The sequence below is a fragment of the Pezoporus wallicus genome, unplaced genomic scaffold (genome assembly GCF_028554395.1).
Source record: "Pezoporus wallicus isolate ANWC-B61680 ecotype Strahan unplaced genomic scaffold, APGP_CSIRO_Pwel_v1 contig_2871, whole genome shotgun sequence".
NCBI lineage: Eukaryota > Metazoa > Chordata > Aves > Psittaciformes > Psittacidae > Pezoporus > Pezoporus wallicus.
Window position 1 is genome coordinate 3,508,222 of NW_026640775.1, and position 71,542 is coordinate 3,579,763.

Genomic DNA, 71,542 nt, shown 5'->3' on the forward strand with positions numbered 1-71,542 from the left:
CTTCAGTTTAAAGAAAAAAAAAGAGTAGTTGCCAAGAGCAAGGTTTTTTTTCTTCCTAGGGCAAGAAGATTTTCATGGGTCTATCTGTTCCTGCTCTCACGGAAGTCACAAATAAAATTCCATTATTGGGCCAAAGCAAACATGGAATGAGACAAAATCAATGACACTCATGAAAGTGTAGAGTCTCCTAAAACACCTAGATAGAAATGAACAAGGAATCCACTGGTCAGCCAGGGAGAAACACAAGCAAGGTAGATCGCTAAGTAGAGGGCCAATAAGTACCAAAGAAAGGTGAATAATCTGTTAGTGGATATGTCAGCTTTACAAAAAATCCCCCCAATATCTGTCAGGATAAAAAGTAATTAATTTTGTAATAATTATTTCTGAGCATGTTTATTGAGCATAGTTGTGAAATCCGCTTTGTTTTTAAAAGTTAACAGTCCAGGGCATATGATTCTTAGCTGATTCAAAGGCAGAAACAGAGCTCAGGAGTAAAACTTTTAAAGGCAATTTCATGGGGAAGAACTAGGTGATAATTCAACACTAGTATGTTCACATCAGTGTCATGTCTGTTCCTAAAAAGCCTAGATTTTAGCACACAGATCTGCACAGAGCTTTTGAAGAATCTGATCCTGAGCTCAGCTACTGCCCACTGCCTACCAGATTTTTCTTGCAGAGCCATAAGGATGATTCAGTTTTGGATCATTTAACCAAGCATTCTCTGAGCTCAGGGATCCCTCTCTGAGTGAGGATCACTGTATCAACCTCAAGCTTCCTCAATTCAGAAGGAATATTTTATAAGTCTCCTTGAACAGCTGCATTCAGTGGCAGTAAAATACAGTTCAAACATCTGCAGCATGTTCAGGCCTGGGAATGCAAATGATCAGCTTTCCAGAAATTGTTACATTTGACACATCAGAATCCTCCCCATGAAAGGCAGAGGGAAACAAGGAAAACCCGGAAATCTCTATCTGTATGCAAATTATGACCTTCCATGTCTTATTTCTGCAGAATCAGTTAGGTGACTACCCTGTCTTTTCCCTTTCCACATACAAATAGAGGATCTCAGTGGCTTTTAATTAATAACATTGCAAACTCATGGGCACATTTTCCTTAATTCTCCTCCCTTCATTTGAAAAAGGTGTTTATCTCAGTGTTGGTGCATTTGCTGCTATAATCCAAGGCAGGTGCCCTTGAAAATAACAAATGGGCAAATGCTTACACTGTATATTCAGAAACAGTTTGCAATCCTTTCTGTGCCTGAAATGTTGCCTGTATATATGCTGCATTAGAGCCTTCTATTAGAGGCCTTATAAAAATACAGGAGAGATGCAACAGCTCTTCCTACCTCTAAGGTCACTCAAACTTCATTTTACTATTGCTGATAACAGTCTCTGGAGGAGAAAAGCATCTTACTCTCTTCTTTTAATATGCTATGCAGACAGAGTAATCTCTTTCCCTTGTTTCTCACTACATAAATTAATTTGCAAGATGCTGCTAAAACAGCTTGCACAAACAAAGGAGGGCTCACAAAAATGAAAAGATAAAATAAATGGCAAAATGCTGGAGAAAAGGTCTTTATACTGAGATGTCATTGAGATGCCAGTGCAGCAGTGCATCCCCTTGGAAAAAAAAAAACAAAACATGTGCTTCACTTCAGGCATATGCTTAATCCTATTGATATGTACTTAACACACACTCACAGCATCTGATAAACCTAAACTAGTACTCAAGTAGTAAGCAAACAAGTACTCAGTGTAAGACAACCTGATCTAGATCCCTGAAAGAGAATTCTCTTTGCCTCAAAACTGTATATGAGAAAAGGCAAAAGTCTCAGGAGATGCTTCTTTACATATTATATTGGTCTGTTATAAGAAGTCCCACACTTCTATTCCAAGAGAGGCCCTTCTGCATACAAAGCTCTTATTTGCTCAGTACCATGGGAAGATGGTATCCCTGCTTTATTCTTTTCGTTTTCATGCACTTTTTAAAAATGTAAATTCATCCTCTGCTGTTGACATAGATTTCCGTTACAGTTTTCCACACAAAGTAATTGCTTTTGCCTTACATTGGTAATGAAGCCAAATAGCACAGTCACTGCCTCATCTTTGTATGCAGTGTGCCTGCAGATGTAGAAACAGAACATCATGATGAAAAATGTCTTTATCAAATCCACATATTTATACACATCTACTTAATTAACACCTTCCTTTTGAAAACTTAGGGTAAAATTTGCCAGTATTTAGAGAGGATATATATAATTCACACTGGGTAGGACCTTCATAACTTGTATATGCCATTTTATGGAAAATATGAAATTCTGCTTCAGCAAACACCAGCCAGGTTAAAAAAAGAGAAAAACTCTATGTCCATCAAAACAGCAGCTCTTTGTCTAAATCTGCATTTAATACCAGAGGATACTAATAATTTTGATTAACTGAAACTTCTGTCACATTAGGCATACAGTAAACAGAAGTGGTTCATACAGTTAGCAAAATGGAAGTAGTGTGTGTTAGCTTATTCAAAAAGGACACCCACATGTGACAGTTATATTATTTTGCATTGACTGACAAAGAGCAAAAGTATGTTTTTAACACTGAATTTTAATCAGAATGTTATTTTTGACAAATATCAGTAATTTTTAAGCCCTTGGGGAAGGCTTTTGTATACATAATTTGAAATATTTGTAAGAGCAGAGCATCTGTACACATCAAATAAACTAAATTAAGCAATCAGCAGGTGTAGTTACATGATGTTCTTATAGGGGGCATCCTTTTAGCACCTAAATAAAGATGACAATCTCATCTCACTTATATGAATAACAATTAAGCAATTCATAGAATCATAGAATAGTTAGGGTTGGAAAGGACCTTAAGATCATCTAGTTCCAACCCCCCTGCCATGGGGAGGGACACCTCGCACTAAACCATGCCACCCAAGGCTTTGTCCAACCTGGTCTTGAACACCATCAGGGATGGAGCATTCACAACCTCGCTGGGCAACCCATTCCAGTGCCTCACCACCCTAACAGGGAAGAGTTTCCTCCTTATATCCAATCTAAACTTCCCCTGTTTAAGTTTTAACCCGTTACCCCTTGTCCTGTCACTACAGTCCCTAATGAAGAGTCCCTCCCCAGCATCCCTATAGGCCCCCTTCAGATACTGGAAGGCTGCTATGAGGTCTCCACGCAGCCTTCTCTTCTCCAGGCTGAACAGCCCCAACTTTCTCAGCCTGTCTTCATACGGGAGGTGCTCCAGTCCCCTGATCATCCTCGTGGCCCTCCTCTGGACTTGTTCCAACAGTTCCATGTCCTTTTTATGTTGAGGACACCAGAACTGCACACAATACAAAAGTGAGGTCTCACGAGAGCAGAGTAGAGGGGCAGGATCACACTCCTTTTGATGCAGCCCAGGATACGGCTGGTTTTCTGGGCTGCGAGCGCACACTGAAGCCGGCTCATGTTCATTTGCTCTAACATGGAGCCAGCTTCTGGATCCACAAATAAAGGCAAAGAGGGAAGAGAGACACAGAAATGGGCAGAGTTTGGGAACGGCTGCATTAAACACTTTATCTAGTTTCATTCATTCCAGGTTTAACAACGTAATGCAGGCAACACACCAAAACTCAAGACCAGCTGTCCCTCAATATAGCCCTGGAGCCACTCCCAAAACACTACTATTTTGTTTACTAGTATTTGCACCTATAAATGTGTCCAAAAATCATGACTTGGGCCTCTCAAAATGCATGGGATTGTGTAAAAATTATGAATTTAATTTAAAATAAGTGTTGTGGAGATTTACTGCTTTGATTTCTGATAAGTGAGCATTTACATTTTGGCTTTTAAGATTCGCATTTGCTCTTTCCTTCACAATGAGAAGGACAAGTCCTTTTCCGCTAAACCAAAATCTCTCTCATCACGTAACAAGAAGCACATGTCACTCAGGGAAGTGCTAATGGGAAGCTGAGAGCCCTGGTAGCCCCTGACAGCAAACCTGCCCTAGAAGGTAGCAACAAAGTGAAACAACACATGCTGGGAGCACCAATACAAATGTAAACCAGTGTAAAGGAGAAGAGATTTGGACTCAAATCTAACAATAACCAAAGCGCTTATTTGAAACCAAGCCACTCTTGATTCAGTTTTCAAAGGGCTGATCATTGCTCCATTTGGCAATGCTACACTACAATGCAGTGTAAATCAATGTAACAAAACCTCCAAAGTACTGTATGCACAAACAATTCTGTTCAGGGAAGGGCTGAAAACTGGAGACTTTTTTTTTGTCATAGATTTCTTTCAAAGCAATTAAGTTGAAATGCTGACGAGAACATTTTCTGTTGCATTATTATTCATGTTCTCTCAGTCACGGAAATGCATTGCTCTTTGCTTGGGGCTTTTTTCTTATTGCTATTTCATGCAGGTTTGATTTGAGAAGGTGAAAAACGAATTAGGAACCACTGATTCCCCCTAAGAAAAACTCACGTCTGCTATTAGGTCCTATTGACTCTGCTGCACATGTTGTCTGCATGCTCCATGGTTTTCACAAAGAGAGATGCTTGCTGACCTAGGATCTTGTCAGCATTTACGTGTAGAGAGTATTTAAAGATAATGACTGTATGTGACCCTGGAACTAAATGTTCTGTTTTTAAAAAGTGAAAGAAAAACAACGAAAAGCAATGTGTTACCATAAATGAATTTGAAAGAACTGGAAAACTATTTTCTGATCCAGCCAACTTTTATATGCCTGATTAATACTCCAGGAATTTGACAGACTAAATGCAAGTTTCTATGTTTGAATGACTGGAGTCAGCCAGTCAAATGCACAGGTAACATACGGCATCATAACAGAGGTTACAAAACATCTATCTCTATCACAAATCACACAGTGGAAAGCAAAAGGGCAGGGCAGCTTCTCTGCTGCATGGCAAATTCTGCAGGAGTTGATGTGAGGTGTTAGAACAGTCACATATGGTGGGCAGTTCAGAGCCAGCAAGCTGCCCACAGCTTGGTGAGATAATTCGTCCTGCTTGTACCTTGCTCACAGTGGCCTTTACCCTGGGAAAATACTGAGAGAGCTTTGCCAGCTGGAAGAATTATTTTGCTAACAGCAGCAGCCTGGCCCTGCTGCCAGCCTTCCTGGGGGCAGTGCTCGTTCCCATGTTCCAAGACCAGCACATCTCTGAAAAGACACTCAAAGAGCTACAACACTATGAAAGGTGACAACAAAACATGGCTTGCAACCTCTACTATAATCATTTAACTCTCCTTCCCTTGTAGTCCTCACTGGCTCCCATGAAAGCAAGCTACCAGGGTGATGATCCTGCCACCAGCAACAACGCTGGATGTAGCGTCTCATTGCACACACTGCACAAATCTGGACTTCTGGCAAGCCCTGCATTTTCAACGGTAGGTCCAGTCATATGATAGGAAAGGTTTTCCAGTATTTGGCTTTCTCTAGACAGCAGAACTTTAAAGTGGACATTACAGAAAGAAAAATTGGAAATGTCTGATCTTGTAAAGCTGGAAGTGTCCCAGCACTGTGGAGGAACACAGAGCTTGGTAAGATGTTTCTCGCTGAACTTGACTGGGGGTGTCCAAACCTTCTGCCCAGACAGCAATGCAGCAGAGTATTTTCTTGGTACATCAGCACTTGCTTGTGTCCGTGTGTTCATGACACTGCCTTGGCAGCCAGCCCGGAGGAGTCACTCCCCTCCAGGAAACAGACTGCAGTATCACTGTCCATTTGGGTGCTGCCTAGAGTTTCCTTATTACTTTCTGTAACATCTTCTGTTTTTTCTGCTGTTTCTCTAAAAAATACAAAAACACACCCTGTTGCACCACAACATCCTGCTCTGCCTTTGCCTTTGGCAGTACAGGCAGGCTCCGCTCAATGGGGAAGCAACCAGGAGAGATGTTTGGGGCCTCTGTAGTCTACAGAGCCTCCATTATGGACAACGAACCCCTTGTGCTACACCATGGACACAGAACAAAAAGACCCCAAACAGCAAGTAGGAAGGCAAAAAGGGATATTAATAGCGCTAGCAGACTTTTGTGGACTTCTAACAGGTCTTAGGATACGTTCTGCTATACATAAATGCTATAAATTTATCATTCAGCTTTTTTTGGCCTAAGCAGGCACAGAAAGATGCCAATATAAGGTGAATCAAAGGCAGTGATCAGAGTTAAGACAACATGAACTTTTCAATTCTGTTGTTCAGAAGGAAACAAAAGAGTGCAGGTTGGTTCAGGTGATCTCATGATATAAAAATTATGCCGAAAGCTGGCTTTAGACAAAGTGACACTAAGTGCATTTGCTTCTGATATTTGTACTAATGTTGTATTTTAAAGACTATGAAAGAAGGGCTCTGAGTCAGTGTTCCCTCTGACACTAAAATGAGAGTCCTACCTGCAGATCCAACCTGCACTTGCAACATGTTATTCTGACCTTTGGTAACCTTTGTACAGAACAGATTACTTATCAGCATTTCATAAAACAATTATATGCCAGGCATTAGATGTCTCGTTTCAATCTACAGAATCATACCACGTATGCATTTCTTTGACAAACCACTTGTTTCTGTCACTTGTTGAATTTCACAGTACGATTTTTCACTATACTTCAGATATCCCTGAACTCCACTGGACCATCACCTGAACAGAAGTGTCTGCTAGGTTAGAGAGCAACATACATTACAAGAAGCACAGCTAAAAGGAGAAAGGAGCCTGTATGTTCGTATTTGCACAAGCACTGCAAAAACTGTGGACAAAAGGTAATACTACTAGCTCCTGTTCTTTGAAAAGCAAATACAAACTGTTAAATCAGATGCCCTTCACCAGGCAGGCTCCCAAACAGTCATGCCAACACCACCGAAGGCCACACGCAGGGCAGAGGTAGGCTTGGAGGAAGTGCTCGCAGTATCTCCAGTAGTACTGTCAACAGAAACTCTGGCTTTTGAAACCAGATTCTTATTCTGGATTTGGATGGAAGCTGCTGCTCTACTTGGTTACATGCGGGAACTTAATTGTCCTTAAATTACTTGAAATTAAAGACAGCAGTTGCACTCTTCACCTTCAAAGAGGTTTTAATTCAATCCATCCCACTAGACAATACATCTGTGCATATCCATTTTGGCATATTACTAATGTGTTTAATGGAAATAAACAAAGCCATGTGTTTTACGTTAAAACAAAGAGCATGATATCTTGGTTACAGGGCAATTAATAATTTCAGTGGAATTTTATTTCAGCCTAGTTATTAGCTTGTGGGTTATACACAAAATCACAAGATATTCCTTTTGTGTCCAAGATTTCTCCTGTATATTAGACGCACTGTTATTAATTTAGTCGGTAAGTTATTCAGATCCTATTAAGAAACTGTTTTGGGATGCTTCTGGTACTGAGAGTAGTGAGAGCCTTTTCAAACCTTTCACTTGTAAATAATTAATTTGACGCAATTTATTGCTACTATCATTTAATATACCCTCTTATATTTATGCAGGATGGCCACATAACTTAGGGTAGGTTATTATACCTCTAAAAGTCATCTGTAGTTCAAGGGTTTCTTTGTTACTGGGCACAAAGAAGAATATTAGACACTGTGTTAAATGCATAAATAGACTCAGCTGACTTAGCAAACATGTGACTAGCACACCACTGCTCAGAAATTTCTTGTAAAGTATAAGGTATGAAGCCAAAAAGGAAGTATAACGCAATATGTTCTTTAAAGTTAGAATGGAACATATGAGAAAGCAAACACAATGCAACATGACTTACTCTGTAACTAGTCTAACCAGAAAAAAATAATTATAGTCAGCTCCCCATTAATACTGGGTGGATTATCAAATTTGGAAATGAATTATGCTAAGGATGCACAACAGCTGCCTTGTTTTCAAACAGGCCAATTAAAGCTGGCAGGGCTTATTCACTCACACCCAGCAGCATCCAGGTTCAGCAGTGCTGCTTCCAGCCCCAAGCTAGTGCGGGGGAGTTGGGTGAAAAAGCACTTGGGCAAACCTGGAAGAATGGCATTGAGTACCTCCCATCCTGCAGCAAGCACAGTCCCCAGCTGCCATTTCATGCTGTGGTCCCTTCTGTCACATAAGCAAAGGCAGTCTGGGGAGAACCATACTCGACCAGCTGGTCACCAACAGATACTCCTGACCAGCCTTGAACAGGAACAAGACTCTCGCACGTAAAACCCCAAATTCAAGTTTGAAGATGCACCAATTTCTACGAAACTGCAGTTCTACTGGAAGATTTTACATCATTTTGCCAAGATATTCAGGCAACAGACAAATCTTGAGCTTACAGATCAATCCAAACTTTCTTCTTCTTTCCTTTAAAATTGTTCACTCTCTCTGAGATTTTTGGGCTACCTTCAGGCTTTTGCTGGAAGGAAGCACCATATTTTCTTAGAAACAGCACAATTAGTTCACATAATTGATTACCTCATACTCAACACTCAACTATGTATTAATTTCATTTGACACTGTTAATTCTAATTAATTTTATAAGCAGCATGTATCAATTTCATTTTGGCCATTCCAGGGGTTTTACCTTACATTTTCACATTCTAAGTGGCATTTATGTTAACATAATCATCTGTAGGTTACAGAACACACAAAAAAATTAATTGGCCTGCTTACTGGAAGTATTCTTCAGCTCAGTTCATACTGCTATGACAAGGTTTTTGAACATTCAGGTGATTGATTCTAGAAACTGTGCCTGCTGCTTCCTCATTCTCTTTCCATATATATAATGTTGCCATTAGATTTGACTTTGAAGAACAGCTATGAGAATGTTTTTCACTAGCAAGGCTTTTTGTAGCAACAGAGTACTGCATTCAGCACCTGGATTTAGAAGACAGGAGCTGAAGACACTAGCACAGGTTGCCCAGAGAAGCTGTGGCTGCCCCGTATCTGTCAGTGCTCAAAGTCAGGTTGGACGGTGCTTGGAGCAACCTGCTCTAATGGAAGGTGTCCCTGTCCATGGCAGGGGGTTGGAACTGGATCAGCTTTAAGATCCCTTCCAACCCAAACCATTCTGTGATTCTGTGATTTTAATTATTTTAGAAATATTGTTTGGAGTTACCAAGACAGAATAATTCTTGAGACCTGACAGAACCAGGTGACTGGAAAATTAATTGCAATTATCAATAATCCAAGGAAAAGGTAATTTCAAATATTAAAAGGCAAGATTTTTATTTTTATTTTTTAAATTAAAACCCACTTGGGTTGTATGGGGAAAGTTCAATAAAAATGCTTGATCACTGTAAATAAACAATCCACCAAGTTTATAGCTCTGTAACAAATGATACATAAAAGAATGACAGTGTCACCTTTCAGTAGTTACTGAAGTGCTTTTTGTTTTATTTAAATAGAACTAGTAGAACCTGTTCTGGAAATAGCCATCCTCAAGTTTGGAATGACAACAGGCTTCCACAGTTGAACCTTAGACTAAACAAAGTCATCAAAAGTCAGCAAGATAAGACCTTAAATGTTGTAGCCCTTGGGAAGGATGACAATGCAAAATAAAAACACAAACTGCCAATGTTTTCTTGGTGAAGGAAATACTTCAACCCAATGGGGAAGAGCTTTTGCTGAACTATTTCAGAACTAGAGGGGGAAAGACAAGGGCAGACTTGGAACAGAAGTATTTGGGAAGTATTCAAAAATGCCCTGAAGCTACTTTAACAGATAGCAGAAATCTGGCAAAGCATGGTCTTCTCTTCCACAGTGAATTTCAAATAATGTTTTCAAAATCTCTGAAGAAAGAAAAACAAGACTTTTACACAGATTGACAAAACTGGCTCAGAAACAGTCATGGATTCTGGAGTCTAATGGCCAACTAGTGCCTTATTTCATATTTTGTAGGAAAAAAAGTCCTTGATCTCTTTCCCATTCCAAAATTCTTTGAAAAAAAACATTATTATGAAAAAGCCATATTTATTTTTGTTTTCTTATTACATAAATATATACTGTCATACTTGGCATTTTCGGTATTAGCTGGTGATTTTTATTATGGTTCAGTGTCTTTATTCAGGCAGGAAAAGTGGACTGAACGTGAGAACTCTGTTCGGACTCAAGGGAATGGAACAGGGAGTCCAGCTTTGGGACCAGTGGAGCAGAATCATACCAAGGCAGGCTTGGCACATTGGGTTAAAGGTCCTCTCACGAGCTTCAGAAGCAATACCAATCAATGTCAGACACACAGAAATATCTTAGCCCAAATTACAGGGTTCAGCGGTCATTTCTTACACATAATTAAAGCAAATAATCATCCAGCTGATCTGAAAAACTTTCCTAAGGCCTCCCAAAGAGAAAAAAGTAAAAGCTGTATTAGCAAATCACCTTTCTTGCCATACAGAATGTTCACTAATGCTGACGAATATCAGAAGTGGAAATATCCACCGGAATTTAGATGCACAAAGCAGGCACCGACCATAATGGCAAAGCAGACCCATGTTAATGTTTGGGGTTCTTTTACAACCCAAGCTGTAAACTCTTTTTCTTCTTTTAAAAGAGGGCAGCAACTTGAGGTATCTGAAGACTGAAATCGCTTTGAAGGCAGGAACACCTTACCATTTTATACCTCGTATTTTTCTCTGCCTATTCTGTTATCAGGATTCTTCCTAAACTTTCCAGAAATGTTGTTTTTCTTTCTTAAATGGGATTCTAGTTTTGAGTATCTCCATTTTAGTCTCAAGCCATACTGGAACAACAAAAGCTACAGCCAACAAGCACAGAGCGACTGATCTGAAGATCAGTAAATCTGGACTTTTACAGAAACAGGCATCCAAAAGCAGCAGCCACCCTTCAAAGAGGTGAACATAATGAAGTACTCCTGCCTCAAGCAAGACTCTACTTACTTTGAAAACATTACCCTTCTTCAACTAAGCCTCTGAATTAATGTCCAAATGCTGAACTTATCTGACACAATTAAGACACCAGCGAGACGGTAATAAAAACATGGCTTTGTACATGAAGCACCAGTAACCCAAAATGCGTCCCTCCTAGCCCCCCAAGCGTAGGGATATGGCTGAGTGGGGATTGACCTGCCTGGGGCATTCTACGGCCCCGCAGTTCCCATTGTGGAACTGTCAGTAAAGAACGAATGCAGATGCCACAAATGAGGACTGCTCACAAGCCTAGGCTGAAAGCTGTGATCTTCCCCTCGTTTCCACCACATCCCACACCCAGGGAGGTCTCCCTCAGCTGAGGGGGGATCCCACAGCTCCAGCTGCACCCCGCTTCCCATCAGTCTACTGTCCCGTGGACGGAGGCAAGCGCACGGCTGCTGCAGGTCATTCCAGTCCTTGAGAAAGAGGGGCTGGTGCAGCCTCCACAAGGGACCTCCGTCCCCACGGTGAGGCCGCCGCGACACCGGCCAGGCCCGAGGCGCTAATGGCGGCAGGAAGCCTCCCCCCGCCCGCCACGCTCCCTCCCGCTGCCGGCCTTCCCCGTGACTCGCTTCCTCCGGCCGACGGGAACTGGGAGGAGTGAGCTGCCCCCACCCCGCCAGCGGAGCCACCCTGCCGCCGTGCCCCGTTGCCCGTGGAGGAGGGACGCCGCCGAGCCCCGCCGCCGGGGCGTGCCAGAGGGCGTCCGCCGCGCACCCAGCTCCCAGCGCCGGCTGCGCCGTCAGCGACAACATGCCCGCCGTCGACAAACTCCTCCTGGAGGAGGCTTTGCAGGACAGCCCGCAGGTAGCGGCCCGCTGCCAGGGGCGAGGCCGGGCGGGGGGCACAGCCCGCTGGGTCCGGCCGGGGCATCGGAGGGGTGACACCCCGGGAGGGTCGGGGAGCGGGGTGTCGACAGGCGGTGCAGGAGGGCGGGCTCCGGGCCGGCGGCGAAGTGGGTCAGGGTGATTTCGCCTGTCGGGATGCTGTGGAGCAGGTAAGCAGCACCCGTGTGGCGTCGGGGGAGGGCTTTTCTCTCCTACTGAGCATCTCCAAGGGAAATACAAGCTGTGTCTGCTGCTGGGGGCCTCCGGGGAGGACAGCTGTACCCCAGCGCAGGGGCATGGTGTGAGGAGGTCGGGGCACAGCACCCTTTGTCCTCGCCTCTCTTAGAGAAACTCCTCCTTTGGCTTTTTCCTCATGTGCCAGTGTCTTGGGTAGCTGTAAGAGTTGCCTTGAAGAGGTGAGGTGTGCTGCGGAAAGATAGGTGGGCATGGCTCGCAGCCCTGGCTTCCTCCGAAGTCCCCGAGGGAAAGGGTGGCTTCTGTTCTGTGAGTCACCTGGCCTTGATGACAGACGTGGGCTGAAGGAATGTCACCACCAGTGTGTGTACTCCTCCTCGCTCCCAAAGGAGGTAGTTCAGATACAGGGGCTTCCCATGAGGATAGATGAGGTGGATCCCATTAAAGATGACCTCCTGAAGGAGTCTGAGAAACGAGGAGAGGCGGTTGCCAGCCTTTCCTTCCTCACTGCAGGCAGGGAGGACCTTTCTCACCTGCACCTAGCCCCGTGTAGCGTCCCATGCCCCATCGCTTGGAATCATGATCTGACACAGCTGCAGAACAGACCCCTGACACAGCTGCAGAGACCCCAGAAGAGGACAGTGGATGCCCCGTAGCTGCAGTGAAGAACACGCCGTGTCAGGATGTATTGAGGGGGCAGAGAGGTATGAGGCCTCAAGAGCTGGGAAAGGAGTGTGGAAGGAGGGAAGTCGGGGTGGAATAGAGAAGGAAGGGGAAAAGGCAAGAGTGGAAATTGCACAGAAAGATGGGAGAGGCGCGCTTGAAGACATAGTGCAGACAGAAATACAAAATTGGCGATGCAGGGAAGGAAGAAGGGAGGACAGGGTAGTAGCTCCCAAGTAGCCCTGTGTTGTAATCCTAACTCATCTGATGATGGATGAGGAGGAGGAATGAATAGGTAAGATGCACAGCAGATTGCTGAAAGGTCCATCATGAGTCATTTTGAAGGAAACATTGGACATGGACCTGTCAGGACTTAATGAGTGTTCGGGCTCATCTTGATCACCTCTTCTTATCCTGATTTTCTACGGTTCTGTGAAGTCCCATCGTTGTAAGAACAGTTTTCATCCTCTGTTTGATATTGTGTATGTGGAATCATCCTTGGAGATTTTCAAAAAGAAAAAGTGTGAGTAACCTGATGTAATGTCAGACAGCCCTGCTTTGAGCAGGGGTTTGGACAAGGTGACCTGCAGAGTTCCCTGCCAGCCTGAATTGCTCTGTGTTCCAGCTTACCAAAATGTGCTAGATAACATTATTAAGAGAGGTTATTAACTTTTTTAGTTAATAACCTCTCCACTGCATTCTGGAGCTGAAGAACTTGACACACAGGATAAGTGAACTCCTGCACCTCTTCAGTCAACACTTCCTTCAATGATTAAAAATGTAACACTGGCTGACAGCAGCTGAACAATGCACTGAATTGAACCTGGAGGTCTTCATCTTTCTTCTGACCTGAAATTAGGATTGTTAACATCTCCTTTGTAATTACTAGAAATATCAGGCTCTGTATAAACCTGAATATTTGAAGGATGTTTTGATTTGATTTGTTCATTACTTTTTGTTAAAGTCCTGCAACTTTGGAAGGGAGGGGTGTTGTTTAATTTTTATACTGGCCCAGTGTTGCTAAAATCTATTTCTTTATTTATGGGGTAGTATTTTCCTCGGTCTTTTATATTTGTATTACTTTTTTATTGGGGAGAGCTTTACATATACAATGCAAAGGGTCTCTCTGTGGCCTGGGTGCTACGAAATGAAAGCAGAAAGGAAGTCTCTGTCCCACAGAAATTACAGCATAGCAGCTTGTGGGATTACTTCTATGTGAAGTGACCTGATTCTCCTCTGCTCTGTACAGTCACAGGATTGCAAACGGATGGTAAAACAAGGATATAACCTCACTTTGTGTAAACAATGTGAAGTATGTGAATTACATGCAAGTCAGAAGAGAATTAGGCCAAAGTTATTTCTTCATCAGCTTTCTGAAATTTGATTTCTCTCTCCCTAACAACATAGTACTTTTGCCTTGATTTATCTCCAAACACTGTTTGAAAAAGGCCATAAGAAGCACCTTTATTTTGAAGTGTTTGGCCACAAAATAGAAGAGAAATTTATGTAAGCAGTCATGCTAAAACCAAGAGAAGTACTTCCATGACAGCAGAAACTTTTTCCTGTGCTGCAAGAAGCTGAGAATAATGATGCTATTAATGAGGCCTCCTAAATGTTAGCTTAATATTTTGGCTACTGGTTTATTTCAGCAGCATTAGCTGCTATTCCAGAATTTCTCAAAACAGCAACAACTGAAATATACATGTGCTGGTATTTTCTTGCAGTAATTTGAAATGGTGTTCTTAAATGGAAAAATTTCCAAGAATAACTTCCAAACTACTTGAATCATTAATTGTTTTTATTATTTTTGAGCAATGTACTAATAACTGAGGCCAAGACTTTCAGAAATTATTTCCCAGAGTTCTTCTACCTTAATCCATATTTAGACATCTGAAGAACTGAATGTGCAAAAAGTGAGATTTAAGAATTTAGTTGTCATTCCTGTGTTTGGAAACCAGCATGCAGAAATATGTGATTTGTACCCTACTTTGGACAATTCCTTTATAACTTTTTAGCTTTGACTTGAGGTTTATGTTGGTAAACAGTGTGTTGAGTTTTATCGGTTTTGCCTTGCCTAAATTTATTTTTTTAACCATCTTCATACCCAATGCATTTTATGTACTGTTGTAACGCAAAACAAGGCAGATGAGCACTGTCAAGATGGAAGATAATTTGTTGACATTAGTTTTCCTTGTTTTAATTCATCATTGAAGGTAAAATATTTAAACCCAGGTATTTTTTAAAAGCAATATGTTTTTAATTACTGAAATAATGGCTTAGTGTGGAAAACTCTCAAAATCATGCCACTGTCCATGTGTTCTGCACAAAGGTCCCTTGTAAGTGGGTTCTTAGTATCCATTTCATTGACTTGGCCTTCTGTCCATTCTTCATTCTTTACATTCTCTTTATTTGAAAACAGTACTTCATATTACATATCTCTTTGCATGCTAAGATCTCAGACTAGTCTCCCAAATGCACTGACTGCCAGTGTTTCTAAGGTAGGAAGTATTGTAGCAGCATAACATGTTAGCAGACTGAAATGTTGAGAGCTTTAGAGTTACTCAAAAGTATGGAAGTACTCACGTGCAGTGTCTAGAACAGAACCCAATGGCTGACTCCCAAGTCATGACTTTTAACTGCTGAGCAACACTCATCTCTTAGCTTAGATCCTTCTTGGCAGAGACAAAATGATAGTTAATCATAGGCCAGGATTTTTTGAAGGATGCTTTGAGTTTTTCAGGACAAATATATAGTCTGGGCAGAGTTTTGCAGGAAGAATAAATGGCTTGGGGAAGTACATATGCCTTCTGTTAAAGTTCCCCTGCTATTTTAAGCTGTCTTAAATCTTGGAAATAAATTTCCCAGATTTGAACTTGGATGCTGCAGGTACATTAGAGATTCCTGTAATAGTAGGATAGATAAAGCACTTGCTCTGTGACAGGACTAATGTGATTATGAAAGTACTGGATTTTGTGTGCCCCTCACATAAGCAGATGAAACTGATTAATGTCATACAAGTTAGCTGTACAGCTGGAAAGACATCACTAGTTAGCATCAAATAGATCGGATTAACTAAAGTTAAGACTAAGGATGGATCATGACCTTGTTAAAGAGACAGCCTTCCCTCTTTCATTATTGTAATGATCTAGCAAGTTCTGGCACTCGTCATTATCCTGATTTGTTTCCCATCTCAAGAGCCGTGTCACTAACATAATTCTTTGTTCCTGATGATTCCACCAAAAAAAAAAAAATGAAGGGAATTCATGTCTTGAAGATACACAAGTCATTATGCTCTTTTTCCCTGCTGTTTGCTGACAAGGATGAGCTAGCAGAATGGAGAAAGTGCGGGGTATCCCTGAACGGGTGTATGCTTCTGCACCTGTTGTTCAGAGAAACATGCAGTTGTTTGGGCCAATTACATCAGCTAGGTTTGGCAGTGTCCCTTTAAGAGTTGCTCAAGACAGTTGAGAGTGAATAATACTGTGTAAATTATCTCATGGAAAGGGGTGCTTTTAATGCACTCTGACATTAGAGAAGTAAAGTGAGCAAGCAGTGGTGTTTGACCCAGAGTCCTTAACGTGGTTTGTATTTCTATAGTCAGCAGGTAGATATTCAGGATTTTTTTACACTCCTAATTTTGTTGGAAGGAATGGCTATTAACTGGAGAAACAAACTGGGAGTCAGGATTTGGCTGGAGCGTTTTATCACTTTGCTTCCTTATGCTTCAGTTTATCCATAATAGAAGGAATAATTTCTACATATTTTGAGATTCTGAATGAACAGAATTATGCAAAGTTTTAAAGACTTACTATTTCTGTTTGATTTGTATTTTTTTTGCTACCATCTATGTACAATTGTTTATGATTCTTTTTAATATTTTCACTCAGGACTAAAATCATTTGCTTTCTTTGTTTTGTTGAAGACTCGGTCTTTGCTCAGTGTATTTGAAGAAGATGCAGGAACCCTTACTGAATATACAAACCAGTTGCTTCAGGCAATGCAACGAGTCTATGGTGCTCAGGTAATTTGTCATTTGTATTTCTTTTGTTCGATGTGGAGAAGATAAATTGCTAGTATGATACTCTTATTTACATGGAGGTTGCCAAGTACCTGTACCTCTTGCGGTTAAGATGAGTTGCACAGGTGTTTTTGGTCTGATATCTCAGCCCTTTCTGCCTTGACATTCAGAAGAGTCATGCATGGAAAAAATCTTATTTTTTTGTCTGTCTCCAAACAATTAATGAAAGAAAAATTGTGATATGTCCTTACCTTCCCATACACTGGAAGGCCAGCCTTGACAAAATTGCTTGTCTGAATGTAGACACAATACACAGATAAGTATTAGTACTGACTTCAGGCATTTAACTTAGATGCTATGACTCACCATTTGGAAGGAACTGTCTATGTCTGTTGGTTACCAAGAATGTGTACACTCTAAGTCGTACTGAAGCCGAGTACCTGAAGTAGTCAGTGTGAAAAATACAGGAGCAGGAGCAGAGGGGAAAAAAAAACCCAAACCACTTTCTGAAGTATTTACATGACCTAGAGGACTAAATCCCTTTGAAAGTAAAACTTGTAAGGTAAATTATATCTAATGCTCTGAAAAATATTATTGTAAACCTGAGTGATTTTTCAGTGAAGCTAAGAACTAGGTATTTCAAAATACCCTGTCTAGGTCTTTAGAGATGTATACTATCTCATAGACTATTTTTTGCAGGTATTTATGTAAGTTAAATACCTGGGTTCCTTAGAAACAACAGCATTTTTATTCTTATACAAGTAAATCCAAGGACAAGGAGAGGTGAGAAGAAGAAGAATTTACTGGAAGACTTCAGTGCCCAATTCTTAGGTTATCAAGAATTAGTTGAGCTATAAAACTGTTGCAAGTGTATGTCCATTGGTGGGATTGTGCTTTTGGGTATTGGTAACATGACTTGGAAGAGACGTCTGTCCAGGATATCGCTACCCACACCCGAAAGATTTGGAGTGCTTCAGAGTTTTCATGTCCTGTGTTGTGTGCAAATGCAGAGCAATCAGAGCCTTACAACACATACTCAGAAGACAATACAGTGCGCATCCAGGGTCTGGAGAGGTGACATGGAATCAGCACTGAAAATCAGTGATGCGCATTTTGGTAGAGTCGCTGAGCTTTAAGAGTGGCAAGAGTGTGGGCGTGTTGGATTGCAGGAATCCGAGACCAAAGAACGGGTAGGATTGAAATGCATGAAAGAAGGAAATCAGAGGATAAATATGGTTTGATTACGAAGTGTCCAGTTTGTGGACTGCGTGCCCCTTTCCTCTGTTGATGCCTTTTTAGGATGGCATTTTAGGAAGTGGTTACTCTGGCCTGTAATTTGTGAAAAAATGCTTTGTTTGCTTCTGTTTGCCTCTTCCTTTTCATCTTGGTGTTTAGCCTTCTCCGCTTCTGTTGCCCTGCAGTTACTACATGTCCTCTTTTTTTCTCAGTGTCTCAGCGCATTTATCCATCTGTACTTTGCAGTCCTACTGAGTTTACTTCTTATTCCCAGCACTTCTTGGCCACTTTCTTCCTGCACATTTCCTCCTTTAGTCTGATCCAAATATTCGGTCACTTGTGAATATTGGATGTGTTCCTTGAAATACATCATCACAGTTTGATGCCATTTTGAGATGGGAGGTGCATAGTAGTTATTTAAAGTCAAGCTTTGTAAGGATGTGGAAGAGGGCACCCTGCACTACCACTGATCTACTGGTCAGTGTTGGGGACTTTACCAATGACACTCAACATTTAGTGTTCTTCATGGTGCTGCTTCTGCTATTTAAGTCTTTGGGAATCACTGTGTCTTGTGACTTCAGTTTGGCTTTATGTTCTCAGAATCCTGTAGTGGCACAAAAATGTCATTGCAGTAAGAAGAAAGCATTAAGTGTATCATATTAATTGTGTAAGCAGAAAAAAAAAAAACAGAAACTTTTTGTAATGCTTTAAAAAGTCTTTATTTTTGTATAGACCTAAAAGAATACACTGAAATTGGGACAAAATTCTGACTTTTTCTGAAATAAAAATGAAGGTAAATATTTAATTCAGCCATATACAGTGGTTAATTCCCAAGAGAATGTTAGCCAACAGGCTAACATTGATTTCTGACTAATTTTACAGAGCTTTGCAAATATCAGTTTATGGTTTCCAGGAGCCATTTATGAATATTTCAAAGGAAGACACACTTTCCAACTGAATTAACAATTAATTTTTGAGAGGCACATGCTATATGATTGCACTTGCTGTAGAAAGAGAAGTGTAATGGTGAATTGCAGACTGAACATCAATGGAGAGTTAAGAGAAATCTATATCTAATATTTCTTTGCTGTCTAATCACAACCTGAAAGAACAACTTTTGCCGATGATTGTTTGTGTTCGTAGGAGATACGTTGTCTGGCCTCAACAGCAGTATGTTAGGAAGTACTTGCTACCAACTTTTTTCATTTTGAGACAGGGCAAGACTTAATAGTGTAAAAGTTGAGAGTATTGAGAAGGCAGGTTCTGAATATTTTTAATTTCCTGACTTAAAATTTGTCTTTGCAAAGTCATTGTCATCCCCTGCTCTAATTTCCTTACCCATAAAATAGGAAATACAGTTACTGACCTACTTTGAGGCAATGACTGTAAAAATTACTGGAATCACAGTTGTGGCAGTCAGACAAAACACCAGTGGGTTATACCAGTCCACAGTAATGAAAAAAAGATTTTCTGGGGTAGCTTACTAGAAGTTTAGTGTTCCTTGTGATGAAAACTCAGATTTTCCTGTAATTCAAGCCACTGTAGCTCATGATGAGATAACAATAGTTGATGATTCTGAATAGATGCAATGCAAAGTCTCAGGGGAATAGCAATTAGTACCAACTGCATGCTGTTAATTATCCATGTGGATACATGCATATATTTGTCCCAAAACACTGCTTTCTGTGCAGAGCAGCAGTAAGCTTGCAAGTTGACAGCTTAAGCTGCTCTAAACACTTGGATCAGTGCCTTTGAAAGCAATGTGAGAAAGAGAAATTTCCACAGAGCTTTTTAAAACACTTGGAAAAGTAGGAACATTTTTGAACATTCCTCCCTCCCCCCCTTCAGTTTTTAAGCTATAGGTTTCTGCTAGGTGCTGGGAACCTGACTTTTCACACTTGCATGTATTTAAGCAGAGCTTCATTTTGCATGCCTCTAACTTTTTTTTATAAGAGTAGGGCAGTTGTTGGAATGGGTGTTCATTGGGATGGGCTTTAGTAAAAGGAAGTAGATGGAGTGACTTTGGAATGACTTGAAACTGCTTTTGTTCCAGGAGTGGAAGGTGGGATCTTGAGCATGGTATCACAGTGTGTAGCAGTGGATATGCTGCCTAGGCACCTGGAGCCAGTTCATGTGGAAGAGCTGGTAACACTGGGCTGCAGCTGTGTGATATACTGCTAGCAGATTGCCTTTGGGTGCAAAGCCCTTAATGTGTGACAAGCCCCTAGTTGCTGTGCAGGACCAGGACAGTGCTCTCGCCTCTTTGGGGGCCCACACCAGATGTACTGGGGTGGTGACTATTTTGCACATGGAGTTCTGTAGTGAAAAAGAGACTGCAGTGCTACAAGGCAGATGCAGTGTATGATGCTGCAATTAAGGAGAAGTCACAGGGACCAAATGTATGAGCTGTGCTCGAGGTGTAAGGTTTGATTGATCTGGCAAGCCTATGTGTGTAATTACAGTGAAGCATTTTTATATGTCTTCATCAAATAAACCACATCCGTGTGAGTACATATTGTACTTCCTGCTGTAGTTCTCTCATCTGTGCTATGGTTCCCTGAGGTAGTTACCACTTTAGTGGTCTTACAGAGGAAATCCGCCTTACAGAATTTATTCCCGTAGTCCTTCCTCGCAAGCAAGCCCTGATAATGCATCTGGCATTACTGCTGTCTGAGTTCTGTGAATGATGAATTCATTGTTCTGGACATCTTATTACCTGAGAATAGGCAATGCAGCAAGCAGAAGCTGATAGAAAACTTCATTTACTTCAATTGCATGCTGAGGCTTTTGCAGTGATGTATGAGCAAAGTGTGCCCAGTTCACATTTCTGATTTCCCACTGCCATAGCGAACTATTTTCAGAGCTTTGCCATCATCTCCAGTTCTCCATCACACTATAGAACTGGCTCAGCTGGGATCTCCACTTGAAATAAAATGCCATTTGGAAACTCAAGAGACTGTTGTGTCTCTACTGACTATTACAAGGGATAAACAGTTAAGTAGGTTAGAGGAAAATAAGATGCAGTATTTTGTCATTGGAAAGAGGTTTCATCTCATGATTCCTGACAAACCTGTCTAGGTACTAGAGCAGTGATGGCGAAAGAGGAATAAAAAGAAATTATGTTGCCTTTACCAGTATATCCAGAGAGAGAACAGCATGGGAATTGTGAAGTGTAGTTCTGTTCAGCATATTTATCCCTATGAACAGTTGTCTTGTGATTCCAGCGTCACAGGGGGGCAAAGCTGCAACAGCCTCTGGGGCTCACTGCCTCTTTATGTCCAGGCTTCCAAGGAAACACTTTACAATTATGGAATAGTCTTGGGTAATCTGCACCATATTACATGGATATCAGGACAGCTTGAATCTGTCCAGGACTATTTTAGGTGGTGATTAACACCAGTGTTACTTCTCTTCCCATATTCATGAAATCTCATGACTTTATTTTTTCTGCAGTACTGCTTGTTTCATCTTCCTGTGTATTGACTACCCTAGGCTGTAGCTAGGTGTCAAGGTCTCTAGGGCACACATGGATTTTATTATTATGTTGCATAGCTAACCCCAAGTGTTCAGACTTCTTCAATTAGTTCTTGCTAAACTAACAAGTAAACACTGATAGTTTTTCTTTTAATTGCTTTCTTTTCACATCTGAGGGAACAATTGTGTTATCTTTTCAAATTATAAAATATTTTTCCCAAAACCTCATGAAACAATACATTTTAAGTTAGCATTTTTGTAAACTTTCAGTTCCACTGTATAGGAAAAAACGCAGTAAGTTACAGTTGTCAGCACTGGCTTCTCTGAAATACTGTATATATTACTGTTCAATGTTCATTGTAATTTTTTACCCTATACCTTTGCACTTCCCGAGGCATATTCACCATATGCTGCTAACAGAGGTAAGCAGAGCATTATCACATGAGAACTAATGTATTTACAAAGCCATGGGAGTTGTTTTTAATACTGGTGATGAAGTTGTCACCACGCCTGGAAGCGAGTTTATGTTGCACTAAGCAGGATCTGGAGATTTGAGTACTACAAGGGGGCATAAATGTTTGGATGCTCTGCTGTTAGTAATTGTTTTCCAGGAAACTGAAGAGATTCTTTCCCTACTGAAACAACCATCCTACTATAGCTGCTTTTGCTGTTTTACAGCAGAGTTTTGACTAGTATCTTCTATTTCTTGAAGCTCGTAGCTGATCCTTGCTGAACTGTTCACATTTGTGAGGACTGAATGCCATGCTGTGAATCAGCAGCAGAGCAAGCCATATGTTAGCTTCATCTTATAAAGTGCTAGGCAGCCTGAGCACCCTGGTGAGACTTAGCTTCTCTCAACCTTGAGTTCATGTTTCCAAGCCATTTAATATGCAAACCTAAGCCTGTAGGACTGTAATATTTACTAGGTTGCTGAAGAATTCTATGACACGCATGTGTAGACAAGCTTCATAAAAGTAGATAAGCTTCATAAAACTGTTGTATCAAGACCCAGTTCTTTCTGTGCTGTGTCTGGTTTTGGAGGTAAATGTGTTTCCTAGTTCTGAAATGATGAGAAGGCTGCAACTACCTCTTTCAGCCACATGCAGTTTTCTCATTTATGGGGCATTTAGCTTTCCCAGATGCAAGCCCAATTTTACTACATACCATTCTGCATGTACAGTGCATGAATAAATACCTTTGCCAGTATCTTGCTTATTTATGTGAAGACAACTTTGTCAGTTCTGTGCCCTGGTTACTAGCAGAGTTTTTAAAATGCCAACTTTAGCCAGAGTGGGAAAGTAGCTTTGCAGGAAGCTTCATTATATTGGGATTGGAAATGGACATGTTGGAATAGTTGTCTGTCTTTAGATGTTAATTTATAGGCTCAACTTAATCCTTTACATGCCCTCAAATCTGGAGTCTGTTAGGTGACTGTCTACAGAAATCTCTTTGGACTTAAGTGTACTAGCCCTCAGTTTATTTTGGAAAAATACAAAGAAAGACCCTAAAAAGGGATGGACTGCCTCACACATAAATGATTAATAGCATGGAAATTTTATTAGGAACAAGTTATAGAAAAATTATACTCTCTTCTGATGATATGAACAGCTTGTTGAATAAAGGTCATAATGAAAAAGGTGAAATTGGCCCAGAAAAATCACATGCCTTTGTTCTGGCACTAGATCAGAAAATAACAGTTGGACATTTTCTTGCCGACTTATGTGGAGGCAGGGTAAGGTACTGAACTTAAGAATTAAGCAATGTGTTTTAATATGCTGGTTTTTAATTTCTGGTAGATTAATGCTATATTCCAGACATCACTTCCATTACCTTATCTATATGAACTGGTATTAGTGAACTTTATAAAAATTTATTCTTAGGGCTAGGTTAAAAAAGAAAAGCCGGCACATCTGTAATCATAACTGATTGCTTGATACTTGTTTGCATACAATCCTTCCTTCCTTCCTTCCTTCTGGTACACTTTTTTACAGTAATGCTGCAACAGTGTTTTCCCGGTTAGGTAAAATCATCTAATGAAAATTAATGTATTTGTGAGGCCTGGTACTAGTTAATTTTGCCTTCATATAGACTACTTGGATTTCTGTTCAGGATTTTACCGAGTTTCTGCCTGATATATCATCGCCTCAGAAGCTCTTCTGCTGCATAAATGCTTGATGAATTCTGAAGTGTTAAGGTAATGTGGAAGAGATGTGGAGCAGACAGTCAGGATTGCACTGTATTTTTTCTTTTGTTGTGGTATACTGAATTTCAGTCTCTTTAGGACAAGAGAATTGAATGTTGCCATATTCCATGGGAAAATGGCTTGTAAGTAGATTAAAACCTGTTAAAATAATTTGCCTAGGTTAAATGGATCTGTCTGAACCAATGCAAATAACTTTTTTAAGTCTTGGGACTGATTAGTAGCGGGAGGGAGGGGAGAAAGCTGATTAGGAAGAAATGAGAGGAGGATTAAGCCAAACTTTCCCAGATTTCCCAGTGTGCTTAGCAATGCAATATTACTACTAGGTCAGCAGAGCACTTTGCCTGCTTCCTGTTCCTTATGCAATGTGGCTGTTTCAGTTTGCTAGCTTAATCTGATTTGTTTACAGCTGTTGGTATGTGTGCTTGGTTTTTGTTTTGTTTTGTGTGTTTTCCTAGTGATACAATGAATGATTTTGTACTTCTAATGGGAGCAAAGGCTGGCAGAGGTTGGGAGGGAAGATGAAGGACTCAGATTAACTCTTCCGTATTGGCAGGGACTGAGTAACAAGTTTGTTTGTGGTGTTCTGTCAAAAAGAACCAAGCCTTTAAATGAAAAATGTGACCTGTTGGCATCAATGGGATATCAGTGAAGTGTGGAGCTGTTGTCCCAAAATCCCTAAGTAAATTTTGTGTCAGGCCCTTCCCTTACTTTGTTCCGTACCCAGAGTAGCATGCTTTGAATGTCTGCTTGGGGTCTATGTGTGATTCTTGTCACCTAATCATACACTTGATATAATGTTGTTAACTTAACACCTCTTTGCACTGCCCATCTTTGAACTGTCCCACACAGATGAATAATGATACTCTTTATTACTCCTTGGATATCGGGTGAGGAAATTGAGGATCTGATAGTCTTTAAAAACAAATTGGTATGAGCTTTGAGAATGGCTAATACAAAGGAATAGGATGCCTTTGGTGTCAGCCCATTATTCTAACTCTTCTTTTACTGTTAGCAAGCTTAAAGCAGAAGCATTTTTTTTCGGATTCAGAACAGACCACACAGTTGCAGACTTTACAGGAATAAGTCAACTGAAAAAAAAAAAGAAAAAAAGAGGCGTGTTTCTAATACTCACTTTATTTCAAAAGATTTATCTTGCCGTGACCCAGCTGTACAACTGACAGGTGTCTTCACAATTGTTGTATGAAGACTTGGTCTTCTTTCAGGCCTTGCTCAGCTCTGTCTTTGAGATTGTGTTTGTGAAAGAGATCCCGGGTCTGAGAACCCCTGCTTATTTTTGTGATCTTAAATTCATCTTCAGACCACCTACAGGCATTCAAAGAAACAAGCCCTACAGATGTCATCTGTCTGCATGCAAGGAGTCTCATCCTTCCCATCATCAGGTCATTGCTTGCTACCTCCCACTTTGAAGGTGCAAAGTCTCTCAGGTGTTCTTACAGCCTCGAAGCGTATAGGTCAGGCACATTCCTATCCTTGCCTGAGCCATTAACAAGGTTTGTTACCTTATTATAAGGCACAGCATCCTTTTCCATTCATGGGCTTGGAAATACTTAAATGCCAAGTGTTTGCATACAGCCTTTTTCACAAGAAAAACTACACAATCTGCACAACAAACTTGCAACTCTTACATGAGACCTTGGCATTATTATTTTATGTAAGTGCTCATTAGTAATTGGTCTGAGACAAGAAACAAGACTAATCCATCACTGTGAGGTGGGAACAGTCATGGGGTGCACATGATCTGAGTTTGGACCCAGATTAACTCGGTTCTGAGCCCTTGTTTGTACCTTGGAAGGCCTCTGCTCTCCCATCTCCCATAGTGTTTTAAGATGGTCAGAATGAGCTCACTCATCTTTTCCTGCCCTGTGTTCACATACAACTGCTGTTACCTAGGCTGTGGCTATGTCTCTGTTCTTTCTGAGCACTTGGGCTCACTTAAGACGCTGGCTAAATGTTTAGGCCTTGCTCTCTATAGTAACCCTTCTTCCAGGTACACCAAGGTGGTGCAGAAGCACCAGGCTGTAATGCAGTATGTCAGAGGTGGCTTCAGGCCAAAGTTAAGTGTGTTTGAGAATCTCTGGCCCAGATAACTAACTGCCATGCTCCACTTGCTCAGGACGACAAGGGACATTAAGAGAACACATAAACTCTGTCCCAGTTTTAATGGTTTTCTGTGCCAACCCCAGCATAAAAGGTGCTATTAAAGCAGCTCAGAGATTGCTCTGAGTTATACAGACTGCTAATGGCCTTTTGTATTTGGAGAAAGGAACAGATAATGTTAAGGTGTAAAATTAAATTAGAAGTGATTTTGTGAATTCCTGTGGAAGAAAAGGTTCTGACAGGTGTTAAGACAGATCCCAGTTCCCCCCTTTGCTTTTTTCTTTTATTCCAGTTCTAAGTAATTGATAACAAATTGGGGACAGAGGACTTGACATACTAGTGTTAGGAATACTCTGATTAAAGAGTGACATATCCAAATCCTTGTCTGTTTTTTCCAGCTCTTAAGCAAAATTAAATACCTTCCCTACAAGTCTTTCTTTACATAAGCATATCTTGAGGATGTATATACTGTCATTGGCAAGTTTAGCCATGAGAATACAGAACTATGTGCTGTTCTGTAGTCCTGTGTCAACTTAAAACACTGTCATTACATCAGTAGATTCCCTGAGTATGCATGTATTATATAAAGGCACATCTACTTGTTCTCTTCATTGCTGTAGATTTGGGGGAAAGTTGGTTAACCAACATGAAACATTTTTATGCTGCTATAACAGCTGACATGTTTGAGGTTGTTCTAGTTTTGTTATTTTGGTAGGTGGGAGGAAACCCAAAACTAAATCCCAAATCCTACCTCTAAATAAAGTAGTTGAACTGAAATTGTGTGTTTAGGTTTGAAACATACCTGTCACTGCTGCTTCTCTATGCAGGTGTTTTGGGACTAGTTTTCATACAGCTGAATCCTTGTGTAAGTAGTTGCAGATTCATTCAGGAAGCTGGTAGTTACAGCAGAGCTAAAGACCTTTCATTATTTCTACTAACATGTCACTTCTGTTTGCAGAATGAAATGTGTCTTGCCACACAACAGCTTTCAAAGCAGCTCCTTGCCTATGAAAAGCAGGTATGTTCAACATATGACTTTGATTTCTTTTCTGCCTCAGCACTTGCAAAGAAGTCTGTGTAAATAGTGTGGTTTCCAGAAGAGTTTAGGGCATTTGCTTTACTTGGTTTCATGTGAAGGCAGCTGTAAAATTGCCCAGGATGTTCAGGGAAGTTATGGCACTTCTGAGAATCTTAAAAAAAGGTGCAAAATGCGCATTACTAAATTTATGAAGTTGCAAACCTGTTTGTTCCCATTGTGTGACTGTGACTTTAAAATGAGTACAATAAGGATTAAACGTGCTGTCCAAAATCCAGTCATTTAAAACAGGAGGAGCAGGGTAAAAGAATATTTGAGTTGCTGTTTTCTGTATAGCTTTATCATTTATTGCATTTTGTAGGAGTATGTGTAGTAAAACACGTCGTATTTTATACTCATTTTACTGTTTTATGGACCAAATGCGTGTTTCTATTTTCAGCATTTTGCCTTAGGTAAAGGAGATGAAGAAGTGATATCCACCCTTCATTACTTTTCAAAAGTTGTGGATGAGGTAATTTGAATTGCCAATATTCTATTTCTACAATATAGAATACTAGTGGATTTTCTTTTGATCTTCAGCATTTTGCTTCTGAGCCTTTCCACTGAAGGCTAGGTTGTGCCTGGGTTTTATAGAATCATCTAATTGGGGATGAGGAAGTTTAATATCACCCTTCTATAATGGTAAGATGTGTTTCTGTGGCTTTGTCCCATATGCTGTCCTCAGAGCAAAGGTGAACCTCCTAAATAGGGAAATAGAAAAGAGGCTGAAACAGGACATGTCATCTAGTCTGGGGCCATTTTTTATTTAATTCCATTTTAAAATGACATTTATATATTTAAGTTTTAAACACTGCAGTTTGAGACAAAGCTTGACAAGGATCGGTGCAGAGCAGCAGTGAACTAGTAAAGTTGCAATTTAGTTGCTATGAGTGCAGAACATAGAGGTGTCTAGGGGAGGCTGCAGGAATGCCTGCTGGAGGTAGGTTAGGTCCTACAGCTGCATGCACCCAGCACTTCTACTTCCTGTAGGTTGCTGCCAAGTACTGGGAGTCTTCCTAAATGCTTTTGTTAAGACCTGCCCATGTAACATTTCAATATAGTCTTAGTATGTAGGTCCTTATTGCTTAAGTATCATTTGTCACATCACTCTCTCTATTGTGAGCAGGGCTGTGCCATCAGAAAAGTGTTCTTATTAGTCTACTGTGGGGCAAAAAGTAAGTTAAAAACTGTAGAGCCCATGGATAATTCTCAACAAGTTAGTGAGAAGAATCCCTAAGGCTTCTCCAACTGCGCATGGGCTCTTGGGGGATACTTGGAAAGAGCATTTGTTGTCACAAGTCTTGTACTTGTCTATATGAAGTATGAATACATCAAAACAAGAAGTTTCTCTTTCCCAGGCACAAGAGAACCATTTCATTTGGGAGCAGAAAGCTGAGAGCATATCTGTTCAGTTCTGTTGGTTACATTTTCCCTCACAAGAACCTGCTCCATTCCTCAGCCTGCTTTTCTGTGTGTTAGCTGCCCCCATACCAGTTTCTCAGTTTTCTGTTCTACAGGCATTGAATTGCCCTCATTTAGTTTTGTAGCATCTAGTGGGAAATAATGACTTCTTCCTTACCCACATAACCCTGTCTAGAGGACTAGTAGCATATCATGTCAGCCTGTTGCACACTCCTAGTTTGTAGTATGAGTTGCTCTAGCAGCGTGACTGTTAGTTATCCTGCCTGAACCCATCTGATATTCTTAGCAGTCCACTGCTGATGTGAGAGCCTTGCCTTCATACTAAACAGAATCACATGAGTGCTTTAAAATATATCTCGGTGTGCTTAATTTTAGAGAACAACACTTGCAAAAACAGGAACAGGAAACTGCTCAAAAGGTGAAATATTTGGGATCTTTCATTGTGGTTACCCCTTGTTGTGATTGTGTCCTGGGTAACTCTTATGAATGGAAAGAGATTCTAGTCATGGCAGTGGGACTGTAACTCTGTGGTATGAAGGCTAACAAAAACTGGTTAACAAAGGCTACTTAAAGTTTAAATCCTGTTGAGTTAAGCATTAGAATTAACGGCTAAGTGAACTGCCCTAATACAGTATGTGAGAATTGAAAAGAACCTTGGAAAACACCAGGCAGGAATTAAGCATTTAGGGGAAAATCCCAGTTTCTGTTGGATATCTTGAGAGATGTATTTTAAACACTGAAGTACATTGGAAGTACATGGGCAGATGTCCCTGCCCATGGCAGAGGGGGTTGGAACTAGATGATCTTAAGGTCCTTTCCAGCCCTAACTATTCTATGATTCTGTATCCTTTTTTTGTCTCTGGACACAAATGGCAGGCCGTAGAATGCAGTTATTTTTTAAAATTATGAATTTATTTACACTGTGTCTTAGGGCATGCCTTTATTCTCTGTTTTAGCTCAATATTCTTCATTCTGAACTGGCAAAACAGCTTGCAGATACAATGGTTCTCCCAATAATACAATTTCGGGAGAAGGATCTCACAGGTAAATTTTATTCTAAGCTTTATTTTTCCTCCTGTGTTCCTTCTTGCTTATTGCATACTAACCTGAGACATAATGCCATGTAATCTTTTGTTCTGTGTTGAACAGAAAAGTTTTGGTTTTACTTTTTAGTTTCCGCTACAGAATTTCTTTGATGGGTATGTGCTGTTACTCGGGCATAAACACTGCAAGCTCACCACATTTTATGCGTTGTATGGTGCAAGTTTGAAAATACACAGTTTTTTTCTTTGCTGGGTCACTCTGCTTTTACACTGGTATAATTTCAGTGAAGTCATTGGTGTTATGATTGCCTAAAGAAGGGAAATTCAGAAGGGCATCTGGCTTGCAAACAGTGGTTGTCTCACTTCAGAAGTTTGAGTTTGTTTGAAAAGTACAAACAGGAATGTTTTTTTTTGACTTGAGAGTATAATCTATTCCTGTCCTTCTAAGGAATCAGTCCTCTCTAAATCCTTGCCAGCCAAGGGTGATTCCATGTAACCTGATTACACAAACTTGGAAATTCATATAGCAAAGCAATAATGCAAACATGTGATGTCATTTGAAAAGTTCATATTCAAGGTCAAGGACACTCTAACCTATGCATGCAACAGAAACATGAGTTTTAAATTTTAACTGCAGGTTTTTGGTTTTGTTTTGTGTTTGCCTTTTTTTAAGCCCACTTCTCATCTTGCTAATCTCAGTGCTGTTTATGTACTTATTAAAGACATCATTTTGATGGGAGACAAAACAACTACAGCAGAATAATGGCTGGTTTAGGTTCCTTGCATCACAGCATCTCATTTGAAATTGTGAAGACATCGAGGTGTCTCTATTAATGGATATCTGGTTTATCATAGAATGTCAAATACAAATCAGGATTTGGATGGTAAGATCTTGGATCTGTAAACACTTTCCCACATCTTTAATGTGGCTTCACTGATATAGTGATTATGCTGCCATGTTTCTGGATTCTGCCCCCTGGTTAATAAAAGAAGACATAAAAAGAAAGTGCAAGTGAAGCTTGCAATTAAAATTTCATCATAGGATTAAACAAGCAAGCAAGGAAGACTAACAGTGTTCCTGTTTTTACTTTTGGTCTGGTTATGTCTATGTGTTGATTTCTGTAGAAACATCTAGGTACAAGTTAGTCGGTCCTGGAAAGAATTTCTGTCTTTCTGCATCAGTCATGAGGAAGTGTTCTGGGAGAAAAGGGAGGAGTGAAGGTGAATAATGAGTAGGTTGTGGCAGATAATCAGAGACCCTGATGATATCCTGCAATTTCCCCTTTTTCTTTTCAAAGCTGCATAATGTCTGTTCTTGTGAATGTGCTTTCTTTGTAGCTTTTTGAGAAGGTCTTTGCCAGTTGCAGCATACATACGGGTGCTGAGAGAGCTTGTGCCCAACATGTGTGAAAGTTGAGTTACCTGTGTCAGAGACTCAGTGTTTGCAATGTAAGCATCATAGCCAGCAGTCATATGTGTTAGATGCATGTTTCTTTCCACAGAGGAATTTAGCACAAAATGTTACATGTTGATGAAGATGTACAGGAAAAGTGCTTAGTTCATGTGTCTCTGGGACAATAGATTTCCCAGTGTCACGTAAGGATCATCAGGAAGATACTCAGAACTGGCAATCTTTATGATAGCAGTGTTCCTTTTGTCATAACAAACATATGGTGCTGCTTTGGGTACATTTCACTGGCAGATAAACAGTCTTTTTCATAGAGATAACTTGCTCAATCAGGTAAACTTGGCTTTTACTTTGCTATCTGCCTGTTTATTTCTCTAGCAGCTGAATTGGTTTATCACTACCAAGACAGGAACAACCTGTGCATCTCTGCTGTGAAAGGATTGGAGTGATTTAGCCATTAAATGTGCCACAAATGGTCTCAGTGGAACAAGGTTTTTACAGCTGGTTTTACTTTGAATATTTGATTTCTGTTTTCCAGAAGTAAGCACTTTGAAGGATCTTTTTGGCCTTGCTAGCAACGGTATGTTTCCCTGTTTTGTTTGTTTCTAATGGTGGGCACCTGTTATATCACAGAAACCATTTGAAACTGTGCATACACACATCACATTTCTAAAAAAAATAATATTCCTTGTCTACAGAACATGACGTGTCCATGGCAAAGTATAGCAGGTTACCGAAAAGGAAAGAAAATGAAAAGGTAACAAACGTGAAAGGGAAGAGGAAAAGTTTCCATCAGCCGTTCCGTCTGCATCATTGTTCACTTGGGCGTTTCAGAGAGTTCATCAGTTAAATTGGCAGTAGTTCAAGAGTACTTGTGATTTGGTTCCCAAGCAGACACAGAGTTTTTAAACCGCAATTCAACAAAGTTATGCCTGTTTTCTCCAAGTTAGGCAATGATCAGGTATTGTGCTGAACTAGAGCCCTTCAGATCCAGGAGAGCTCTTCAGACAGAGGCAGTCCAAATGGCTATAAATAGATTTGCGTAGGCCTACTGTTGTACAGCATATGTGATGATGCTGAATCTCTGGGTACAATTCATTGTGAACTGTCGTGAAGCCTTTTGTCTGCTGTTTCCCATCTACCTTCCTGATGGAATTTTTTATATCAATTGTCATTCCACTTACAGTACATAATTCTGTTGGTGGCATTGTTTTACATTTCTTCTTCTTTGCCCTCTGGACCACCATTCCAAAATATATCCCTGTATGCCAAAACGTGTGTGATTTGCTCTATCCTAAGAGAGCATCAGTTCTGCATGGGGGTCCTTTAAAGGAAGTGATTTACAAAACAGAATGTGATATATCATATTGCAAATTATTAATCCCTGAATTCTGCATCTGTAGGCTTGTGTTGTGATCTCACCTGCAAATGAATCTATTGCACTGAGATCAGACACAGAATTTTAGTTGTGGTAGTTACATAGTTTATAGTCACAGGAACTCCCCAGATGCTTAAGTATCTTGCCAGAGAAGGGCTTGAAGTACTTGCTTTGAGTTTTGGGTTTACTTTCTTAGTTTCTCCGCCATCATTTCAATGCGGAGAAGTTCTGTAATAAGAGTTGTTTAAAGACAATTTGAAAATAATCTGTAAATGTATCCATATGCACAATAACACTGTCAGCCTTGTTATCCATTTTTATTCAGCTTAAGGCAGAAGTGGCAAAAGAAGTGGCAAATGCAAGAAGAAAGCAGCATCTTTCATCTCTGCAATATTACTGTGCCCTGAATGCTCTGCAGTACAGGAAGAGAGTGGCAATGATGGAACCTATGCTAGGATATACTAGAGGACAGGTATGGACAGGAAAGTGTCTGTACGTCTTGGACACCTCCGTGGGAAGGGTAAAACATTGTAGTCCTGGAATTTTGTTTTTTTCTTCTTTTGAGAACTTACACACCGTACCGGCGGAGGGAAAAACATTTATTCAGCTTGCCTGGATGCTAACAACTGATTTTGTTTGTGGGAGATAGTCGAATGCTTAGATATTAAGAAAAGACACCAATGAAAAAAACCCCAGTACGCTTAAATGCAAAATCAGCCTGGGCTTAATTTTTTTTCACAGCTAAGCTATCAGTGCAGCAGCATTTGCTTCCACTGTTTACTCTGTCTGCACAAACTCTCCTATGTAGCAGTTCCCTTCCCAGCACATAATGTTCAGCATACTGATGAGGAGTGTGCACGGTAGGGAACAGAGCATGCTCTGGAGAACTGGAATGACAGAACAGTAGAGTGGATTGAGTATAAGGCTGGCAAATCCTCTTTCTAATCTTTATTCTGCCAGCAATTTCATAGAGTGCTTCTCAGCTCTGTAAAGTGCCTAATACTAATAATGTCATTCTCCAGGATGTTAGGAGACATCCTAGTATTTTCAAAGCACTTGATTCCAATTACCACCCATTTTAATGGTGTGTTGTGCATCGACATTGATAAAAGAAAGTTGGGAAAATGAGAATTGGGCTATGAAAACGAAAACTGGATGCAGTGCTCTGTTTGAGATTGTAGTGTGGGTCATCATCTCCATTGTCCTGTGTCTTTTGCAGATCATGTGACCCATATAAAATAGGTAATAAATGAGAATTCGGTCACTTTCCCGATCACGGGAGTACACACTGCTTCTCAGCTCTAATTACAGTAAGCGGAACAACTGCATTAGCTTCCTTTACTGGAAGCCAAATAGAACTCACCTGGCAAAACTGCCATATCTGAGTGCTTTATACAGGAAGCGCTTGGGTCATCATGAGAATGACTGAGTAGCTAGAAGCCAGTTGATACGGATGCTTAAATACCACAAACTGCCCTTTAGGCTGAGTATGTGTTTTTTTTATTAATTACTCAAAACATGTCTAATATTTCACCTTCCCAATGAAAGCAGATCATAAAGAATTTTTGGAAGAAGCAGTGGCTAATACAGGGTTTATTTGACTGAAAACTGACATCAACATCTAAGGTAGGCGTGTCAGTCTATCATCAGTGAATTTAAAGTTCTTCCCTCCTGAAGTAGACTTCTGAAATAGAATAGGTAAACCATTCTTTAAGAGAGCATGGTTTCTCTCCTTTGTATGTAAAGGGAGTCTGGTCAGTAACGTGGTTGTCAGAATCTGAGTTCCCGGTAAAAGGAATCCAGAGTCCGAAGGCTAGGGGAAAGGAACAGAATCACAAATAAAATTGAATGAAATGGCTAATATATTGCTTAACAACCAAGAATTTGTTTTTATATCTCTTTCCAGAGTAGTTCACTGATTTTATTGTTTTAAGCTAATTAATTGCAAACATGCATTAGCCATGTCCATGTTTCACACAGTTGCCAGTAGGCCCTAATGATGACTGTGTGCCCCACAGAAGGTTACCCAAGGTCAAGTCTACACTGAGTGCTGCTGCTGCATGCCTGCAGAGCCATACCAGCTAAGTGAATTCATCTTCTGTCCTAAAATGTGCATTTTGGCCTTAGTAGCTTTTTTTAGCCCCTTCAGTAGAACAAAATCCATGGCAAATCTCTAGTTGACATAAGTGATTGTCCTGGAGGCTTCTGATGGCACAGCTACACTTTATCACTTTCCTGACTGACAATTGCCTTAGCACTGTTAAAATTTCCAGGTTGGAGCTGGTAGTCCAGGTTGAACAAATAAATCTAATGGATGGCTTGTGCCTCATTCTGTTTGATATGGTGGCACTGCACGCAGTGGCTTACAACACCACTAGACCCAATTCTGCCCAGTGCCGGTGTGGGAGAAGACTGCCTCTTCCCTTGTTGCAGATACTTAGCAAGTTTGTTAGAAACATATCTGTCAGCAGCCAGTAGCTTATGTGTGTGTGAGGGTGGAAAGTTGCAAAAGTGAAAAATGCAAAGAAAGGCAACGCAGCTGCTTTGACCGTGTGTTTGAGCACCAGCCAAAAGCATCAGTCATGATGGGATCATTGTTAACTCAGTCCTCACAATCTGGTATTTGTATGCCAAAGCCAAGATAACTTCTAGTGTCCATTTTTGTTGTATTTTTCAGATCAACTTTTTTAAGAAAGGAGCAGAGATGTTTTCCAAAAGAATGGACAGCTTTTTGTCATCTGTTTCGGACATGGTTCAAAGGTAATGCAGTACATTTGCTTCCTCTTGTCATTCTGTTGATTTCTGAGTAATAGCACTCTAACCTTCAGCATGTAACAGGGTGCCTTCCTTAAGAGATTCCTACCATGTTTGCATTACACTGTTGGGCATATTTTGCTGAAGCAGCAAGTGGAAAGGAAGTATGCTTGTACATGCAAAGGAAAATGCTGTCAGTGCACTACAGAGAGTGTTTGTACAGTATAGTCAGGAACTATATACTGTAAAGTGTTCATATGTTTTCTTACATCCCTGTGTCTCAACCTGGACACAAAAGCATCCAATTTGGGCTTGAAATGAGTTAGCAGAATTAATACATTAGAGCTGAAGTCCATTCTGAGTTACTTGCTGGCTCTTCTGTAATAATACTGTAACAATAATCCATTAACATCTCGAATAAGGATTTAGAGCCTGTAGTGTGTGATGTTGTAGCTGCACAAGGCAAACAAAACTCCTTGTCCTAGAGAGCCGTATCCATTGCATCCAGTACCAGTCCACTGATTTCAGCCTTCTCTGGCTAAGTTTTCAATAAACTGACCCACTTTTATACTCCCTATTTCTTACTCTTACCCCCATCTTCTACTTGTAGTGAAGACTGACCTTTGCTTTGTGATTAAGTCCCTGTAAACATAAACTTTAAAGTATAATCATATTAGAACATTCATCATTTATTTTAAATCAGCTGAAACACTGGACTGAGTCCTTCACATTATTGCTTCATTCCTTTCATATTGGACTGTAGCTAAATCATTACTTATTCTGACTCTGGTGGCATTTTGAATAACGCATACTTGTTAATTTGAGAACAGAGTTATAAGTAATTGTTCTGCGTAGTAGATTCTTTCACTAAATGATTCTTTACTTCCTGTACCTTTATATTTACTTATGTATCTTTTCACCCTCACTCCTGAAATAAATCCGTCTGCAGCATTTGTATAGGCTGGAGGACAGATTTAAACTCCCTTGAAATAGTGCCCTTTATTTAGTAAGGCTAGAGCATCTTGCTTGTGTCTTACAGGCACAGTGAGGATCCTGTCACTGGATCCTCACCTTAGAATGAGCTTTTGGACTTTTCCAAAGAGTCCAAAGGATTTGAATTCTGGATAGTACATGGTAGTAACTGGAAGCAAAAATATGCTGCTCAGTTGTTTTTCTGAGTCTGTATTTTATGTCTGCCATACAGCAAAGCTTGAAAGTACGAATCAAATGTAACTAGTACAGGAGTGTGATGTCTGTGGAAAAACTGGAAGAGAAGCTTGCAGAATTCTGAATGACACTCTGTAGTTTGGCAGTTACTAACACACAACATGGCTTCATGATTTAAGATTATGCAATCACTGAAAAACTGTGCAGCCCACTCTTCTACTTCCTTAGTGTTGGGGATCACAAGGACGCAGTGAGTCAGATCTGCTTGCTAATCAGGCTAAAGGGGTTTTATTTGTCAGATTTGTTTTCTTGGAACCACAAACTGATGAGACATATTGTGCAGGTATAGAATTCCAGCAGCGATGGATACAGTCTTGCCTGTATTTAAGCTGATTGAAACCTGAGTCTCATATTTAACAGTATTTTCATTTATGCTGTGAGTATTGCAAACAGTGTAAAAGCACGTAAGAGAATACAGATAACCAGAATATTCTCAGTAACCAAGTGGTCTGTTTGCCACAAATGCATAGAACTTTGGAATTATCAAGTTTTCTGTCCTTCTACCTCGGAGATGAGACTATCTCTCCTCTTGGAGAGATGGGAGAAACATGCCTTAGGAAGAATAATCCAGTCTTTGGAACCATGAAGATGCTAAGGGCAGTTTTATTGGAAGCAGTTTGTGGTGCAATGAAAATGTCTGATTGGAAGATTCATTGAAGTAGCCCCTATATAAGAAACTGCCAGCACTGTTCGATTTTATTTCAAAGTGGAATTTAAATAATTCTTATTCTGACAGTTAATGATAACGTTGAAAAAGCACTAGCTTACAAAATATGGGCTAATTTAATTCAGATCTAATGATACTACTCAGCCTTTATAACTCAGCCTCTCATATGACTTGGCTAGACGCACACAGCTGTTCTCATTTTGGAGGTGATGTGGGAGCTTAGGAAGTCTCAGCTTTCTCAACATGCAGAAAAGTTGGAAGTAAGCTAATGTGAAACAGACAGCATGATGCAAAACCCCTTCTCCTGGGCCAGTCAGATACTGTTTAGTGCTGATTTAAATGCATCGCTGTGTCTCTAGGTTACTTCAGCAGTTACAGGATATCACCAACATCTACAAAAGACTGGTGTGAAGACCAGGGAAGAAATATACGTACTTGTCTTGTACTTTTCCCACAGGCTTTTTGCCACTGTCAGAGACAGGACTACATTGCCTGCGTTACATGCTTGCGTTATTCAAAAGGTTTAACCACTTGGATAGGAAGTAGGGATAAAATTGCTTATTGCATAGGTGCAAGTATTAGGGACTTTTGAACGTATGCAATGTCAAGTATTCTTATTTTCCCACCCCATGAGTTTTGCCAGGAGCCTGGATACAGTTAATAACTCCTCGAGTTTGGAAAAGTTAATTAAGAAATCAAATATTTGCTAGTATTGTTTCTCTGAAAGTCAGAGAACAGCTGCTGTGGTGTGGAACTCAAGAGGTTATATAGTCCATTCCGTTGTCGAGAGTAGGGTCGGCTACAGCAGTGCTCAGCACCGTGTCTAGTCAAATTCTGAGCATCACTCTCTGTCTCCCTCTTGTGCACAGTGCGCACAGTATGTGGTTGCAGCTAGTGCCCATTGTCTCTCATCCTATCACTGTGTATTCCAGTAAGGGTCTAGCTACTACCCCTCCTATCAGGTTAAGCTAGCAGTGAGACACACCTCCCCCACACCCCTCCCTTAGATTTAATTTCATGAGGCTGATAAGTAATTCTGGCAGCTTCTTCTCAGTCAATGTGTTCTGGCCTCCTGGCCATCTTGGTGGCTCTTGACTTCTGTCTTTTCTGTGCTGGGGCACCAAAACAAGACAGTGCCTCTGCTGGAGTTTCACCAGTGCTGAATGGGTGGGAATAATTCCTTCCTTTGACCTGCTGGCTATGCTCTTGCTCATGCAGCCCTGGATGCGGCTGTCCTGTTTTTGCCACAAGGGCATGGTGCTAGCTCATGTTTAACTTGTCCTCTGGGACCCGCAGGTCCTTTGCAAGTTATTTTCTGTTGATACCTCCCATCCTTTACAGTTGCATGGGTTTATTCCATCCCAGCAGGGCCTTACCCCTTTCTGAACTCCATGAGGCTCCTATCTGCCCATTTCTGCAGCATGTCAAGGTTTTTCTGAACAGCAGCCCTTCAATCTACCATGTCTGCAATCAGTCTTCCCAATTTGTTGTCATCTGCTTGTGTGGGTTGTCCAGCTCCTATTAAAGACTGCAAACATGCAAGCCTCAGTATTGACCCATGAGGAACATCACTAATAGCTGGGTACTGGTTGGGCTTCATCTTACTGATTACAACCCCATGAGCTATGTAGCCCAGATGTGTTTTCTACCTATCTTGTAGTACACCAATTTGTGTACTGTAAGGATACTATGGGAGACTGTGTCAGGGGTCTTCCTGAAATCAAATGGAAATGGCATCCACTGCTCTTCTCCCATCCACCAAGCTAGTCGGTGCATCACAGATGGCAATTAGGATGGTCAGGCTTGATTTGCACTTGGTAAATCTGCACTGGCTGTTGCCTTTGCAAAGGTTTTGTATCTCAACTGGTATTTTTGTTCATTTTGACGTACAGATGTTGCTGTATCCTGGTATAAATTGACTAATGATGGCTTTGGTTTTCTCGTTGTGTTGGTTTTTTTTTCCAGCATACAGGGAGAGCTGGAAGCTGAAGCTGAAAAAATGAGGGTATCCCAACAGGATTTAATTGCAGTTAATGAATCCGTTTACACCCCAGATTCTGATGTAACTTCACCTGCTATCAACAGAAATCTTATCCAGAAGGCTGGCTACCTTAATCTTAGAAAGTAAGAACTCTTGCTACTCACTAGTTAGTTTAGTTTCTAATTAGCTGCTACATTTTTTGGTTATAAAGACTCCTCAGGTAATGATGTTTGAAGCTCCTGAATCACTGTGGTAGTTGTACTCTTTGGCTCCTAAGTATCTCTGTCATCTTTGGAAATGGGATTTAGAAGCTAAATTATAGATATTTGGGACTGTTTTCCTGAAAATAGAGTTTATTTCTTGTTGAATTCACCTATAGGGGTGATTCTCTGCATTGAAGTGTTCCCAGTTCTTAGGGCTAAAGAAAACAGTGTTTACAGAAATAAACAGTTACATTTTGTAGTTAATACATGTGTTCATAAACAATCTCTTTTACATAAATAAAATCTCTATTGACAATGCAAATGCATAACTTTGAATGTGTACCATACGTGGAGTTACTTCTCCAGATTTTCCAGATCTTCCGTCAGCTTCCTCAGGAGCTATGTATAGTGGTAGCATATAGTAACCCTCTTTATGTTTAAATATCAGTTTATTTTATTTGACTAGTAATTTTTTTGTGTGTGTGAGTAGACATTTATTAATTTCTCATAGCATTCTAAGAGCTGGAGTACAACATAATAGGGCTCCATAGGTAGGAAGATGATGGACTCAGAGATACTACTTGTAGAAGATTCTTCTTGTAATGATGACTTTTTGTGCTGAAATTGCTCAGGCTGCTCTTCAGACTGAATTATTTTTTCTTATCCAGCTTAATAGTATTTCATGTCAGTTACTCAGTTCTTCTGCTCCTTAACTAGGAGGTACTGAATGTTGTTAACTTTGGATGTTAGGAGTTAGTTTACTTTTCCAGCTTTCATTAAGGATTAGTCTCTGCTAAGAAGAGGTGAGGTGCTGCTTTTACTTAAGAGATTCATCATAAAAAAAAATCTTAGTGTTGGACATAGAGTTCAGATTAATGTCAGGATATGTTTGTGGTTTCACATATGTCTGGAGTGATTTCTAAATAATAATGAGTCTTTATCACTGCATCTTCTCTTTAGTAAAACAGGTCTGGTGACTACAACTTGGGAAAGGCTGTATTTCTTCACTCAAGGTGGCAACTTGATGTGTCAGCCAAGGGGAGCAGTAGCTGGAGGATTGATTCAGGACCTGGACAACTGCTCTGTTATGGCTGTAGACTGCGAAGACAGAAGATACTGCTTTCAGATTACCACTCCTACAGGCAAAGCGTATGAGACAGGTTTTATTTGAGGACAGCCAGTCACACCTACATGTTCAGCTGCTGTTTCATATAAAACATGCTTGCTATAATAGTAAGCCTTTTTGGGTTTCCAGAAGGGTGTTTCCAAATTAAAAGCATGTTCCTGCCCATCCTCCCCCACAACTGCCTGAAACAGCATATGCAGTATCCTTTAGCTGGAGCTTATTCCTGATTTTTGTTCTTTTGATGGTTGATCCAAAGCTTGGTGACATTATTGTAAGACCTGGAGTCAAACAGTCCTGGTGTCCGCTGTTAGCACTGATACACTGTGTTTATATTTTAGGGGTATAACCCTTCAAGCAGAAAGCAAGAAAGAATACGAGGAGGTAAAAATATTTTTTTTAATGTTGTTATTCTTGTATACAAGTGAGCTTGAAGAGTTTAATGTCATCTTTCTCTTCCAGTGGATATGTGCCATCAACAACATCTCCAGACAGATCTATCTCACTGACAATCCAGAGGTGGGAGCTTGTTTCCGTCTTTTGGTCCGTTCCTTCCAACATGCTTTCCCATTGTTCTTTATATGTCAATGTAAAGTAGGTGTGTCAAAGAGCTGTTGTCTTGTTTCCATAGGCAGCTGCAATCAAGTTAAATCAGACAGCTCTACAAGCAGTGACTCCCATTACCAGCTTTGGGAAGAAACAGGAAGTTCGCCACCCCAGGTAACTTTCTCACTTGCACAGCCTAATGACTGTGTACTCATTAGTTCCCTTTCTACAGGGCAAAAGGCACCCAGTAGAAAGCCTTGTGTAGGCCCTGGCTTTACAAGCCTGTGTGCTCCAGCAAATTCCTCTGCTTCTGATGTTTCCTTACTGCTGAAAGCTAAATGTTAAGAGATGCTGCATGTTGAAGGTACCGTTTATTGCTCTGCATCACAGCTTTGACAATTCTTGTGGTTGCCAGCAGGATTTTGCTGTTTCTTCAGGAACAAACACAATGCTTTAGTTGTAAGTGCTTTGCTGTAAGAGGATGACTTGTAATACAAGTAATGCAGCAGTCCCCAGTATAAGTATATTCTTCTGCAGTGCCTCAAGAAGTTCCTGTCAGTCTGTCACAGCAATATGCCTTACACTGTTATCAGAGTAATTCCTGTTGTTCTCTTCTGCTCATTCAGCAGTAACCCTCCCAGCAATAACCCTGGGGAACCAGTAAAGCTCCCCTCCTTCAAAAATTGTTAATAATGTTTTAGGATATTCAAAATATGTATTTTATGTATCATTTATTTGTGTCCACGTGATCACAGCATCTTGTTCAGTGGGAAATCTCCAGACTTCATCATCAGAAATAGCTTTCAGTCGCAGCGCTGGACTGAAATCCAGCTCTCAAAAGTGATGTGACAAATAGGGCAAGTTTGTGTTACACTGACTTCAACATGGAAAGAATTCTTTGCAAGTTTTGGTAGAAAATTGTAAATTTTTACTTCAGATATTTACTTCTAGAAATGCAAACCTTTTCCAGCTCTTTTGCCTCTCTCAGGCCAGTGCCTTTGCTATGATTTATCATTCTCTTTATTATGATTGCTTACAGATTCCAAAGATTCTCTGTATCCAGGGGAATGCTAGTCAATTTCTTTCTAATTTTATTCACAGTGCAGCTCCTCTATTTATAAATAGAGGAGTATTGCCATCTATTTCACTGGGAAAAGGAAATAGCTGTTTCACTGACAGCTAATCTCCAGAGTCACTTCTACATCTGTATGCAACCAGAAAGAGACAGAAAACTTTCTAGAAATAGGATAAACCTAGTGCACCAGTGTAGCAATGTGTATAGGTAAGCCTTCTGTAACTGTGGGAAACTTGGAATTTCATTCTCTTTGAGAAAAGATGCCGGAAGAAATCAGCCCCAGTGTGTAATACTATTTCATAACTATTGTACTGTGACTAGACTGTGGCCAAGGAAGATCTTAAAAAGATGTCAGGATGGCTGTTTGCAACTGCAGGCACAAGTCCAGGTCTCTGCTGTTTGAGCTGATAGTGCTGCTAGGAATATGGCCACTGAAGGGCAGGGAGGCCAATAGCAGCCTGCTGCTGAAAGCCAGCCCACACTCAGCTTTGATCTGCAGTCAGGTTTAATATGCCAGCATTTACATTTGTCCTAAGCAATTTTAGGTATGAAAAAGGTAAAACAGATTTTTAGAGTCCTCAATAACAGGTAAATAGGTAAATACTCTTATTTAAGTTTATGGATAGTGGTTCAGTCCTGCTTTGGATTTTTGAATAATCTTGTCTCCCTTCCTGAGCAAAGATGGGGCATCACTGGTTGACTGAAACATACTTTTTTTCCCCATTTTTATTTTAGCCAGAATGTAAAGAATATGGAAAATGATAAAATAATTCCCAGTGAATCAGCCAGCATTCAAGACTCCACACAACTCATTGCTCCTGGAACACCGATTCAGTTTGATATTGTACTGCCTGCCATGGAATTCCTGGACCAGAACAGAGGTGGCAGGTATGGCCAGAGACAGTGATTGATCACCTTACCAGAGTGATTTCAGGGGAGAAAATTAGGTATTGCAGCATGTGTGTGCTGACCAGAATCTGTAATTACAGCTTTTATTCTTACTTCTTAGGCGTGCAAACCCATTTGGGGAATCTGAAGACAGCAACAAAGATGAAGAGGAAGGTAAGTGCTTCATTTTTCCAGACAAAATTAGTCCAACGTGGCCTTGAACACTTCCAGGCATGGGGCAGCCAGACTTCCCTGGACAGCTTGTTTCTGTGTGTCACCACCTTCACAGTAAAGAATTTCTTCCTAGTCTCTAAATCTGGCCTCTGTCAGTTTAAAGCCATTCCCCCTTGTCCTGTCACTACATGCCCTGTAAAAAGTCCCCCTCCACATTTCTTGTAGGCCCCTTAAGGCACTGGGAGCTGCTGTAAGGTCTCCCTGGAGTCTTCTCCAGGCTGATCAAGCCTTAACAGTCTCCCTTATGCGTGCTATCCCAGTGCAAGGTAGGATGGCTGCAAGCTGCCTGGCAGCAGAGTAGCTGTGCCAGGCACCTCCACATTGACAGCAGCAGCACCCTGCTCTGCTCCAGCACATTGTAGTGCAGTGCTCAGGTGACTGCCCTGCATTTCATGTTGCACATGTGGATGGTATCACTTGGCTCAAGCTGCTGTGTATCTTTAGCAATGGAGACGCAGCTGTTGCAGCCTCTGAACTGTGACATTCAACAGAACTCATCCCACTTTACCTTGCTCACTACCAACCGTAACAGGAGACTGATCAATTAGAGGCTTTGTCACTTGATGGCTACCAAGTTGCAGCTAGGAGTCTTGTGGTGATAGTCAATGATCAGGGAAGGATTTAATGACAACCTCATTAGACCCAGCTGCATGAAAGGTCAGAAGGACATGTAAGAAGGCTTAACGATAAGGGTTAATTTGATAGAAGTCAAGGCTTATGCACAGTCTTAAGTTTATCATGGTTTATGCGCACTCTTTACGTGTACCTGATAAGACAGGCAAGTAAATTTTACTAGCTAATCAAATAAGGCATAAAGGGCCAGTTACAGTTGGAGAGTTTCCAAGCAACTGTGATTTCACACATACACACTCATTGCTAGTTCAAGCACTGTTTAAAACTGGGTCAGAGCACTGCCTGGCGCACAGCAGGAAGTCGCCGCTTGCAACAGTCACCACCCACAGGGTTTACTATTGAATTTCTGAAGTGAAAGTAAATTACTTCATAGATAACTTCACCTACTGGAAAACTGAGGCAGCACAGCAAAGGAAATCACGCCTTTTATCTTCCAGATTCACTCTTGCAGCAGATGTTCATAGTCCGGTTTTTAGGCTCTATGGCTGTTCAGTCAGATACCACAAGTGAGGTGATTTATGAAGCGATGAGACAAGTGTTAGCTGCTCGTGCCATCCACAACATATTCCGCATGACTGAATCGCATCTCATGGTCACTAGCAAGAACTTGAGGTACTGTGAAACCTTCAACTTATCAATGTTCTTTTCCCTTCATACAGCTTGTGATCAGTGAAGTACTTTGGGGCTTGTTTCCCCAAGAAAAATACACCCTTCAGGACAGCAAGATCCTAGGATTAAGTTTACTGTGTAAAAATGTGTCTTTCTCTTACTCTGTAGTATCTAGGAAGTTGTAAGAACATCCTACCAAACCTTAGGGGATGCAGCAGGGCCACAAAGATAAAGATGCAAAAAAAAAAGATGCACTGAAGATGTAATAACAGCAAGAGAGAGCCATTGCTGTCTCGTGGACAGTCTTGTCACTGTAGAATATGCTGAAGCAAGATACTTATTTTAGCTGGAGTGCATTTACAGCCAGTGTGGTAGCTCCTACATGAAGGGTGCCTACCACCTTCGTGCTTCAGAAAGATCCTGTGACTTACACAGGTTAGGCAGAGGAGAGTCAGGGTCTAAAGCTGAACCCTGTCATCAACGAACTTGGGATCACTGATAAAGCACGTGACTCTGCACATTTCCACATCTGTAGAACTGGTACAGCAATTGCCTTTTTATTGTACAGCGCTTGGAAATGACTAACAGTGACTCTAAAATAATTTCTTTTGTCCCCTACACACAACTGCAGGTTAATAGATCCTCAGACCCAAGTTACACGAACAAGTGTAAGTAACTTCTGTGTTGAACCTGGTTTTCTACCACAGCATTGAATAGTCAAGTCACATGAACTTGAGCTCTCAACCAAGCTAACCATATACTGGTTAAAAGTAAATCCTTCTTGACACTTTTCCAGTTTGACCTCCCCACTGTGACACAGTTTGCTGCTCATCAGGATAACAGGCGACTGTTTGGCTTTGTGGTCCATCTCAGTGAGCCACTGGGAGAAGAATCCATGAGTGCATATGTTTTTGAGAGCAACACAGAAGGGGAAAAGGTTTGCATAACACTTAATAAAATACTTAATTTAGAAAAGACGTTTTCTTGGTTTACACATCTGGGAAATAGTGCTACAGAAATAAGAGCAGCTGTTTCTTGTCAAGAAAATGTGAGCCTTTGATAGCTTATGTCTGAAAAGGATCACACTTACAGGTGCTGCAGCAGCATGTGCCAGAAGGAGGAACGGGGGACGGGGGGAAGCACGTGCCAAGCACGAGCAGTAACAAGTGTGAACATCAGCTCATGTTAAGACATGCACATTTGTAAAGCTTTCAAAAGACAGGGCAACCGTTCTGTGGTAACACCAGTAGGTATGGTGAAACAATACACTGCGATGGGATAACAACAGACTATTACAAATAAGGAATGTGCTGGAGAATTTTTGTCTTAAACAACATCAGTTTACATGCACTGGAAAGATGCCCTGGGTTTGGAAATAAAGTTTGGTGAGTAGAACTGAATACAATGATTTACCAGCTTAAATGAGCTTTGAAGCAGAACCCAACATCATTTTATGTAGTTAGCATAGTCAAGGGGTATTCCACCTCTGCTGTTAGACCTGTATTTAAGACTGGGTGTGCACTGACACTTCTGTGTTTTAGGCCCAATTAAGAAACAAAAGAAAACCCCAAACCTGAATTTTACATACATATACCTTTTCTTGTTTGTTTGTTTTAGATTTGCTATGCCATTAGCTTGGGAAAAGAAATCATTGAGGCAAAGAAGGTAAATTTGTTTCATTCTTCGTGTCTGCATTGTGATCCATCCTATTCTATTTTGGGTGGCACCCTCTAAGTACCTCTGGTGTGCCTATGAAAGGAGAACTGCGATTCTTCCTAATGCCAAAGTTCTGACCACTCTATTTAACCCAGCCTTTGGGGAGTTCATGTGAAGATAAATTTAGTTTGACTTTTCAGTAGCTTTATTTGAGATAAAGTTTTGCCACCCTAAATCTGATTCAGAACTATACAAATTCAGTTGGTCATATTGGAATGGAAGCTGTGAGTAAAGTTGTCAAAAAACCCCAAACACTGTAAGGTAAAGTGTTTTTCACTTAAAATAAATGGCAACATTACTTAACTAGAGAAATTTTACCTATAGAAAGATGTGATGCTAGTACATCAACACGTGCTGTATATTTTTGCTGCTAAGATTTCAGTTCAGTTGGGGGAATAAGCTTTTAGTCACAGCAATAAGCACAAGTATAATAATTAATGTAGTCAGTTATTTTCCCCTTTATTACTGTTTTTCAGTAATTCTAGCAATGTCAGATAAGAACAGCAAAATAGAAGTTCAAAGTGAATGACTGTTCCCCTCACATACTCAAAGGATGGGTTTACTTGAACCAAAAAGGATAAATTTCAAATCTTTAGCCTAAAGGTTGTCATAAGAGTTGCAGAACCTTACTAAGAGTCGCAAAGTGCTGGGAGAAGTGTGTGCTCCTCAAGAGTGCTGCAGCCTGCTGACTTCCCTTCTGGTTTTTTTTTCCCTTCAGGATCCAGAAGCACTAGCTCAGCTAATGAAGTCTGTGCCATTCACAAACGATGGAAAGTTCATTCTTCTGAATGATGAGTCAGAAGAGGACGGAGCCATACGTGAAAAAGGGGAGGAATCAGAAGCGTAACAGACTCTTGTAGTTTCCTGCAGCCTGGGAGAAGGAGCAGCAGGGAGTATGTTTTCAGCCATCGTGCACACAGGAGGTCAGTGCCCATCTTCCTGCTGGAGGGAGAGGGGTATCTGCACTGGAGATTCCTCAGGATTTGCAGTGGAACAGCAACAGGACTTGCGCATCTGCGAATGTGCAGTGTGGAGGTGTGCCCAGGAAGCAGACAATCTTCGGGAATGTTTCAGCATTAGCCCCTTGCTGCTGGCAGTTGGGACAGCACTGCTGTCAGCCACAAAGGGTTATCAACGCTTCTTCACCTTGACCTGGCCAGCAGTATACAGTTCCACTGAAATCGGTACCAAACATCAGCTCCTTCAACAAATACCCAGCCTCAAATTCCCTACCATAGTCAATTTCCATAGTTTGCATGATGATGTGTATCTGAATGAAGGCTAAACATGCACTATTTACGTTTGTTTTCAGATGAAGTTATTTTTAGTCTAGTTTTAAGTGTAACAAGATTTCTCTTTTGTGCTAGCCTATTTACAAAACAATTTGTTAAACTAAATTTTTCCTATTAATATAATCTATTTTTATATTGCATCTAGAATAATCTTACAAAACAAATCTAAGTGCCTACTCTTACCCTCCTTGGGACCACACTCACACCATCTGTAATTAAATAATGGACAGAATGTACCTCCTTGATCTATTATTCTAAATACCACTGACATGCAAACAGCAGGAGTTGTTAGAGAAGGGGGCATGTTAGTTGTTTGCAGTTGTTTCTATGGTTAGGTTTCTTCAAAGCTGCCAGAAGTGGTAACTGTAGGACAAATAAGTACTTTTATAAGAAGAATTCTTTGTATTTTTAACATTACGGTGATACGCAACAGCTGAATCTACCAGCAATATTTGGTTTTGAGAAACTGAGTAATAAAATGCTAGATTGTAAGTCTACAATATATTGACAAGTCTCATAGTCTATTTGAGTTTATTCTAATCTTCTTGAAATTAGATTTGGCTAGTAAGTTCACTTTATTCCCCCCTTCCTGTTTAACCTGAAAACATGAGAAATGGTACTCTGCAAGAACAAACATTTGGTATTGGGGGGATATAATCAATGCCAGAAGGTTGTATTAATTAAGATAAGGTAACCAGAACAAATGACTGAAATTCCTTGAACTTAATTTAACTCGGTCACTTAATCAGAAACTAGATTTTCTGTAAGCAGCATCTGAAAGATCCAAGTTTGCAAGTGTTTGACATGGAATAAATTCAGTTTAGCTAGTTGCTGAATGTTTAAAACAACCATGGAAGAAAACTGTTGGTAACTGACAAAAACTTCATAAAAGTTGAAGCTGTCTTATTAAAAATAAACACCTGAACTGATGTTACTGAAGACACTGGGAATGAGGTTCTCAAAATTGCATTTATTAACACAGTTTTATATACATAATGTTCTCTACTCACAAACCAAAGAGACAGAGGTAACAAAATACCCTTTTGTACACTGAGTTAGGAAACATTAAGTGTTACATTTGGTCCTTTGTACCTGAGAAGCTGAAAACAGCTGTTGTTAATGGATGTCAGATGAAAACTCAAATTTACTTCCAATTACAGAATCTACCCTTCAGCACCTCACAGCAGTTGGGTGCCACTGGGACCATCACTGAGAGACCACTCACTGCAAATGCCTTTTGACTTTGGGACTGAGTGAGGCATCAGCTGGCTCCACTCTGCCTTACCACCATGCTGCGAGGAGGACCAGCAAGGCAGCCCCCTGCCTTCTGGCATAAAAGGGCACAGTGCCATACCAGAAGCTGGTTGCGATACCTCTGGCACAGCAGCTGCTACTGCTTGACACAAGACTGAGCACATGAGGGCAGCCACACTTCAGCCTAGTTTGGACCTGTCTTGAAGGAAAACACCTAGAGACCTGCATTATGTCCCTGGAGCAAACTCATCATCCTCACTTTCCTTTTATCTGGAATTTATCCCAGATAAATTCCCTCTGGGAATTTTGAGTGAGAGCATTCAGTTTAGTTTGGGGGATCTTTTTGTTTTAGCTCCACAGTCTCATCTCCAGCCCAGGATCTGTTTTGTTCTCATAATCAGAACAGGAGGGCAAAAGCAATGAGAATAGTAGTAGCACCACAAGCAAGACCTTTGCACCCCCTTCCAGCTCCTTGTGGAAAGGAAAAAGGATTTAATGTGCCTCTTGCTGACAGAGGGGTGTGTGACACATCCAAATCCAGGACCCACTTTGTATTTCAGTTGAGGAAAATTATATGCTGCTACATGACAAAGGAGGAAATATAAACTACAATCCTGTATTAGCAAGAATAGCTCTACTATCACTGTACATATTTGTGTGTATGTATATATTTCTGCCACATATAGTACACATTCAGGTCTCCCAGATTAAACAGGATTCTATAAAAATAGGCTTATGTTTTGCCTGCAGAACTGCTATCACTAGAACCACAGCAGTTTGTTGAGAAAATGCACAGTCCATTTCATGTTCAACTGCAGTGTATTTCCTATCCGAGACAGTGTCTTTCCAAAAGATAGTCTCCTATCTAGAAGGAGGGAAAAGTAGATTTTATCAGAGTGCAGGTAATGTCTTGACTGTGCATATCTACCTAGCAAGTGCACCCAGGGGGGACTGAACACCATTTATGCATGATTCTGCAGCTGCTGAAAGAAATGCAGTGCTTGGCCATTGCAAGCCAAGAACTCCTGGGACTTCTGCTGAGATACGAATATGGAAACACACACGCTGCAGTTGCAAAAGGATAGGAATGAGCAGCAGCAGCTGAGTGTTCAGTGTGGGCACAATTTGGGCAAAAAGAAATGTACACAAATTACAAAAATACCTGTATCAAAATAAGAAAGCAAAAATTATAACTCAAGTGATGCAGCATTCTTTAGGGCAGTCTCTGCACTGAGAATGAATTAAAACTTGTGATGAGTCCAGCTGATTTATACAGTCCATGAAGCTTCTGTGTCATGTTTCCAGGACAAAAAAGGACTTTAGCATCAGTCTGGTCTTTCCAGTTGCAACAAAACATCTGTCCTAGTTTTCTGAACATCAGAGGGAGTGGCAGAAAAGGGCAAATCAGAATTACAACAGGAATTGTCTTAGCTAGTGACCCAGGGTGGGTGAAACAGTTTGAACCACTAAAACATCACTTTTTTTTGTAATGTGAAGAGATGAAAGAAGCTGGCATGGATGGTCTAAAACTACAGTAAGAGTGCCAAAAACAAACCCCCCAAAAACTTATTCTCCGTTGGACTGACTGGAATAGTTTATTCTAGTTCGTAAGACCCAGAAGTTCTTTTATGTTCTGGGAGATCAAAACACAACCCTATCTTTTAATGAGAGTGGGGTTTACTTTTAAGCTAAGTCTAGCTACTTACTGAAGTTAGGAATCTGAGTAACTCTTGCACAGTCTAAAACCTCTACTTGCAGGCATTAATGGATGTTACATTTATACAGAGTTCTCACAGTGTTCAGCAGCTTCTGAAGCCTGCAGTGCAATTATTGTTAACAATCAGGCATGTAAGACTGTATGAACAACACGGATGGTACAACAAGCCTACACAGGCCAGGAAATACAGCATTGAGGCTGAAACTTGCTATTAGGCACAACATATTCATGAACTGTAAGATCACTTAATAGTTACAGACACCCATCACACAGTGCCTGGTCATAAAAGGAAGAGCTGATTGTGGTTCTGTCTTGGCTCTGGATTTCCTTACTTCTGTGGATGCAAATCAGACCTTGGGTATGAAATGAGAAGTAATTTACTACATTAACTTTTCTGGGTTTCCCCTTTCTCTGATCTGAGAGTTAAAAACCAGCAGGGATAAATAAATGCCTGACAGGATCTTCAGTTCCCACAATGCAAATACTCTCTGTAGTAGTAATAAGGGTTTGTTGAATAAAACATTAAGGAGGACTTCCATTTTGTGTGATAACTAACATGCATTCACAACATACACCATTACATCTACAGTGTAATCTGTGACTGCACTAAATACAACAGGACTGCATAAAAATACATCTGAATTCTTTTCTTGGACAACTGATATGCACAATAGCTTGGTTCAGTTTTTTGCTGGTTGAAGAGATGCATCAGTTCAAACCTTAGACCAGTGGCCTATGAGTTTTTTTTAAATACTATGTTAGAGATGCAAGAATGCATCTAAAAATTAGTAAGTTTTTAATCTGCACTTTAACTACCTCCAGGGTCAACATTTTATATCATTATTTTCATCTAAAGAAAAGTGCTGTAAATAATGGAAACTCCTGAAAAATAGGAGTTCCTCTAGGAAATACGGACAAACACAGACCTAGCCTCACTGAATGCTAGTATACTACTGTACGTTTTCTCTTGGGTTTAACAGAGCAAGTAAATCAAATCTAGAGCTTTTAACCCCTACAGAGTGTTACTGATGATGAGAACATGAATTATTTGAGTAAGTAATCATCACCCATACCAGCCACATCATTTCACAACGGGATCTGCAGGCATCGAGTTGGGGAGCTCGCCGTTGCTGCTTTTAACAGATTCTTCTACAAAATAAAAAAAGAAACAGAAAATGAAGCCCTGGATCATGTTTTATCATTTTATTCAAGGCAGTAAAAACAAAGTCTTATCTATATTACACTGATGTCCTAACACACTTGATAACACCATGGTCAGCACATGGAGTGAAAGGTTTCTCCCATCAGCAGAGCTTGTGTAAAGAATACGTACACATGCTCACACATCTTGCACAGTCCAAGCCCAAATATTATGGTAGAAGGTAAAGATATTGCCATGTTCAAAACTTTTCACCCTGGTATACACTTCAAGCTTTTCTCACCAGAAAACATTTTTGGGGAACTGAATATTTATCACAACGGTGAATATTTAACCTAAAATTAAGTAATTTACACAATGCTCTCATAAAGAAGTCAGGGTAATATGTCTGCTCTTACCCACCACAATGCTTGCAGTTGAGTTTTACTTTTTGAGTTGAACCACTATTTGAGCAACTTCACTGAGTATGATCTAATGTAAATTCATGCTAAAAGACATCTTTCTTTACAAACTGTTTTCCCAGTACAGAAGAAAACTGATCTTTGGCTCCAGTGACTGTAATCTCACAGGTCACTTACATTTTTTGTCAAAACTATAGTGGAAAATTATTTACCAATTCCATTTTTAATATACTGCTACCTCAGCTTATAAATCACTTGTGACTGAACTGCACATCTGTATCTTGATCATTCCAGTACTCATTTTATCTAGTCAAGAGACCATCCCACAAATTAAGATTTTACTCTTTGAATATAATTCAATGGTAGACCAAAATATACCATAAACATCTGAAAGTCACTTATAGTATCTGCATCATCTGCCTACAGAAGTTGAGAAACAGCTGTTACATAACAGGTGAAAACTACCTTATTTCAACACCAGGTTCATAGTGAAATAAACCACCAAGTTTATTTCACACCAGCTAAGGTTGTGCAGAAAACGCTGTCACTGTCAAAATTAGTAATTAAGAGGTTAAGTATGATGTTGAAGTTACTGAATTTAATATTAACTCCAAGCATGCAATTCTCCCTGTCCCAGAGTTTTGGGGGTTGGTTGGGTTTTTTGGGGCTTTTGTGGTCATGTTGTTCGCCCCTCCACACCCCCAAATCCAGCTTGAAATGCACCCATTCCAAAGGCAGCCTCTGTGAGCTGTTCTTTATTCTTCAAATCACCCTTAAACCCTGTAAAACTCCTTCTAGAATACTGAATCAAAAGCAAGAAAAGCAAGAAAGCATCATCCCTACCAAGATGTTCTATGTATAGCATTCACTCACCTTCTTTTTCTTTCTTTTCCTGGTTTTCTTCTGCTGCAGTTTTATCTGCTCTGAAAAAGATTCTTGCACTACTGAGTGAGAAGTAAAGGAGCTCAAATTCCTAAGGGAAAAGATACAGAAAAGGAGTGTCAGCGTACATCACAAGAATGAATTTGTAGGCAGATATAAATAGGATTTTTCAGAAGCACCTAAAGGCAACTAGACTTCTAAATGACTTAAACACTCTTGAAAAAATAAAATCTTCCTCCATTCATTCCTTGTTCCATGCATTTTACAAAGCAGACATCAGCCAAAACCTTAAAAGGGTAATTTAAGCAAAGCAGAATCAGTGCAATAAATCTGTCACTACTGAGGCTGAAAATGAGGTTTGTAACAGCAGTGAGAATTTGGAGCAATTTGCTCACGGAAAATCATGCCAGACAAAAATTTAAACAACCACAAGCGTGATCAGCTGCTGAACAAGTTTCAGCAATGTGGGGTTTTTTAATAGCAGAAGACCAAACAGTGCACACTCCTGGGAGTCATGAGGACACATAGGACTTTATCTGTTTCAACAGATGCACTTTTACACATCATCATCACAGGTTATCAGCCAGCTACATGTTTGTCCCACAGTCACCCCAAATCAAAAGCAGAGCGAGATGAAAAGCATTTACACCACTGATGAAACCTGAACTGCTGTGCTTCAGAATCCAAATGTATCTTTCTTCTATTTAACAGCTAGTGCATCATTCAACTTAGCTGCTCAGAGTTAACAGCCAAGCAACATGGTCTAGTGTGAGGCATCCCCTGCAGCAGTGGCGGTTGGAACTAGATGATCTTAAGGTCCTTTCCAAACCCAAACCATTCTATGATTCTAAGAAACTCTTAGGGGATCACAGTGTTACCGAAAATCTTTGTTAAAAGAAATTTAACCAAAAAGTTATTTGCTCCTATTTAAGCATTTAGGTTTTAGTTGCATTATATTTGATTTCAAACTCCATGCGACAAAGACATCTAGTCAACCAGGTCAAGTTTCTGCCTCACTCAAATATCATGAACACGACATCCTTTCCGGACCATACACATCAAGTGTTTACATTCTTTTTGTATTACTGCTCTAAGACCATGCTGTATGTTTTTTGCTCTTAATAACTTCCATTAGAAGCCTGAATTGTAATGGGCAAGTGCAGAACTCAGTACAGAACAGATAATGACAGCCATGCTCTACCTGTAAACAAACTTCCAGTCGCTTGTGGGTAAGATTCATAGTTTGTAGTAGTTTTTCATCTTGATTTGTGGACTGCACGTTCTGTTGCTTAGCTACTGCTCTGATTTCCTTCACATACTTCTCTCTAACAGACTGGAACCAGTGCAGAGAATCAAACTCTTGGTACTGATCCAAAAGCTTCAGAATGTAAGCCACACCTGTAGTCATTAACAAACCATGTACCAAAGTCAACATGCAATTTGTAAAACGTTTTGTGAATGTTTTTAATGGATCAGCTTATGTTGATAATTCTCACACAAAATTTAAATTGCAATTAATTTACAATTAAATCTAACAGGGAAAAAATTATAATAAAGGAACAAGCTTCAATAGCTTCAACTTTTGAAAACCTCATAACTTACCCAAAGACTTGCATACCTTCTCACCTGCTGAGATCCGCAAGCTTTGAAAGAAATGGGGGAGCATCAACATACAACAAATCTGTTTGCTCCCATACACAGCTATTCCATGTTTATGAGATTCTGAATGCAACAACAGCCTTTAAATCAATTTTGCTGAAAACAAGGCACCCCAAATTTAAAATTATGGAATGTTTAATTATAGCAACACACAAAATACAAACAGAAAAACCTTTTCTTGCAAATATCCATTATGTTGGCTTAGCCAAAGGCTAGTCAGCATGCTGAAACTTACCCATAGCAAACCCATCATCGGTGAAAGCTGCTCCACTTTTGTTCTTCTTATTCAATTTCTCCTTGCAATTGATAGAATGCTCTACAAAATTGAGGGTCTGAAAGAGTGAAAAGCTGTCTTGGAATCATCAAGAGGTGCTCACAAATTTTAAAAGGTATTTTCATACATGCTTTTACTTATCAGTATAATTCCCTGCCTAAAACTCTGCTAATTGTGTCTCCCGTCATTAGACATTTTTGTATGAAAACCTTTTTTTCTAGATTTTGGGGTAAGAAAGTTAACCTTGAGAAAACATTTGCATATGTATAAGTAAAATAAAAAACCAAACATACATCTTTGCTGTTCTTGTCAGTCTATTACTTCGCATACTCTTGATGATTACTAGAGGTAAGCATGTAAGCAAGTGAAGGATAATTAAAAGAGCCCAGGCTCCTTTTTCATTTGACTTTCCCAGATTTGATTCAAACAGAAGTTCAAGTTACCTTCTGAATGCTAGCACATGTAGTTACATAAATAAAGAGAAACATGGCTTTGAACAACTATCAACAAAGCCACGCTCAAAACAATCCCACTCATAATCAGGGAAGAAAGTAGAATATGCTAGTCAGCAACCTAACACAACGTATTTAAACCCAAACCTGATGTGATACATTCTTTCAAAGTTAAGTAGTGGAAATGCAAATACTAACCAGTGGAGGAACAATTATATAGAAGTTCCGCAAATGCATGTTCTTTGGACTGCGGAACTCAGGAGCAAACACATCCACAAGCATTTTGAAGTACTCTGTTCCCTCTGCAAAGTTACGTGTGAGGTCACCAAGGACAGAGTCCAACTGTCTGCAAAGGATAAGTCATGCTATTACCTGCTTTCTGCTACAAGTTTCTTTGCTTATTTACACCTCGTGGTAAACAACCCTCTCTTCCCTCTTTGGCTACACCACAATCCAGTATTCAGACTAGTGTCTGAGATTACACCTCACCTCTACAGCCACCTTGAATCATGTTTCTAGACTTAATTCTCTCAAAAAAGATCTATAAATAGAATATTTGCAGCTTTTTTTCCTGAGGCCCTGACGATTCTAAAAGTAGATGTCAGACACAAGGTGAGGAAAGCTCATTAGCCTTTAAACCACAAGGATTTTATCAAGAAACCAGGTTCTAACAGTCTATTGGTACAAATGCCACTTCTCGTTTTTAAAATGACTGCTTCTATTTTTTTTTTGCTTTGAAGAGAAGTAAGTATTTTTGCATGAAGTCATTTGAACTTTTAGCACACACACAGAGACAACTAATAACTGCATTTATAACTTTAAAATTACAATTCTGTCATCCCATCCCTGCCTTAGATCGCAGAAGCATGATGTTAGGGTACCTTGCCGCTTTTTGTGTTTCTTCTGAGAGTCCTTCTTCTTTCACCAGCTCCTCAAAGTTAACGATATCTTCCAGATCAGGAACAAACCTGAAAATTTACTGTTTGTTAGGATTATGCTCAAGTGTCTAGGATTACTGAAGTATCTACCGTAACTTGTTATTTACTTTAGTTTTCTGACCTCAGACTACTTAGTTGAAGTTTTATCTGCCATACCATTCACACATAGGCACTATTAAATTCACTTCTAAAATACACACATTATTTGTACTTCTGCATTTATCACGCTAACATCTCCCCTCTCTAACACTTGCTTCCCTTAACTGTAAGTTTACTATTATTTGCAAGAAAAAAAATATTTCTGTAAAAAGTCACTATATTTTAATAAACACCATCATCTACACAGAAAGAAGTATCAAAGAAACGTTCTTCCCAAGTTCCTCTTGTACTATTTTTCCTTAATGTACCCTGAAGTGATTAACATCAGGAATTACTGACTTAATTAAGAACTAGTGACTTACATGTAAATTCTATTAACTCTTTTGAAGCTTTTTTCCACAGAATTCATCTGATTTTCAGTGTTTTATGGCAATGGTAGTACAGTTCTGAATTCCAGCACTGGTTTTGATAATATCACTTTATGCCTTTATTAAGGCATAAAAATGGACCTTTTCAAAACTTATGGGGGGTTGTAAGAACCTAGGGAACATCAGCATGAATAGGGAGCAAAGGAACAAAAAGGAACAGACAGTAAAAAGAAGTATTTCTTTAAGTACCTAATTGCACTGCTACAGCAGTGAAGTCCACCAGATCTTATCATTCGTACATAACCCATAGCGTTGCCTTTAAAAACAAGAAAAAAAAAACAAACAAGGAAGTAATTTGTAATGACTTAAACACATGCACACTCTTCACAACTCCTATAAGCTCTGAAATGTCAATAAAAGTTGCCCTATATTTCTGGCAAAGAAACTCTTCTGAAAGCCGCATTAATGAAGTTACAGTGAACCCTGGTATCACAAGTCTATGTAGAGAAATAAAGCACAAATGCATCATCTAGCAAGGTGGCGTTCACTTCAGTGATAGCGTAAGAGCAAAATAGTACAAACTCTCTCCACTGGGCACATGAAACATTTGCAAGTTCAGATCAGTCCTGCACATCTACAGCATCAATGGCTGAAAATACCGTTGTAATGTCATGCATCACTCAGTTACTTCAGCTGAATATATGGCCATTTTTTGAAATACATGAACTTAACAGTACTATTATTTTACTAGAAAATATACTCAATCTGAATAAAAGTCAGAAGGGAACAGGCATATATGCAAGTGTAGCTGCATTTTAGATTAAGACATGCAAGGACCATTTCTTTGTAACTGAGCAAGAGTATTTCACATGGGGTACAAGTGAAGCACTTTCCATCTGAATGGAGTTAAATCTAGTTTTAGCCTGATCTAAAAGTTAAGTTACAAGACAATGAAGAACTCTTCCATTTAATAACATCTATGACATTGTCTTACATAGCATTTCATACCAATTTGACTTATCAGTTGTCTGAACTGGTCAAGATAGCTCTGGCCATCTGGGGTTATTCCAAGTTTCCTGATGCCACGGTTGAATTTATCTGCTCTTTCAAAGGGATACTAGAAAAATATTTGAGAGTAATTTGTAAAAATAATTATCCTTAATTTTTTTCATCATGTCAATACAATTATATTTGCAATATATTCCCACCTCACATCTACAGCTTTTTTAGAAATTATACACCTGCCTGCCCATTTTAGTGCACAGAAGTCATTTGGCTAAGTTACTTCTGCAAGTTCAGAAGTGAAATAGAAGCGTTACTGTGAACAAGAGAGTATTCCTACAAGAAATAAGCACTTGACATACAAAGAAGCTGGCAGTCTGTTTTACTAAATGCACTGTCTCTCACATTTTTGAGAAACAGCATTTTCCAGCATTGAAAATCAGACCTTCATCCCAGATCTTGCCATACTGGAGCAAGTGCTACAAGTTCACATAATTTTGGATTCAACCTGAATAACCTTATTATTCAAAACTGCTAACAACTGTTAAGCATTAGAAGTTTAGAACCTCCAATAGACTATGACTCCATCAAATCATCATTTTCAGGTCACAACGATTTTACCAACATTATATTTACAGATATAATGAAACAATTCCATCTGAATACAGACTTGTATAACACTGCATTTTGCTAGACAAAATCTGTCACTTTGTCTGGAGATACACATTTAAATAATAGGATTGCTATGGTTTGCTGCATGAAAGTAGCATTTTTATCCAAGTTATTATCAATCCTTCAAAAATTACTATACCTTGTGATCATTTTGATCCTTGACTTCCCTGAAGAATCTGATGTCCTTGATAAGCCTGGATTTGATATGCTCATCATACATGAACTGGCTAAAAATATAGAACTTTTTCCTCAAAAATTGATAAGTAAAATTTACCTGGAATAATAATAATAATAGTCAAGTCAAGCTAGTTAGCAAAGTAACAAACATATCCAGCAACCTGTTTTCAGTAGATTCTCAAGTAACCTGTATTTATATGGAACTGTCTACCCAATTGACTTCACTGAAATTCAGAGTCCCACCATATTTTCTCTGATGTGTTTTTAGATCTCTTCATTAACTTTTATGCAACAGCTGGAAATGGCATAACTCCTAAGAGACTGTAGTACTGATTTGTGTCATGTCCAAGAACTGAATTATTTTGTTAATACATGCAGTACATGATTATTGCATTATTAAAACTGCATAACCAAATAAACCATCAGGGGATGCAAGAGCTGGAGGCTCCTGTGCACTATTAAAAATTATCCGACAACAGTGCAGAAGATACTTACTGTTGTGTTCATGATTCCTGTTCCATGAGTTCGAATTGAATTAGCAATGTGTCGGATGTTGATAGTGTTCAAGTGTTTGTTATTACTTGTTCTTTCAATGAAGATCTGGGAAGCAGGAGAAAAAAAAATAAAAGTTATTTACCCAAAACTGATTCTGTGATAAATCAATGTAGGTAATCCATATCCTATTTCTGAGAGCAGCTAATAACTGATGATTAGGAAGGAACAAAGAAAACCCAGCATGCATACAATAAACTTCACCTGGTAGGTTCTTCCAATTTCTGCAAAGTGGTGATTCAATGATTCCAAGGCAGATGCTGCACCCAAACTCTCACATTTATAGAGACTATAACCTGCATTAACTGGTCTAAACTCTTTTGGCACCTGTTTGTACTTTTGGCCCCATGATATACAATGGTAATGAATTCCACTACCAAATTATGTGCTATGAAGAAAAAAGTATTTCCTTTACTTTAAGGAAGTCACTCTTTTTCATACTGGTCCTCATTCTCACTGTGTGAGAAATCACAAAGGGTTGTTCCCTGTACATGTTTCTCCATGTCATTCATGGCTTCATCTCTCTAATAACCCTTCTGCAGATATCCTTTTTTCAAGTTGAAAAATCACATATAGTATGCCCTTAGACAGCAGCCAATTATCCTTGTTGCCTTCTCACAGCTCCATGGGAGTATCTGACATGGGGTGATCCTACTGGCACACTGTACTCAAAACATGCTTAGAGAACATTCTCCAAGACCTATCTACAACATCCCTAAAGATGTTTTTCCAGACAACAACAGCTGTTTTACAGCTCATTATTAAGTATATTCAGGTCGGGGTTTTCTTACATGTTGTCTACTTCTACATTTCTCAATCCCTTCAAATAAGAGCCAAAGCCAGGAAAAAGCACAGGTTATACCTTACCTGATTATTCAGATTGTAGAGGTAGCGGGATACAAAAACATGAATGTTTCTCATGATTTCCAAAACATCCAGACCCTGAAACAATATTATCTATTGAGAATTATTATGGTAAAAATTCTCAGGAACTACAGACATGTCTAACCACTAAAGTGAACAAATACTATTTTTGTAGTTACTTGAACGCATTTTTAAAAAGCAACGTTTTCACTTTGCAAAATAAAGAATCTCTTAATTTTTGTTCAGTGTCTACAAGACAACACTTAAAGGAGAAAAAAAGAAGCTGAGTTCTTGTTTTAACATTTACTCTTCTGCCTGTTTTCCTTCCAGCTTCCCCTGAAAGTAAGGAATCCTCCAGTCTCTACCACAAGCCCCAATTAAAATTTAGCTTGTAGGAGTCCCTTTAGTATCATTGTGCCTAAAGAGGATACCCTTTAGTCTATTACATCCTATTTCCAGTTGTGCCAAGGATTTTATCAGGATTTTGCTGGAACTGGGGAGGAATGGAGTGTAGGGTGTCCTTGTTTTGAAGTAATGCTCATACCAGAATGAATGTTAGGAAATCAATGATGTGAAACGACTTAATTCTTTATAACACTGTGATGGCCAAAGACAGAAACTGAAACTAATCCAGAGGACTTTCGTATCAAGAAGCTGATAGAGTTCTTAGTTCTATGCCCTCCTTCAACTTAGGAAGACACAGCCATCACAAACATTTCTTTCAGGGGGAGAATGTATTTCTAAGAGGTTTCACCAATGTGCTAACCCAAATGAAGGAATGAAGCTAACCGCCAGGAATATCCAAGATACTAAAACTCTTGAAGCAAAGTCCTCAAAAATATGCAAGTTTTATTTCTTTTGCACCAACTCTGTAACAATTAATGCCTTCACCACAAACTTTACAAGACTACTACTTTATATGTAACAATGCTTAGTAGTTTCTAGGAGGCTCTGAGTCACTCCTATTAAGCTAATCATAGATGTCCCAAAGTCCTCAATGTCCAACCTGTGAAAGAGCTGCTCTTGATGATCACCGAGTAGAACCTGCTGAGAAGCAAGCAATAAACCTGGGAAAAGGCCCACCATTCAAAGGTCATTCCAGACTTGTGGCAGTTTTATTCCAGCTGTACTGCTCGCCAAATTGCTGATACTGAATTGTCAAGAAAATGTTCTGACTTTATATACCCACTTTCATTAAATCTAATGTTTAAAAGAAAAATAAAAATTATACAAGTCCAACATGAAATTAACTGATATTGGTGTTATCTCCAAAGGTAACTAAAGATGTTGCCTCAGAAGTCAACCAGAAATTAAAGATCACTCTTTCCAAACAGTTCTCCACTCTTGGTACTTTCAAGAACTCAGTCCTCTGAATGGCTAGCCAGTATGACAGTGTAATAGAACAAACAATATTCATATCCTGTAGGCACTGTACCTGTTCCAGAGTCTGGCTGGGAAGATGTGCTTCAGTCATACTTAAACCATAGCGTTGAGTTGCTAGGTTTCTCATTTCACTGTAGGTGGCCCAGTCATGAAGAGCTACAGTTGTTAAATTGTAGAAGGTCTTGTCCAAATAGTGAGTTACATAAGCTGTAAACATATAGAAGGATGAACAAAACAATACTACGCATTTAATTAGGGAAATGTGCAAAGAAGTGAAAAGCTAAAGTGCAACGGAGTTGAAAGTAATGGAATCAGGAAAACGTGTAACTCCTCACCTTTAATGTCAATGAATCGATTGAAAAAACGTATTGGGTTCAGAAAGAAGAAGTGAGCTAGATCCTTCATACCAACTCTGAATGGGTTTCTGTCATCCAGCTTTAGATGCGTATGAACTGATAAGCGCAGGTCCTTTTCTATCTCTTTACATAACTTGTCCAGCAAGTGCTGTTCAGGGAAGAAAAAAAAAAAAGGCATGTTCAGTGTCTGCCTACAATGCTCTGTGCACAGAACTAACATCTCTCTCCAGAGATACATGAGAGTCTGATTAAACCAGTGAAGACAACTTTGCTTTGGCAGGGCAACACAAGTCAAAGTGAATCAATACATAGGAACTAGAGTTATTTCCTTTGTCCTTGTTCTAGTACACAATAGCTCAGAAAAGATAAGGATTTAGCTACCTAATGCCATTCTGTACATGATTAAAACTTCCATATAGGAGTTTAACACAATTTAAACTACAGTATTTTGATTTTTAATCTTAAGAAGAGCTAGGCTTCAGGCTATCTCAATAGTAAGAACACTTCATCAGTGAGGAAGAGTCTTGCAATAAGCAATCTGGCCCCATTTTATGCAGAATATATAATGTTTGGGTTTGAACTACTTAATAAGTGTCAAAACCTAGGTCAAAAAACCTAGGACTTGGGAAATCCAAATTCTCTTTTTCTTTCTGTCAATCACCCTTCATACTTGTAGATAATAATGCACTAAAGAGACTAACTACATTTACAGAGCCTTCACGACTAAACAGTAGTACTTATTTTAGGCATTCATAGAGCAGATCCTAATCTAACTAAAAGCACTCTTCTGTCTTCATAGCCAGATCTGTAACTGAGGTTTTGCCAACTTAAGTAATTTACAGTGCAGTATTTTCATGTTCCCAGCCAGATACCATCAGCAACATGTCTTAAACAACCAGAATCGTCAGTGAATGCTTCCTTACTTGTTAAAACACTTTACATCAATTTCAGAAGCACAAAAAAAAGCACAATCTCTGTGCTACTTTTGTAGATTATATCAGGTTTGGTACAAAAGATGCTGGCCTGTAAGATATTCTAAGCACAGTGTTGCCTTTAATTTCCATTCACAACAGATTACCTCATTAAGCACTTCCATGATTTCTTTGTCATAGCATTCCAGAAGCAACTCATAAGACTCCAAGTGTCTTGCATGCATCATAGCAGGTACACAGTCCCGCAGTGCACTAAACATATACTGAAAAAAGAAGCTATTATGCTTAACCAACAGATTGACAGACATGTCAACAGCATCTCAGTGTTCAAAGCTAACAAATGAATCAAAATTGCTAGTCTTCCCATTATTATTAAACATAGACTTCATAAGCCCTACAGAAGTTTCCACTCAATGTGTTCATCTGACATATTTAGTTGCTACTGATGCATTTACTGGGGGGTCATAATTATTAGCTATTTTATGTGAAATTATTTCTACTATATTCATTTTAGCACTGTAATTGACCATGGCATGCACAATACTAGAACAGATGACTGATTTTTATTAGGATTAGCATGCCAAAGCGTGATTCACTTCTGCAGCAAATGCTTGATACTTCAAAGAGGGACAGAGAGACGGAGGATGGAAAAAGCTACAGAACAACCCAATATAGTGATATGTGCTTTAGAAATATGTAACCACAATGTGGAAGACTTTTAATATTCAAGTCTAGTAAATTACAATGAATTAACAAAGAGAGGAACAGAGAGACAGACACACAGAGAACCAGAGTTAATGGCAACCTGATTTTTTTTAGAGCAGACAGATAATGCTTTAATCAGATTTAGAACAAAGACTGCTTTTGTATTCTCCAGACTGAGGAGGAATTTCTGTCTCAGTAGTAACTCTTGCCTGAGTTTCACTTCTTTTTCTTCAGCTTCTTCCTTAAGTATTTCAGTCTAAGCTTTATCCTCTCCTCCTCTGAATCCCTCCCACTGCAGCAGCTTCTTGACATTGCTAACAGTATTACTTACATGCAATCTAGCAGAATCAACTGCATTTTCATACACATCATCTAAATAGATTGGAAAGATTGCTCGATGCCAATACAAGAAACAACAGTCACATTGTGCTCGAATTCTAGAACACAAAATTACTTATTAGACACAGAATTGGAAGAGGCCATTCTTCTAACACAGTGATATTTAGCATTTAAACTAAAGACACCTGTTTTTCAAGCCTAAGTTTTACATGGTTACTTTAATGTTCCAGATACATTGTCCTTCAAAAGAAAGGTGTTTAAATAATGAACATTTTACTTCTTGTTTTCCACTAGACAACTTATAAGTAAAAGATACGTGCTTTAGGAAAAAAGTTTACTCAGTCTCTGGAAGAATTAGACCTTACATTACAGCAAAATCTTAAATAACTATTTTCCTATTCATGCAATTAGTAACCAAGAGGTCAAACATATATTCCAAGTTTCTCCTGTAAATCAGAAAAGAAACAGGCCTTTCTTGATGCAACCAGTGTACAACACTTATCCCAGGAATTCATCCCATGAGTCATCCACTGGAGGTGTTTGTCTCTTTCCATAAAGTATGAATGGAACCCAGGTATTTACCTAGCCTTCAGATAGTCAACATGGTGTAACTTCAGCGTTCACTGAAACTACAGCAGCAGTAAGACATGGCGTCACACATGACCCGACAGCCTGATCTCCCAGAGTGGTATTAGTTTATAAATTTGGGAGCTGGGTTATGAGGAAGACTTAGCTTAACATAAAGCCCAGTCAACCAAAAAAAAATGACAGAATTTCTAAACCGTCAGAGAAGTGGATTACCAAATTGGCAAGTTAAGTACATATGACTTGCTCAAAGACCAGCAAACTTCAGGCTTAGCTCTGGAATTCTGTCTATCCCTGGTCTACAGTACATGGAAAAATCACCACTAGCAGGCACCTACCAGATTTTGCAATTCACACAGTGAAGATCCAGTTCCCCTAGTGACACTACACCGCTTTCCTTACATTACATACTATCACTTACCGCTCTGTAAGTTCACTGATCAAGTCTAGTTTTTTCAGAACTAGCTGAAGGGGAAGGAGTTCTTCATCTTTAAAAGTTTTCTGTGCAAACAAATTAAAAAAAAAGAAAGACAAGATGATATTTCTTTACAAGATACCACACCAAGCACGTACAGGTCTGGAACAATCATGGCACTTACCATCTGTGTTCCCACGCTTAGTGCAAGGGAAACAATTAATCGCCTCTGTTTCGTACTTGGCCCATGGAGGGTGTTCTCAGCCAACACCAAAGCAGAGAGGACATCCAGGCGTTGCTCACTGTACTTTTTATCAGAAATTACTCTTTTCTTAACAGAAAGACACAAAAAAGGCAGTGAAAAGTTACCTAAGCCCAAAAGTAATAACTTACCTCTTCTTTCCAAGGCTTATGGACTTGTTATAAACTGAGTATTTCTGCAAACAAGTTATTATCTGTGAACAGAGCTAACTGAATCCAGATTCACTTCCCTGTCAATTCAGTGTTATTACCTATCTATACACTTCAAATATGTGCAGTTCAGCAGGAACATGACTCAGGTCATACAGTACACAAATACTGTACAAGCTGCATGTGACTGCATGCCAAATTTAAAGGTACATAAAATTAAAAAAAATAAAATTACAATTATTTTTTCATCAGTGACTTCCTGTTATTGGTAACAATCCTGTTTACAGCTGATCAGTCAGAAGATGTATAAACGTGGTAATAACAATCACTTGCAATTTTCTACAACTTTTAATTTATCAGAAAGATTAAGCATGAACAAACAAAGGGAACAAGTCTCCTGGTTAAGAGGCTGAAGTCAGAGACATAGTTGTGAGTAGTAGCGTAACTCAGAAGAGGTATGGTTTCATGAAAGAGCAAAAGAAAGCCTCTTCTAATTCTAAGAATGTTCAACATGAAGCTCCTAACCTTACATGCTAAAGCTATGCTAGGTACATGCCTTAGCCCCTACACCTCTTAGGTGTAAGGTCTCAGAACCTTAGCCCCTACAGCTTAGAAGCCACTTAGAAACAAAGTGGAGCACATAAAAAAAATTAGTGCTAATGAAACCTTCTATTTACCAGCATTTGTCTTTTACATATTTTTGGAGCAGTCAAAACAAAAAACTGTTCACAGATCTGTTCTCTTTGATATTTCTCAATACACAAGTCTCAGCACATTTCTATGCATTTATAAATAATTTGTAATGTAATTACAGATATCTCCTGAAAAGACTGTGAAAGTTATATTTGAATATATGGGAACTATTTGTTTGAAGATATACAAATGTATCTTAGTAGCTTTGAAGCTTGAAACTTCTTCAATTCATGCTACTCCTGATATATATGTATACACATATTTATATCCATCTTGTTTTTTAAAGGACGACTTTAAGGACAATGTAAAACATGGAGATGTCAGATACACAAATCGAGATCAAAGGCAAATCAAAGTTTAATAGCTGCGCCAATATCAATAGCATATTTTACAATTCTGCTATTGAATGTGATGAAAGAATAAACAATCAGTAGTACATCAGAACAGGCAAACTAAAAACTCATTTTCCTATTTGCCCTGAGTTCAGAAATTCAAGATTTGATAACAAAATGTGTAGTAAACTGATCTTGTTTATAGAAAGATATAATATGTAGGTACTACAACATCTCATCACTAGCAGCCACTCTGCCCCATAGCAAACCAGTGAATTTATATCAGCATTAGACTCCTGGTAGCCATCATGTACTAACCACTGCTATTTTGCCAAGCAGACAAAGATTTAAATAAGCAACAGCCTTGCTTAGACCTATAATAGACTGCTTTAAGAATGTACCTCAGAAAAAAAGGTACTAAAAGGTCAGTTTGTGAACTTCTCTAGACGGAAAAACTAAAAAAGAACACAAGACCATGACAAGAGATGCAGCTGTTCAGAAGAAGAGAGGAAGCATTCTTGATCAAAACCACATGACCACTGTGCTGTGCAGTTTCTAGGGCAAAGCTCTGACCCACTGAACAGCTTATATCTGTCAATTATGATACAGCACTAGCCTACAGATTTTGCAAAAGTAAAATTCTTTAAGACTTTTTTAAACATTTAGATAGGAAAGATTAACCATTAGAATTTGGATTACATACCTTAGCTACAGAAATAGTGTGGAGAGCCTGATACTGCAGATGCTGAGCAATGTGTGTCACAGAATCAGCCACAACCATACTTCTTCGGTAAAACATGTGTTCTATTGCCTAAATCAATCGCAAAACACAATAGTTCAGACAGTCACTGAAACTGCTGCCTTTAGAAATTGGCTTCATGCTCTGTGATTTGTCCACACTGCAAAACCAGACTTCTTTACACTTTGTAACATACAGTTACAATTACCATAGAAGTTACAATTAACCGTTACAAACAGAAAAATTAAACCATTCAGGAGCAGAAAAAGTTTCAGGACTGATCTAAGTTTTGCTGTTGGGTTGGGTGTTTATCTTCCCTTTGGAAAAAGTACCAGAAGTGCAAGTCCTGCACCTGGGGAGGAACAATCCCATAAACCAATATACAGTGGGAATCATCTAGCTGAAAAGCAGCTTGGCAGAAAAGGACCTGGTGGGCACCAAGCTGAATGAGTCAGTAGTGTGACCTTGCTGCAAAGAAAGCTAATGGTATCTTCGGCTGCATTAGACAAAGTTATTACCAGCAGGTGGAGGCAGGTGATCCTTCCCCTCTACTCAGCACTGGTAATGCCACAACTGGAAGCTCTGGGCTCCTCAGTATGACAGAGACATGGACACATTTGTGAGAGAGTCCAGCCAAGGGCCATTAAAATAATTAAAGGACTGGAGCATCTCACATATGAGGAAAGGCTGAAGGCTGGGACTTTTCAGCCTGGAGAAGAGAAGACTAGGGAGAAATCTTATCAATGTATAGAAATACCTAAAGGGAGGGTGCAAAAGACAGAGATAGCCTCTTTTCAGAGGTGCCCAATGATGGAATAAGAAGCAATGGGCACAAACCGAAACACAGAAGGTTCCCTCTGGACATCCAGAAATGCTTTTACTGCTTAGGTAACCTGACACTAAGACAGCCTGGTTGCCCAGGGAGGCTGTGGAGTCTCCATTCTTGGAGACACTAAAAAAAAAGTCAGCTGGACACAGTTCTGGGCAACCAGCTCTAGGTGGCCCTGCTTGAGCAATGTGAGGCTGGACCAGACCTATTGAGGTTGAGCCCAATCTCAGGAAGTCCCTTCCAACCTCGATCATTCTCTGCCACCACATAAGGAAATCAGTGAGAAGTTACACAAAAACTGGTTCTAGCCTCCCAAATCTCCTGTTCTTTAACCAAACCCAGTCTTGAACAAGAAGCCACCAGTGCAAAAACATTTCGTGTCTCAGTGGGGTTTTAATATGTCATGTTTAATCAATGTTCTCTGTAAAAGACCTACAAGTCAACAGTTTTCATCCAGTGACATACCTTCAGAAGTTCCACAAGCCTGCATAGAGCTTTTACTGAGGTTTTGGTCATAGGTTTTTGCATTGACATGTAGAGATTCATTGTAGTTTTAATGATGGTGCTAAGACTGTACGCATAAAGAAAACCCTAAAAATAAAATGAGTACAGCGAGAGGGGAAAAACAATATTTTTCACAACATATCCATCAAGTAAGTTCTCTCCATTTTCTTTTGTACATGATAGACCTCTAACTCTCACCTCTTCACACTAGAGAACCTACTAACTTCACTTAGTAAGCAAGCCTGAGATCCCAAAGCTGAATGAGGCCCTTTTGCTAAGCACACATGAAACTGTCTACAAGTCATCAGATCACCTGATCATTAGCCTCTTCTGGAGACACTCAAGTTAAACATAGGTCAGTGAATTAAATGACAGCCCCAAAGGTCTAGTAATTTTAGACCTATTGTAAACCAACCCACCAAACAAGTTCCATCCCCCCCAAAAAACAGCCCACTACAAAAACAGCCTAAAGCTTCCAGATTGCATGGAATAAATACACTGACAGCATTTACAACTCTATACTGTCTAAATATAACTACCCACCCCACAATGAAAAAAAAAGCAGTAATTTCTGGATTAATGTATGCTAAGCTTTTAAATGCAATGTCAATTATATACAGCATGATAAAAATCATATTCAACTCATTTCAGAGGAAAAGAAGCACCAATAAAAAGAAAAAAACCAACAAAACAACTAGGAAATGACAGCAAGCAGTGCAAGAAAATCAGTTCACTACAGAGCAAGCTTTAAGTCCAACTGCAAATAATTCAAATATGAAATCCACAGATCCTAGTATATGCAGGACTTTAGATACAGAAGATTCAGAATCATGCTTCTATCACACAGCTATTCTTGTCAGATCAATGCACATAAGAACTAGGAAAAAAAATAAATCAGAAATAAGACACACCTTACATTAAGACTACATGCTGTTAGTAGGCCAAAAGAAAATCAGCTGCTTCAGAACATAGTAAGATTCTTGCAAAGTACCATCATTAGGCAAAGCACAATGAAACAACACAAAACCTCTACTGAAGTACGTGCTGTGCTAAATAAAACTAGACAGTGATTCAGTCCAGCTTACATACCTCATGACTGATTTAAAAGGAAAATAAAACCTAAACCAAAACCTTTACTACAGTGAATATTCAAGATTTTAGCCACTAAATATTTAGCCAGATTCACTTTCCCCACATGCCTTATGGAAAGGACTTTTACAGGTTTACTTAAAAGACTATCTAGTGAGCATTTAAAGTTTTAGAAGAATTCCCACATTGTAAAATAACACACCGATGATCACAGAACTTTAGTGTTTTCTCATGTTCAACAACTTGCACAAAACCATCAGTTTGCTACATCACCACATTAAAAGACTGCACACCTGGATGAAGACATTGCAGCGGTTCGACAGATCTTCAGCAAATTTATCCACACGTTGCTCTTTTGACAAGATAGATTCCATTTTTGTCATCCATGAGCTCACAAAAACATAGTATGACTGCATATCTCTGTAGAAGACAAACGAAGAATGCTGCTCACTTATTAAATGAGAAGAGCATGTTAAATTCTTTTAAGGGAAGTAAGTTAAGTCTTCAGTCCCTGAAATTATAATTCACCATTTCCAAAAGTATCAGAACTTCATACTCATTTACATTTTCATTCTCTATAGGCAAGGATTAATTAGGTTGCAAACTTTATCTGTACAAGCATACCCCAAAGAGTCAAAATCTTCTATCTCTCAAGAGAACAATGGCCCTCTTAACAGTGCATATACTACACTTCTTTAAATTAAAACAGCAAATAAAAGTGCTAAAAAATGCTTTTAAACACTAGAAAAGTAATCCTATACTGATGATATTTTTTTCCCTCCAAGTCTGAATTTTTGTTTTATACACACACACATACACACACATACAACTTGTCATTACATCAATGCTAGACTGAGACTGCTCTTAAATAACAATTCCCCAGAAGAAAACCTGCTTGGATTACTCTAGTTGTAATTAAATGTTTTATGTAGAGTTCACTTTCAAAACTGCTATTTATTCCATGCTCCAGAATTGTGACACTACAGTACTATTTATTGTAGCACTTATAGCAGGAATGTATTCAGGTGATTAAGATATAAAAAAAATTCCCCTTTAAAGAGCACTCATATTTAAAACAACAGCCCAATTATCAAAGGCAGTGCAAGAATTCATAAAGGCAAGAAAAAGTTAGTGGCAGAATGCAAATCACAGATGCAAAATCTGGGGTTTATTACAATATCCTCAAAATTGCATGTCCAAAGAAAGGCACAGAAGCTGGTGAATGGTCTGGAGAACAAGTGTTACGAGGAACGGCTGATGGAACTGCAGTTGTTCAGTTTGGAGAAAAGAAGGCTCAGGAAGAACCTTACTGCTCTCTAGAACTAGCCGAAAGAAGGCTAGATAGAGGTGGTCCCTTCTCAGAGGTAACAAGCAATAGGACAAGAGGAAATGGTCTCAAGTTGTGCATGGGGAGGTTCAGAGTGGATATTGAAAAAAATTTCTTCACCAAAAGGTTTGTCAAGCACTGGAACAGGCTGCCCAGGGAAGTGGTTGAGTCACCACCCCTGGAGGTATTTAAAAGATATGTAGAAGTGGTGCTTAGGGAGATGGCTTAGTGATGGACTTGGCAGTGCCATGTTAACAGGTAGACTTGATGACCTTAAAGGTCTTTTCCCACCTAAATGAGTCTATGATTCTATGAAATGTCTGTGAATACCTACACCTTTTTTTCAACTTTGTCTTAAGAGCTGCAAGAAATGACTTGTACCACCACCCAAGACCAGAAGCAAAGCAGCAACACAATTATGCTCCATCCAGGAATTAAACCCCAGGAAAGAATTCAGAGCTCTTGAACCTTCCTGCAGTTGGCAGGACACAAATCAGGAAAAAGAGGATTGAAACAGAAAAGGGGGGAGTAGTGGAAATAATCTGCCAGAGAATCATGTAGGCATGGAATTGCTTTTCCCTTCTCCCCTCCAACCTAGTTCTGCCAGCTTGCATGCATGGTTGGAAGACAACCAGCAACACTTAAAATTTTTACTTCTATTCCTCAGACCACATTTTCCACCTTCTTGGTTTGATCTGCAATGTAAACAGAAGCCTTGGCCCTGTTATCTCCCTACGCAGTGCAGCACACTTGCTCGTAAGACTGAAAATATTAATCTTTAAACATACTTTACAAAGAACTTAAAAGAAGGCAGTGAACCTGTAAACTACATGTGGAACACAGAACAAAAGAAGCCTTTTCAAATACTGATAATTTCAAAGACCATTAAACAAGCAATTGAAATAGTCATGAAGAAAGAAATGCTTGCAAAGGAAGTCTCATCACCAAGCAGAGGAAAAGTCCTCTCTAAGCCACTAGTGATTTACCTCCATAAACACTCAGAAAAGAAAGCAAAGCAGATGAGGTTACTAGACATTTAAATACAAGGAAGTTGAAAATATGGAAATAGAAATAACTGAAAATTAAGTATTTAGAACTGCCAGAAACACTTTTTCTGGTGACATAATACACTAGTACACTGAATGAAGAAACACTTGTGTTTATCAATGATTTGCTAAATAACATCATGAAGCACTATTTATGAAATATACTTGGTAAGTGACTGTGCCTTCTGTTGTAGGAAGTTTTCCCTCTGCAGTTTAATTGTATGAATACTTTTCTTGTCCAGAAGTTTCGCAGCAGCTGGTATCTTCTGAATCAGGAAGTTATCAGCAAACCAGATAATGTTCGCAGTTAACGTGATAGCTGGTACCTGGGAGGGAAAAGGGGGTAATACAAAGTAGCAATAAACATAAGTAACTACAACAATTACTGTGGCATCACACATGTTTCTTACCGCCTTTTCTGAGACTTAACACACAGTTTATTTCCGCACAACTAGTTTCTATAAAGTATTACATTCATGTTAAAAAT

General features: G+C 39.6%; 2 protein-coding genes across 5 annotated transcripts in view; one reads left to right on the forward strand and one right to left on the reverse strand.

Annotated features, from left to right (window-relative positions):
* Positions 1 to 11,527: 11,527 nt before the first annotated feature.
* On the forward strand, positions 11,528 to 47,402 carry APPL2 (adaptor protein, phosphotyrosine interacting with PH domain and leucine zipper 2). Of its 2 annotated transcripts, XM_057420555.1 has the most exons (21): positions 11,528 to 11,699; positions 16,500 to 16,598; positions 26,585 to 26,644; positions 27,102 to 27,173; positions 29,080 to 29,167; positions 31,113 to 31,154; positions 31,273 to 31,331; positions 32,278 to 32,424; positions 34,630 to 34,712; positions 38,566 to 38,724; positions 39,745 to 39,933; positions 40,249 to 40,291; positions 40,370 to 40,426; positions 40,539 to 40,627; positions 42,264 to 42,416; positions 42,538 to 42,590; positions 43,721 to 43,895; positions 44,524 to 44,560; positions 44,689 to 44,829; positions 45,510 to 45,557; positions 46,327 to 47,402. In XM_057420555.1, the coding sequence occupies exons 1-21, from the start codon at positions 11,646 to 11,648 to the stop codon at positions 46,453 to 46,455; spliced, it is 1,977 nt and encodes a 658-aa protein (XP_057276538.1). In that variant the 5' UTR covers positions 11,528 to 11,645; the 3' UTR covers positions 46,456 to 47,402. The 2 variants fall into 2 exon arrangements, with proteins under 2 accessions (XP_057276538.1, XP_057276539.1); XM_057420556.1 differs by lacking the exon at positions 27,102 to 27,173.
* A 2,088-nt stretch (positions 47,403 to 49,490) lies between these two features.
* Positions 49,491 to 71,542, reverse strand: part of WASHC4 (WASH complex subunit 4) — a 38,582-nt gene continuing 16,530 nt past the window's right edge. For 2 of the 3 annotated variants that reach the window (XM_057420548.1, XM_057420550.1), the window contains 21 exons: positions 71,221 to 71,381; positions 68,976 to 69,102; positions 67,555 to 67,680; positions 66,225 to 66,332; positions 64,270 to 64,416; positions 64,092 to 64,171; positions 63,078 to 63,183; positions 62,188 to 62,304; positions 61,089 to 61,257; positions 60,806 to 60,960; positions 59,374 to 59,448; positions 58,450 to 58,554; positions 57,917 to 58,051; positions 57,112 to 57,220; positions 56,353 to 56,419; positions 55,580 to 55,666; positions 54,897 to 55,044; positions 54,208 to 54,304; positions 53,515 to 53,711; positions 52,305 to 52,404; positions 49,491 to 51,020 (listed from right to left, as the gene is read on the reverse strand). In XM_057420548.1, the coding sequence (XP_057276531.1) occupies positions 50,953 to 51,020; positions 52,305 to 52,404; positions 53,515 to 53,711; positions 54,208 to 54,304; positions 54,897 to 55,044; positions 55,580 to 55,666; positions 56,353 to 56,419; positions 57,112 to 57,220; positions 57,917 to 58,051; positions 58,450 to 58,554; positions 59,374 to 59,448; positions 60,806 to 60,960; positions 61,089 to 61,257; positions 62,188 to 62,304; positions 63,078 to 63,183; positions 64,092 to 64,171; positions 64,270 to 64,416; positions 66,225 to 66,332; positions 67,555 to 67,680; positions 68,976 to 69,102; positions 71,221 to 71,381 (2,484 nt within the window). In that variant the 3' untranslated portion in view covers positions 49,491 to 50,952. The remainder of the gene's footprint in view (positions 51,021 to 52,304; positions 52,405 to 53,514; positions 53,712 to 54,207; positions 54,305 to 54,896; positions 55,045 to 55,579; positions 55,667 to 56,352; positions 56,420 to 57,111; positions 57,221 to 57,916; positions 58,052 to 58,449; positions 58,555 to 59,373; positions 59,449 to 60,805; positions 60,961 to 61,088; positions 61,258 to 62,187; positions 62,305 to 63,077; positions 63,184 to 64,091; positions 64,172 to 64,269; positions 64,417 to 66,224; positions 66,333 to 67,554; positions 67,681 to 68,975; positions 69,103 to 71,220; positions 71,382 to 71,542) is intronic. The other variant, XM_057420549.1, reaches the window with a different exon arrangement.

Coding starts and splice junctions, on each gene's coding strand:
- APPL2 (XM_057420555.1), top strand. CDS start 11,646: ATGCCCGCCGTCGACAAACTCCTCCTGGAGGAGGCTTTGCAGGACAGC. Junction 40,427..40,538: donor ATCTCACTGACAATCCAGAG/GTGGGAGCTTGT, acceptor TTGTTTCCATAG/GCAGCTGCAATCAAGTTAAA. Junction 42,591..43,720: donor CAACAAAGATGAAGAGGAAG/GTAAGTGCTTCA, acceptor TTTATCTTCCAG/ATTCACTCTTGCAGCAGATG.